This window comes from Medicago truncatula, chromosome 4 (assembly GCF_003473485.1).
Source record: "Medicago truncatula cultivar Jemalong A17 chromosome 4, MtrunA17r5.0-ANR, whole genome shotgun sequence".
Taxonomy (NCBI): Eukaryota; Viridiplantae; Streptophyta; class Magnoliopsida; order Fabales; family Fabaceae; genus Medicago; species Medicago truncatula.
Window position 1 is genome coordinate 34,300,045 of NC_053045.1, and position 66,241 is coordinate 34,366,285.

The 66,241-nt window shown below is 32.8% G+C and overlaps 9 protein-coding genes and 1 long non-coding RNA gene across 12 annotated transcripts; 2 read left to right on the plus strand and 8 right to left on the minus strand.

Annotated features, from left to right (window-relative positions):
• Positions 1-5,226: 5,226 nt before the first annotated feature.
• LOC25492742 (uncharacterized) lies at positions 5,227-6,875 on the minus strand. The gene is made up of 5 exons (XR_003011736.2): positions 6,549-6,875; positions 6,349-6,441; positions 5,970-6,087; positions 5,749-5,811; positions 5,227-5,541 (listed from the first exon to the last, which is right to left on the minus strand). It is a non-coding gene; the product is annotated as an uncharacterized lncRNA (long non-coding RNA).
• A 4,597-nt stretch (positions 6,876-11,472) lies between these two features.
• LOC25492744 (BURP domain-containing protein 9) lies at positions 11,473-15,179 on the minus strand. The gene is made up of 2 exons (XM_013600947.3): positions 15,076-15,179; positions 11,473-13,354 (listed from the first exon to the last, which is right to left on the minus strand). Exons 1-2 carry the CDS (start codon positions 15,130-15,132, stop codon positions 11,657-11,659), a joined length of 1,755 nt encoding a protein of 584 aa, XP_013456401.2. The 5' UTR covers positions 15,133-15,179; the 3' UTR covers positions 11,473-11,656.
• An 8,960-nt stretch (positions 15,180-24,139) lies between these two features.
• LOC112421167 (BURP domain-containing protein 2) lies at positions 24,140-26,275 on the minus strand. The gene is made up of 2 exons (XM_039833008.1): positions 26,206-26,275; positions 24,140-25,545 (listed from the first exon to the last, which is right to left on the minus strand). Exons 1-2 carry the CDS (start codon positions 26,257-26,259, stop codon positions 24,298-24,300), a joined length of 1,302 nt encoding a protein of 433 aa, XP_039688942.1. The 5' UTR covers positions 26,260-26,275; the 3' UTR covers positions 24,140-24,297.
• Positions 26,276-27,219: 944 nt separating this feature from the next.
• On the minus strand, positions 27,220-29,855 carry LOC120580147 (uncharacterized). 2 transcript variants are annotated; one of them, XR_005645822.1, is made up of 2 exons: positions 29,717-29,855; positions 27,220-27,774 (listed from the first exon to the last, which is right to left on the minus strand). XR_005645822.1 is itself a non-coding variant. In XM_039833382.1 (2 exons), exons 1-2 carry the CDS (start codon positions 29,746-29,748, stop codon positions 27,464-27,466), a joined length of 339 nt encoding a protein of 112 aa, XP_039689316.1. In that variant the 5' UTR covers positions 29,749-29,786; the 3' UTR covers positions 27,220-27,463. The 2 variants fall into 2 exon arrangements, 1 of the variants encoding a protein (XP_039689316.1); XM_039833382.1 differs by having other exon boundaries at positions 27,220-27,770; positions 29,717-29,786.
• A 746-nt stretch (positions 29,856-30,601) lies between these two features.
• Positions 30,602-35,317, minus strand: LOC11412973 (ATP-dependent Clp protease proteolytic subunit 6, chloroplastic). Its single transcript, XM_003606832.4, has 9 exons — positions 35,154-35,317; positions 35,022-35,080; positions 34,561-34,630; positions 33,799-34,000; positions 33,639-33,704; positions 33,342-33,482; positions 32,647-32,700; positions 31,902-31,994; positions 30,602-30,858 (listed from the first exon to the last, which is right to left on the minus strand). The coding sequence occupies exons 1-9, from the start codon at positions 35,243-35,245 to the stop codon at positions 30,811-30,813; spliced, it is 825 nt and encodes a 274-aa protein (XP_003606880.1). The 5' UTR covers positions 35,246-35,317; the 3' UTR covers positions 30,602-30,810.
• Positions 35,318-38,849: 3,532 nt separating this feature from the next.
• LOC112421020 (uncharacterized) lies at positions 38,850-39,398 on the plus strand. The gene has a single exon (XM_039832755.1). The coding sequence runs from the start codon at positions 38,850-38,852 to the stop codon at positions 39,396-39,398; it is 549 nt and encodes a 182-aa protein (XP_039688689.1).
• Positions 39,399-44,845: 5,447 nt separating this feature from the next.
• LOC11414461 (organ-specific protein P4) lies at positions 44,846-45,642 on the plus strand. The gene is made up of 2 exons (XM_003606831.3): positions 44,846-45,004; positions 45,130-45,642. Exons 1-2 carry the CDS (start codon positions 44,930-44,932, stop codon positions 45,367-45,369), a joined length of 315 nt encoding a protein of 104 aa, XP_003606879.2. The 5' UTR covers positions 44,846-44,929; the 3' UTR covers positions 45,370-45,642.
• Positions 45,643-49,642: 4,000 nt separating this feature from the next.
• Positions 49,643-50,899, minus strand: LOC11407668 (uncharacterized). The gene is made up of 3 exons (XM_039833014.1): positions 50,530-50,899; positions 50,085-50,435; positions 49,643-49,992 (listed from the first exon to the last, which is right to left on the minus strand). The coding sequence occupies exons 1-3, from the start codon at positions 50,599-50,601 to the stop codon at positions 49,744-49,746; spliced, it is 672 nt and encodes a 223-aa protein (XP_039688948.1). The 5' UTR covers positions 50,602-50,899; the 3' UTR covers positions 49,643-49,743.
• A 67-nt stretch (positions 50,900-50,966) lies between these two features.
• Positions 50,967-52,032, minus strand: LOC120579965 (uncharacterized). Its single transcript, XM_039832756.1, has 3 exons — positions 51,763-52,032; positions 51,331-51,681; positions 50,967-51,233 (listed from the first exon to the last, which is right to left on the minus strand). Exons 1-3 carry the CDS (start codon positions 51,883-51,885, stop codon positions 50,967-50,969), a joined length of 741 nt encoding a protein of 246 aa, XP_039688690.1. The 5' UTR covers positions 51,886-52,032.
• A 134-nt stretch (positions 52,033-52,166) lies between these two features.
• On the minus strand, positions 52,167-57,063 carry LOC112420870 (uncharacterized). Of its 2 annotated transcripts, none has more exons than XM_039833982.1 (7): positions 56,188-57,063; positions 54,880-56,103; positions 54,587-54,805; positions 53,647-54,504; positions 52,973-53,556; positions 52,714-52,794; positions 52,167-52,415 (listed from the first exon to the last, which is right to left on the minus strand). In XM_039833982.1, exons 1-5 carry the CDS (start codon positions 57,053-57,055, stop codon positions 52,973-52,975), a joined length of 3,753 nt encoding a protein of 1,250 aa, XP_039689916.1. In that variant the 5' UTR covers positions 57,056-57,063; the 3' UTR covers positions 52,167-52,415; positions 52,714-52,794. The 2 variants fall into 2 exon arrangements, with proteins under 2 accessions (XP_039689916.1, XP_024636395.2); XM_024780627.2 differs by having other exon boundaries at positions 52,167-52,431.
• Between the last annotated feature and the right edge of the window lie 9,178 nt (positions 57,064-66,241).

The window sequence follows — 66,241 nt, forward strand, 5'->3', positions numbered from 1 at the left end:
TTTTAAGGAGAAAAAAACATCTTAATTGATGTTTATGATTTTGGTGATTTGTCTATTCATTCTTAGATACTATTTTTTTAGTCATTACATTTTGCGCCCTTTTAAAGAATAGTTTCTACATTTATTAAATATTTTTAAAATCCTCACATTTTATCTCCGTTATCAAAATTAGTCTCTGCTGTTAATTCTCTAACGGAATGCTGATGTGACAGTTAGTGGGTCCCAATTATTTTAAGGTTAAATATGTTTTTGATCCCTACATTTTGCGTTACTTTAGAAAATAGTCCTTGCATTTCAATAAATGTTTTTAAAATCCTTAAAAGAATAAGGACTATTCTTCAAAGTCACGCAAAATGTAGGGACCAAAAACATATTTAACCCTAAAATAATTGAGACCCACTACCTGCCACATTAACGGTCTGTTTGAGCATTAATAACATGGACTAATTTTGATAACAAAGATAAAATGTGGAGATTTTAGAAACATTTAATAAAATGTAGGAGGACTATTCTACAAAGGGGCGCAAAATGTAAGGATTAAAAACATATTTAACTTTTTTTTAAAAACATACCCTTATTAATATTGTCTCTATTTTGAAAAATGAAAAGTTAAAGTCATAGACATTAATCTTTAAAGGATATTTTAGAATAATTTATATATAAAGGGGGCATTCTAAACTCACTATCTACTTTTCATAATATATGTGAAAAAAGTAAAAACGACTTATAAAAAGAGACAAAGATAGAGTGAGTATTACTCTGCATTTGACATGTTTAACAACTTATTTTCCACTTTAAAATTGATTGTGTTCCATTTACCCAAAAATTAACCAAGAAAATAATCCATGTATCCAATAGTTAATAGTACTAATAATTGACTGTGTTTCCCAAAACTATTAATGCAAGTGCACATGTATTAGCAGGAAGTCAACTAACTTCCATCAATAACGGATCATGGTCTGTTAAAATCCACATATTTTTACCAACTAACCTAGAGAGACGGAATAATTTAGAAAATGATTTTAGGAAAGGTTAACAAAAAAAAAAAGTGTCGCCTGTGTCATTTGTCAAAAAATTAAAAATAGGAGTATTTACTATCTTTTCTCTTTGTATAAACATATCTTTTTTTAAGAGATTAAAATAAAATATATTACCACGACAAAAGACCCTCCTAGCACAAGTTGTGCGAAGGAGGAAACGCCTGAATCCGAAAACCGAGTGTCAAAAATATGTACAAAATTTTAAAGGCGACAGCCTGTGCCACCCAAGAGAAATCAAGAAAGAAGACAATAATTAGCCTATGCCTACGATAGTAAACGGACTTAGCCAGCAACCATGGTAATTGAGGAGAAGTGAAGGTAACTAAATCGACTTAATCTTGTCCACCACCTACATAATTAAGCTTTCATGAGCGTTAAAAATTTTGTTATTTCTTTCTTTCCATATTTCTCACGCTGTTGCAAACCAAATAACTTGTAAGATCGATTGTCTCAACTTAGCAGCACAATGTAACTAAACTGAATAAAATGATCAACCACAACAGCAGGCATTACCGTAGACACACCTAGCCACTGAAAGATATGATGCCAAACAGAGCCAAATAAATTACAATGTAAAAATAAGTGAGAATATGTTTCCACCAACTCACACCCTCCAACGCAAATTTGAGCTTCAATGTCAAGAACTCGACGACGAAACAAATTGTCCTTTGTAGATAGCCTATTACGAAACAGACGCCAAGCAAACAACAACACCTTTTTAAACATATCCTTAATTAATATTACTATCTTTGGGCTTAACTATAAAATATTTTTGCCAAAATCACAAAAATTAATAAAAGTGTTTGTTATCACAATTATTTTTACAGTTTTATCCTTTAAAAAAAAGAGTTAGTTTATGTTTTCAACATGATATTATTGTTGTTTGAAGAAAATGATATATAATAAATATGGTTATGAAGGTAAATAAATAATTAATTGTGTTGGAAATAGAAAAGAGGTTCTATAAAAAGGATAGAAAAATCTCAAAATAGTTTTATAATTAGGGATAAAGGTAGTACTCCCTCCGTTTCAAAATACATGTCCAATTTTTGCAATGTGCACTATTCACTTGATTTACTTTGACCATACTTTTTAACTAATGTATAAATACAAATATTAGCATGTAAGATGTTGTTTGATTTGTCTCGACAAATATTTTCAAAATATTAAATTTTTATAATTTTTTTACTTTGGATAATTAAAGATATTAACGGTCAAAATTGAGCATTGTCATATGTGAAGTGGTTGACTTGGACATGTATTTTGAAACGGAGGGAGTATTAACTTATCTTGAAATATGAAAAGTCAAATTTAATACATATACAAATAAATGACAATTTAAACACCTTAATTGTACTAACATTTGTTATTAAGAAATGTGAAAAAAGCAAGAGTGACTGAACGAAAGGAGTATATATATTTTGCATCCAAAATAACTCTTTTCCAACTTCTAAATTAAGAATTTCTAAAGTTTTATTTTAGAGGAAACAATTTTCAAAGTTGAAAAAGTGTTATTTGCAATATAAAATTTGTCTTTTTTTTTCTTTCACAAGTGTCATAGCATGATCCAATAATTAAGTATGTATGTGTGTGTATATATATATATTTAAAAAAAAAAATTAAATATATTTTCAATTCATATAAACTTATCAAGAGTCACACAATTTAGAGCAAATAGTTAGTTTAGTCTCTGACTTTGCACCTCGTTGTTACAAAAGTATCTGACTTAAGATTAAATACAAATAAGTTCCTTACTCTGCACTTCCATTATCACTTTAGTCCATGCTGTTAAAAAATTTTGTTAAGTGATGATGTGACACATGTTTTATGCTGACAAGGAGTATGAGGTGCCAGGGGGATTAAAATGACTGTAAAAAATGATCACTACTTTGATCCCTGAACCGAAAATCAATATTCCCAAATTGAATTTGAAATCCCTAAATCTTAAGAAAATTATGATTGGTAGTAATCAACCAAAATTTCTATGCAGTACTTGCTGGACTACTTCAGTAGGTATTTTCTATGTAGTGGTTGGGCAATCAAGGCTTGGAACAACATGTTACTTGGTATGGTTTTGTGCATGCTTTTTATATGGTCATAATACATTGTAATTATTAGTGTGTTTTGATTATATGCAATAGAGAGAGATTTTCATAACGAATTGAGGGAATAACCTTAATGATATAAAGAAAGTCAAAATTGCAGCAATTTGATATAAAGAGATAAAAACACATAATTAGAACCACAAACTCTGCTACTATATTCACTTTAGGCTTAATTGCACTTTTGGACCCTTATCTTTTCAAAAGTTGCAGTTATGGACCCCTAACTAATTTAAATACAAAACAGCCCCTTATGTTTTGATTCTTTGGCAGTTTTGGACCCCCAAGGCAAAAAAAAAAAAAAATTGACACGTGGCACCTCACTTAAGGTGCCACGTCAGCGTTGACCGAGTCAACAATGGACTGGGGGTCCAAAACTGCCAAAGAAACAAAACATAGGGGGCTGTTTTATATTTAAATTAATTAGGGATCCATAACCGTAACTTTTGAAAAGATAGAGGTCCAAAAGTGCAATTAAGTCTTCACTTTATGCAGTAATCTCTTTCAACACCAAGTTATCATGCCATGAACCCAATACATAGAGCAACAATTTGTTCCTGTTTCGAAGTTATGCAGCTTAAGACATTTCTGGAATTCATATTTAGAGTAAATAGTCAATTACCCCCCTGAAATTGTAAGTTTCGTCAATTACCCTCTTGAAATTAATAAAACGTCAATTACCCCCTGAAATTGCACAACGTTAATCAATTTACCCCCTCCGTCAAATTCTTCTGTTAGTGAACATGAAGTTTTGCAAATACCTCCCCTGAAGTTTTGCACTTATGTGCAAAATGCCCCCCAAATTTAAATTTTTTTTTTCTTATCTTGATTCGAAAGATATTAAAGACAAAGAATTAACAGTTAACTTTAATATTTAAGCTTAAAATAAGAATATATCCTCTAAAAATAACGCATAATTAATAACTTCATATTACTTTAGCAAAATGCATGTTTAGTTCAATTTTTAAGATAAAATAATTTTATTCAAACTTATCTTAAGAAACTGTTATAATTAATTATTCATGAGGAATGAGTGTCTCTAGCTTACTTTGTTGTGAATTGGCGTGTCTCTATCTAAATAAGTCATAATTTATGGAGAATTGAAGAACCAAATGGCACAACATAAACAAAATAAAATAACAGACCTCTTTAAGAATGAAAGAGTCATGTAAAGTATTAAAGTTAACTGTTAATTGCTTGTCTTTAATATCTTTGAGTTAAAGATAAGAAAAATATATATAAAAGTTCGGGGGGCATTTTGCACATAAGTGTAAAACTTCAGGGGGTTATTTGCAAAACGTCATGTTTACTAACAGAAAAATTTGACGGAGGGGGTAAATTGATTAACGTTGTGCAATTTCAGGGGGTAATTGACATTTTGTTAATTTTAGGGAGGTAATTGACTTTTTGTTAATTTTAGGGGGGTAATTGACGAAACTTACAATTTCAAGGGGTAATTGACTATTTACTCTCATATTTATTAACATATAGTATATTGGCCTAATGAATAATAAGCATATATTATAGAGTTATAATCATATATCCATTATATAGACTGTTTATTGGCCTATAAATGTTTGAATGCATTTTACTTAAAGCATGATTGATATTTCAAATATCTTGCTGGTTTGATATTTGGTTTATTTTTTCAAACATTGGTTTGATATGGTAGACCAGTTCAATACATAATTTTCTTAACTGCTTTACCAATCATATAATGTAGTGGGGATTTAGGGATTCAATTTTGGAATATTGATTTTTGATTCAGGAACTAAAGTGATTATTTTCTACTGTCACTTTAGTCATTGTGACACCTCATACTCCTTGTTGACATAAAACATGTGCCACATTATCACTTTTAACATAATTTTTTAACGGCATGGACTAAAGTGATAACGGAAGTGCAGAGTCAGAGACTTATTTGTATTTAATCTTGAGTCAAGGACCTTTCTGACAGTAAGGTGCATAGTTGGGGACTAAAGTGACTATTAATTCCACAATGCTAACAAATGTCATTAACCTAAGAAAACATGATTGAAACCAAAGGATTTCAGAACATTTGAAAAGGAATTTTCAATCCAATGTATCAAAAGCCTTCATGATGTCAATTTTAAAAGCCAAGTTTCCTCCAAAATAAGGACCACAATATTTCAATTGTGATTAGTCTATAAAATTCATCCAAATCTAAAAAATTCAGAGATAGAGTCGAAGACATCATTACCAACTATGTACCATTAGTACCAATAACCAATAGCTCTGAAAATAAGTATCATCTACAACCATCAAGGCCTGGAGCTAAGAAAACATCCATATCAAATATAATTTATTTCAATGAAGGAAGTCTCTCTAGTAAAGATATCATTATTTGCTCTCCCTCCAAGTGCCAACAGATCTCCCAGCTAGAAATAACATACCAACAGTACTAAATTACATTGAAGCATATCTTACATTAGAGAACAATCTCTTACTTATAATGTTTGAAACCTCATCATAAATCTCAATACCCAATAACAAAAAACAACAACTGGAACCATCAATACACTATCACAAGCAGTGATTATGAAATAATAAAAAAAAAAAATCATAATTTTTCAAAGGTGGCATACCTTTGTTGTTATAAGATGAAAATTTAGGAGATTGTTAATCGACAGATCCCTTCTACATTAATTCTGAAAAAACAAACATCAATTTCAAATTTTGAGTTGAATTTGTAAGTGAATGCAAAATGAAGAAAGAGGGATTTGAAAGATTTACAATAGAGACATTTTGAAAGGGAGCAAAGTAACTATTGCTTAGTGAAAAACTATAAAATCGGAAAATATAGAACCTGTAGTTATCTGATATAAATGAAGCATCATGGTCATATTTTTCTTGAGTAAAGAGCAGTGCATCAGCAGACTCGAACTGTTCCTTTTGTATGGCAGAAAGGTGCAACATAGACAAACCTAAAGCCATTATGGGGGAAGGAAAAATATAATAGTATTTCTAGCTAACTACTCTGAAAGACATACATTATCATTCCTAAACTGACACAAGACTTTGTGTAACAAGGGAGAGGACATTTTGTCAATTCTTTCTCTCAAAACCATTTGGAATGTGAAGTTATATGATCAAAGTCACTAAAAGATTGTCAATTCTCATCTAGTGTAGTTTCTAAATGCATTAAAAAGTTCAAGCCAATCAGTAATAAGTCCATGAAAACATACCCATTGAAAAGCACCTTCTTGGGTTCCATCTTGCACATCAACCACATTAGGCTCAGATTTTAGAGTACTTCTTTGCTTAAGCAAGTCTCAGACCTTATATGAATTAAAAAATCACAAAAGAACCATTAGAATGCTGAGTATACAGCTGCTATGTGCTAAAACTATTCAACATGAGACAAAATGCATTAAGCAATATTTACCGCTTGCAAGATCCTATCAGAAACATCCCCTTCCAAAGCCTCCCACCTCAATACTCAAATGAACAATTCATTTTAGCACAAAAGGAACGTGTTAAGACAGAATCAACAACAACAAATATATAATCAGATTGCTTGATTGGAGTACAAAATATGTCAAACAATAAAATACAAAGCATAACATGAATAATTACTCTCAGGACCTGAACTATCAGTTTGCAAATGATGCTTAATAGCATGAAGAGAATAGATGTTTGATAACAGTAAAGTGGAAGAAGTAAGGGTTAGTACGAATCAGTCAAAGGAGAGACAAGAACTCACTCATCGAAGAAAAAGAAGAAGTCACGCAAGAAGGTTGGATAATGATTAAATTTTATTTTATTTTTTACAAAAGAAAATGATTAAATTTTTGGGTGAGTAAGTATGTAAGAATAATGAGGGAAATTTGGGTATTTTTGTTGACATGAGTAAAAACGTCATAAAAATAATTTTACAAAATTAAATTTTTATAAGCAAAAAATATAGAGTCGGATAAGTAGAATCTACATTTGTTCAAATAGTCAATTGTAGGTCTTCCAATGTGTAGCCTCAGCTAAGCGGACGCTAATATTTTCAAAAAATAAAGAAAAACTATAAATTAATGTAGAGTACGTTAGGCCGACTCTACCTGGACACTATTAGTGTGGTGGTGGGGGCCGACGCTAAATTTGGAGTCTAAAATCATGTTTTCTTGTAGTGGATGACAAGCTACCCATTAGGGAACATCAATATCATGTGATACTTCTAAAATGGTGTACTTTTGTAGAGGGATAGTTCTGGTTGAGGGGTTGCTGGTGGTCAGAATACTATATTTGACGTTTAAACTAATAATTGTGTCAACAAATTCAAGCATGGGCTCTTAAGAATTGGCACAGATCTTTGTCTCCCCTGTAACGGTTTCCCCTTCGCACTCTTCAAGTGTGTTGTGAATTCGGACTCAAAACTCACACCAATACAAACTATGATGTGTGGAGCAAAGGAAAGTAGTAACCAATTTCAAAGTAAACACAAGCAATAGCAATAATAACAACACCTAGATCTAATCTAGTAATCAAAGTGAAAAGCTCAAAACCACAAGCAAAAGATAAAGGGAGAGAAGAGAGGAACAAACACACCAAAGATTGTTGACCCAGTTCGGTCCAACTTGACCTAATCTGGGGGAGAGATTGATCTCTCCAATCCACTATCAATGAGTTCTTACAAAGAGATACAAATGGGTTACAAGAAATTAGTTTCAACAAGCTCACAAAGAACAACCCTAATTTCTCCCCATTTTCCCAATCTCACCAATGAACAAGACACTCAATGATTTTCACTCACCCAAGGTGTTTACAATGTTTCCCAACCCAACAGAACTTTAATCAAAGACCCTCAACTCTAAAGTTACCTCCTTTGATTTCCCAAGTTTCTCTCTCTTCAAGCTCTCCTTCAAAATCTGCAAAGAACACTTATATAGCAGTCTTCAGCTGTCAAAATCGTGTCACGTTTTGCTAAATCATGACACGTTTGGTGCGTACGACCAACCTTATCCTGAAAACTTGCCCATCAAGCCGAAAATCGTGTCACGTTTTCCCAAAATTGTGTCACGGTTGGGCACCCTGCAAAACAGCTCTCGACATTGCAAAATCGTGACACGCTTCACAAATTGTGTCACGATTCAAAGTTTTCCCAACTTTGCAATTTGAAGACATAAACAACAAAGTGCTCCTCTCATGGATTTGGTTTGAAGAGATTCTTTAGGGATTGAAAAGAGTTGAAGAATACTTGGGAGTTGTGACATCGAGAAAGGAATGGAGTTGGCCTCTTTTTTTGAGAGGTAAGGAGAAACTTCTTGGACCGGAAATTGGAAGGTCATTACATTTCCAACGTGAAGATCATCCAAACTAAAATATCCTGTCTTGAAAGCTTCTGTATGATCCAAGTTAGGAATTGGGAGATCTTCTGCGGAGTTGGTATGATCCAGTAATGTAATTTGGTTGCTTGCCTTCATGTTTATCATATGAAGTTATGTAAGCTCCGTTGGATTTATGGTTATGGGTCCTATACCCGGTAATGTAATTTGGTTGCTTGGTTTCATGTTTACCATATTGAGTTATGTAAGGACCATTGGATTCATGGTTATGGGTCTTATACCCGATAATGTAATTTTGTTGTTTGGCTTCATTTTACCATATCCAGTTATGTAAGGTTCATTTGATTCTGGTTGTTTGGCTTCATGATTATAAGCAGTTATGTAGGCACCATTTGAATCCACTTGATTTTGATCTCGCAGCTCTACTTTCAAGTCTCTCGCATTGATGCTTTTGCCAATCTACAATGATGTTAATGAGAATATAAATTGTTAGACTTTTTCAATAAAAAAAATATAAATTATTAGTGTCCTAATTGATTAGCCAGATTGATATTACAATTACTAATTACATCACGTTTTAATTGCAAGAACTTTTAAGGGAAAAAATTATTTAGAACCTAGAGTTTTATATGGGACATTGGTACCTCAAAGAAAAATTAATTCAAAATTTAAATTCAATACAAAATAACTAAAAAAACTTAAATAAAAATAAATAAGCATATGTCCTTTCTAAATTTAGCCATGTTGGTACGAATATTTCATAATATATGTAGGGATCAAAGTTCGACCACGGACGCCCTACTTATTTACCTTAAAAAAATGAATTTCTAACCGATAAACTACTTAACTAAAAAAATATCATATCCTACAAAACTGTGCCAAGTGTTGATAAAACAATAGTGCAATAAAAATTGTAGTAATATTTTAAGATGATATTAAATAGTTTTCAAAAAAAAATATCAAGTAAAAGAGCATTCAATTCTAAATGTAAAAGCCATATAATCTCCCCTCCAAATATCCATCAATTTGGAGGAGAGTTAGAATTTGTTTTTGAGATATTATGTTTCCCTCCCTTTGTGATATTTTATAGATGACATGGAGGTATTTTTTTTCTTTTTCCTTTTTATTTTGAAAGAAGGTGCTATCGTGGTTTCTTTCATCGTTAACTCAGCTTCCTCTTACTTAGAGATTTGAGAACATATATATTAATATTTATTAGTAATAATATGATAATAACTAGCTTACACAAGGAAAGCCAGAACATATGGAGTACGTAGCAAGCACAGTGGGTGAATAGAATACAAATAATTCAATAACGATCCAATCTGATAATATTACAATTAATGAACCTCGTACTGATTTGGTTTGTAAAGACGAATTTGAAGTTAGTGTAACAATTTCACAGTACACGATCCCCTTTTTTCTCCCTTTTTTTTGTGTAATTATTTGTGTGATAAGCTTCAATGACAATGTGAATGTATTATGAAAGATATGATCAACTAATAAAATGAGAGTTTTATACCTTGTTCCGCAAAAAAGGTATACTTTATAATTTTTTTAATCTGAACAAAAGAAAAATATAACTACAGAAAACAATAAAAGAAATTAAAAGTATGTTTGTCTCTCTACATTTTTGTCTCTTTTAGTTTTAGCCATTTTCAATTATGTGTTCTTGATATTATATGCAATGTTGTTCTGTAATTTTGGGGAGTAAAAGATTCCGGATTATATAAGTTGAAATGTTGTTTGGATTATATTTGCCGAACAAATGGTATTTTGGGAAGAAAAAAATTAAGGCGTGCGAGAAGCTTATAAGGTAGGAAAAAATAATAGCCAAAAAAATAAGAATGATTGAGTTTATTAGAGTAGTTATTTTAGAGCATTAAATTGTGGACTGCATTATGTCATGCAGTCACAATATTACTATTAGAAATTTTGTAGTTTGTTTTGTTGTTAGTCCCTTTATTTTGTGTATTTGCATTGAACAAATTGGGACATTACTCAAAGATCTCAAAGTCAAGAACTACCTCTTCCATTCGATTGAAAGGTCTATCATGGGGATGATTCTTGTGCCTTATATATCAATTAAAGATACATGGGATTCCATCCGTGAGAACTATCAAGTATCAACAAAGATTAAATGTGCTCAATTCCAAGCTAGCTCTAAGCGGGGAATTTACGGTTCTTAGCATTAAATATGGTGAATCGGTGGATGAATACTTCGTAAGGACTCTTGCAAACGCAAATTGAATGACATCTCACGGGGAGAAATTGGAACAACTCTTGATCGTTGAAAATATTTTGAGGTAAATGACTCCAAATTTGATTACGTTGTGTGTTAAATTAAATAATCCAATGACATTGCAAACTTTTCCATTGACTATTTATAAAGTACTTCACTTGTCCATGAGCAACGTATAAGGGCTCACTAAGAAGAAAAAAATGAAGAAAAGGTTCTCAAGATTTCAAACTCTCAAAGGGAATATGGTTATTGTAAGGGTTGTATTGGATAAATATATCATGGAAGAGGTAGATAAAACACAGAGTTTATTTAATGCTTCAAGTTTCATAAACTAGGACTTTACCAAAGTGTGTGTCCAAGTTGGGAGGAGATGCTAATTTGACTAAATAAGAAGATGAGGAAAGGCTTTTCATTGCTCAAGAGGGATTGAGTAGTGGTGCTAGGTAATATGTGTGGTTCCTAGATTTTAAGTGTACCATCACATGGTGGGAACAAATGAGTGACTATTTGAACTTAATGAAAGCACACTAAGACTATTATAAGTGGGAACACGCTATTTAAGGTGAAGGAAATGTATCAAGAATTTTTTAAAACACAGCTGTCAAGTTTCAATTTGATGATTTATTTGTTCACTTCCTATTTTTCAGCCACACCTCCTTGAATTGTGTTAAATAGTGCACTGTGATTGGCTGCTCTTTATTCTTGAAGAATTCTTAATGTTATTTTTCTAGAGATATAACATTGCTCTTGTAAGTGATACCACGGAAAAATAAAAACACTGAAAAACAATGATCTTTCTACATAATTTTTAATTTATTTATGCATAAAAAGTAGCAATAACAATACATACACAAACATGTTTCCTCTAAAAAAACAAGACATACAAACACGCGAAATTGGTCATCACTCATCACTCACAACCATCACTAGTGAGATTGATAAACCTTTATTATACAAGTCTAGATAGACCAACTCACTTCACATGGTGGCTTTTGAAGGTTGCATTGGAACCCACAGAAGATGGTTCACAGGTAAGAAGTGACACACTGGAGAGTTCTTCCCGGCCTTAATGCTAAGCTGCCTAAATATTATATGATCTGGGTTCCAATCAGATGTGTCCAAATGGCAAATTCCAACAGCTTCCATTTTATCTCCATTCTCATCACCGACAAGCGAGACCTTGAACACTCTAGTCCCTGTAGCTATGTAATGACAAAAGTAAATGGCATATGGATATGAGAGGGGATGACAAGCTACCCATTTTGGAGCATCAATATCATGGGATACTTCCAAAATGGTGTACTTCTGTAAAGGGACAGCTGTCGGTGAGGGTTTGTTGGTGGTTAGAATACTAATTTTGGCATCTGAACCAAAGATCGTGTTAACAAATTCGAGCATGGACTCTAGAGAGTTGGCACAAGTCTTTGTCTCCCCTGTAATGGTTTCCGATTCACACTCTCCAAGTGAATTTATCATGGATTTAGCTTGAGGAGAATCTTCAGGGATTGATAAGAGTTGAAGAACACTTGGAAGTTGTGACATTGCAAGAGGAATGGAGTCAGCCTCTTTTTTTGAGAGAAAAGGAGAAACCACTTGGACGGGAAATTGAAGGGTCATTACATTTCCAACATAAAGATCATCCAAATTGAAAAATCCTACCTTGAAAGCTTCTGTACGATCCAAGTTAGGAGATTGGGAGCCTTCTAGATCTTTTGAGGTGGTAGATGGAGGGTCTTTTGGGTCATTTCCAACAGATATGTTCCCGATAAGGTAATTTGGTTGCTTGGCTTCATGGTTACCATATGCAGATACGTACAATTCATTAGATTCATGGGATTCAGGGGTATGGGTCTTGTACCCTGTAATGTAATCCGGGTTCTTGGCTTCATGTTTACCATATGCAAGTCTGTACCCACCATTCATGTAAGGCTCGCTTAGCTTTTCATTAGATTCATGGGTATGGGTCTTGTACCCTGTAGTGTAATCCGCGTTCTTGGCTTCATGTTTACCATATGCAAGTCTGTACCCGCCATTCATATACGGCTCGCTTAGCTTTTCATTAGATTCATGGGTATGGGTCTTGTACCCTGTAGTGTAATCTGGGTTCTTGGCTTCATGTTTACCATATGCAAGTCTGTACCCGCCATTCATATAAGGCTCGCTTAGCTTTTCATTAGATTCATGGGTATGGGTCTTGTACCCTGTAGTGTAATCCGGGTTGTTGGCTTCATGTTTACCATATGCAAGTCTGTACCCGCCATTCATATAAGGCTCGCTTAGCTTTTCATTAGATTCATGGGTATGGGTCTTGTACCCTGTAGTGTAATCCGGGTTGTTGGCTTCATGTTTACCATATGCAAGTCTGTACCCGCCATTCATATAAGGCTCACTTAGCTTATCATTAGATTCATGGGTATGGGTCTTGTACCCTGTAGTGTAATCCGGGTTCTTGGCTTCATGTTTACCATATGCAAGTCTGTACCCGCCATTCATGTAAGGCTCGCTTAGCTTTTCGAGATGTGATATATGCTTGTTGTGTTTGGTGGTGGTATATGAAGCTGGATAATTTGGTCTACTGCCTCCGTATTGTGTAATGTAAGGTTTATCATTCGAGTCCACTTGATCATGATCTTGCAGCTCTACCTTCAAGTCTCTGGCATTGATGTCTTGGCCAATCTACAATGACAACAACGAGAATATAAATTGAAAGACTTCTTCAATAAACAATATAACATATTAATCCCGTCAAAAAAAAAAAATGTCCCTGTTGATATTACGATTATATTGCTTCACGTTTTACTGCAATGACCTTTAAGGTAAATTGATTCTTTGGTCATGCTGTGACAAGAACTGATTTTTAATTGAATTGATTCTTTGTCAAAAAATTGAATTGATTCTTTAAAATTTATTCTAATTAGAAGTGACTTGAAGGTAAATTAAATTGTATTTGAGTATATTCTTGTAAATGTGAGTTAAACTATAAATTTGTATTTTAAAATTAATGATAGAATCATAAGCTATCTTGTCAAAAATAAAATTAAAAAAAAGATAGAATCATAAGCTACAAATCCTAACTCCAAGTAGAACCAATTATTTTATCAAAAATTAAAATCAATTGCGAAGGAAGAGTTATTATGTCTGAAAGAAAATAAAAACTAATTCATATCAAAATCAATTCTATACCTCTACAATTTGTTTTAACCTCTTTGAAAATGGAACCAAACATATATTAAAAATGTTTTTTTTTAACATAACCATTTAAGTTATTTGTAGATAACGCATCGTATATTTTGCTTCTAAATCTTGTGTTGACAATTTTCGTTAACAAAATTTTATGCATATAATTACTATAAAACTGGAAGTGTCCAAACATGACGACTAAATTTATCAATCAAGTTGTACTTTTTTTTACTTTTCTATTTCTACTCATCTTTAACTAATAAGATTTGTTCAAAGTAGCTAAATATACGTGATTACTAGATAATTAAAATAAATATACTAGGTCACTTATAAATAAAACAAAAAATGGGATAGCTAAGGCTACGCAACACACATGTACACTATCCTACGCCCCTATTCAATAAAACCTTAGAAGATCAGATTTTATTTATCTTTTTGGTAGTGGTTGAAGTTTGAATCCCGGACCTTTCATATTTTATGCATTGTCGCAACCAGCTGAGGTAAGCTTGCGAGAACAGATTTTATTCATTAGAAAAAGTGCAAGTGTTTTCAACAAAACACTATTTTTATTTTTCATTAAAAGAAGTCGCTAAATTTACAATATATATATATATATATATATATATATATATATAGCTATTAAAAAATATACTAACTAACTGATAAATAAAATAAAAATATGAGGTGACCAAGGCTACACCATAATCACAATATTCAACAAAACTTTAGTGTTTTCATTGAGTCACACAATTAAATGTGGCTAAAACATTATATTTAAAGAAAAATTATAGGATTGAAAATTATAAAAATGCAATTAAAATTGATGAAAAAACAGCATTTTGTCTAAATCACACAACTAAGTTATAATTATAACTCTTTCAAAAAAAGGTATAATTATAACTTGAAACTATACATATTATAGATGCTAAAAAGTAAATCTTTATCTCCAAGGACGCCTATAGAAATTGCATTATTTGGTTCATTACGGGAAAATGAGGAGAGTGAAGTAAATATTTTCACGATTGAAATATTTATTATGACAATTAGTAAAATGTCATTTATGTTTAAATGTGAAATTATTTTTGAAGAAATTTTGCTTCCCTATTTTTTCCTCCGTATCTAATAACTTAATCAAATAACTAAAATTTAAAATAATATCTCATCTCCCCTCTCCAAGACTCTAACTATCACTATGTAGTACAATTGAATTGAATTACCATAAAGAAGAAAAGGACTACTGTGAGGAACTTAAGTGCTAGTGGTGTAGTAGCCATTTTTTTAAAGTATTGTGGATGAGTGAGTTATTCCACTTGAAGAGAACTAGCCTTTTTATAGGTGAGATTGAGGTCTTTTTTTTTTTCTTTTTTTTTTGGAAGAAGGTGTTGTCGAGGTTTCCTTCTTGCTTTTTCTTGTTGACTCATACATGGATTGGAAATTAATTATCTCAAGTGTAAAATGTGTGAATGGTTTTCTTCAAGTATTATATCTAAATAATTAAATATAAGAGAAAAAAAAATATAAAATCGTAAAGAAAAGAGGATATTGAATATGTGTTAAGATGTAACGAATGAAAAAAAAATAATAATTAAGATAATCCATTCCTTAATATGCTCCCTCGACATGGTTTGTAAAGACAAATTTGAAATGAGTGTGACAATTGATGCTTATCATTTTGGTGATTTGTCTTTTCATTCCTAGATACTATTTCCGTTTTTAATTATACAGATTATTAATTGCATTTATTAATATAGTTTTTTTCCCTCAAAAATTAATATAGTTTTTTTAAAACATACCCCTTATTAATATTGTCCCTATTTTAAAATATGAAAAGTTAAAGCTATACACATTAATCTTTAAAGAATATTTTAGAAAAATTTATATATAAGGGGGCATTCTAAACTCACCATCTACTTTTCGTAAATATACGTGAAAAAGGTAAAAAAATGACTTATAAAAAGGGATAAAGAGAGTAATATTTACATTCTCTCCGTCCATTATTATAAGACCTTCTAGTATAAATCACGAGTAAAAAAACTCGAAATAATAAATTTATCTAAAATGTGTGTTAATTTTATGCTAACGTTAGAACACTTTTTAGAGTCATGTGCATGATAAGGAGACAACATACGATTAAAATAACATATTTAAACTCAATTCCTTGTTTGATGCACCAACAGGAAATGATAAGTTTAACATATTTCTAATCCTATCCTACTCTCCCTTTCTTATTTTAATTAATTCTTAATTTTTGGTGGGTTACAAACCTAATAGCATTATACGCGTATTCTTTCTCCCTTTGCCGTTTCACATTCGAGCTTACTCCCTCCCTATCTCAACCTTCGGGCAGGGCTTGCCCATGAATCGCTTCATTATTCTTCTGTTTGTTTCTATTTTTGTTTGTTCATATTTTATGCTTCACAATTGAATGTTTAATTAAAAAGTTGTAATGATTGATAAAAAAAATTGAATTCGTTAATTGGAATGAAAAATTGAATCTGTTCATTGAATTCGTTAATTGGAATGAAAAATTGAATATGTTCGTAATTTGTTAATCGTTGCTGTTATATGGTGTTGGTTTGTGTTTTTTTTTTACAGCTTTTTAGTTTGCTTTCGGTGGGAGTTCTGCTCTTCCCCCAACTGATTTTGCTCGTTCCCAAGTGAATTTCCCATAATGCCCATGTGTGAGTTAACTCAAGCAGAGGTTAACACTAGCTTGAGTTAATTCACGCAGCTTGAGTTAAGTCACACAGAATTAACACTAACGTGAGTTAACTTTCACATAAACATTTTCAGAAGTTTGGTTCGAAATTAGCAAAATGAGTTGGGAGAAGAGCAAAATTCTTTCAATGGGTTATCAACTTATCACCTATGTTCTAACAGGGCCTGATTGTATCTTTCTACCAATTCTTCTCTTCTTGAGTGAATTGTGTTATTTTAATTATATATATATATATGCTATTAAAAAAATAATGTTAGCATGTTACTATCATGTTTGGCACCAAACGTATGATAGGCTAATGTTTATCATGTTTTTATTATATCATATCCTTATCCAATATATTATTCTATCATGTCTTTATCATATCATGTGCATCAAACGGATCCTTAATGATTCTAAAGAGGAAATTATTTATAAATTTTAAGTATAAAAAGTTTCTTTTTGAAGTTTCAATGATTTGAATACACAATTTTTTTAAAAAAAAAATTCTTATTTTGCCTTTTAAACAAGTGCTCGAAAGACACTTGTTAGTATTTCCTTCATTTTATAAAGTGTTCAGATTTAAAATCCTTAAAAAATAACCTTAAGACACTTGCTAGGAAGACTCATTAACCATTTAACGACTGATTGGATGTAATTTTGTTTGGAACTTGACACTTTTGTGATTGTTTTGGCACACCTTGTGCGGTAACAATTACGGTGTCAGTATTAATATATCTCATTTTCGTTTGTTAAAAAAAAATATTTTCTACTTGAAAATATTGTGTTTCATGTACCCAAAAATTAACCAAACACAATAACTTTAAATAAAGTAGAATTCAATAAATAAGGTTATATTAATGTAAAAAATACGAAATACTCTCTTCGTCCCATAATAACTGAGTCATTTTCAATATAAAAAAAAAAGTGTCCAAAAATAAGTGAGCCATTTCACCTTTCAATACATCATTAATTATTTTTTTTCTCTTTATAACTCTAATTAATACTACTTTCTCAATGCAACATATTCCACGTTGCATTTATGATAGTGGAGAATAGACCAATACTTAACAAGAGTATTTAAAACCATTTTTCTCTCTCCTTCATTTATACATTTGTCTTGATATGTGTGATTTGAGCAAATAGATCAATTAATTCGAGACGGAGGGAGTATTCTATTGATAATCTAGATTAATAATTATTTTAAGACAGAAAAAATTATGAAATGACAGTTAAAAGGAGAGAGGTAGCAATGTATATAGAGTGAGCGTTACTCCACATTTGACATGTTTAAGAACTTATTTTCCACTTTAAAATTGAGTGCATTCCATTTACCCAAAAATTAAACAAAAAAATAATCCATTTACCCAAAATAGTACTAATATAATTGACTGTATTTCCCAAAACTATTAATGCATGTGCACATGCATTAGCAGGAAGTCAACTAGCTTCCATCAATAACGGATCATGGTCTGTCAAAATCCACACATATTTTTACCAACTAACCTAGAGAGACGGAATAATTTAGAAAATGATTTTAGGAAAGGTTAACAAGTGTCTTCTGTTTTTTTTTTTTTATTAGCAAGAAGAGAGGACAGGCATCTCAACTCTCAAGTGTCGTATGTGTTATTTGTGTCATTTGTTTAAAGATTAAAAATAGAAAGTAATTACTTTTTTTTTTGGTAGATACTCACTCCGTTTTTAGGTTCATTCAATTAATGATATACGTGGTACATATTATGAACCACATATATCATTAAATGAATGAACCTAAAAAGTAAAATTTGTTTATAATTAAAAACGGAAGGAGTAGGCGAGATGACAAAACCATCATAAACTTGGGTGACATTGGTCAATCACAATGTCACAATGCTTGTGAAAGAGAGAAACACAAGCATTGTGAAATTGTGATTGGCCAATGTCATCAATGTTACCCAACTCTATGTCACCCAAGTGCTACACCATAAAGTCACACACACAAAGTGGAAGTACCGGGGTTCGACCCCAATCATGACGTCTGGCCTAACAATTTCGACATTTTTACTAGTTGAGCTAGAACTTATGAGACAATAGAAAGTAATTATTGTCCCCTTCTCTTTATATAAGCATTTATTTGATTAAAAATTTGTCCTTAAATACATACTCTTTTTGAATTACTAGATATATTTGTACGGTTCGGGTTCGAACCCCAGACACCACAAATAAAAAAAAGATGTACTTGTTTTTTTCCTAAACATATCTTTAATTAATAATGACATCTCTTTGTCTAAATATAAAACACTTTTGCCAAAATCACGAAAATTAATTAATAAAGTTGTTTGTAATCACAATTATTTTTACAGTTTTATCATTTAAGAAAAAGAGTAAGTTTATGTTTTCAACAAGATATTTATTGTTGATCGAAGAAAATAATATATAATAAATAGGATTGTGAAGGTAAATAGATAATTAATTGTGCTGGAAATAGCAAAGAGGTTCTATAAAATGGACAGAAAAATCTCAAAAGAGTTAGTATATAATTAAGTATGGACGTAGTATTAATTTGTCTTGAAATATAAAAAGTCAAATTTAATACACATACAAACAAATGACAATTTGATAATATTAACACACAAAATAAATATCTTAATTGCACTAACAATTATTATTAAGAAATGTGAAAAAAAAAAAAAAAAAGCAAAGGGTACTTATATATATATGAACAAAAGAGTATATAAAATTTTGCATCCAAATGAACTCTTTTCCAACTTCTAAAAAAAGAATTTCTAAAGGTTTATTTTTGAGGAAACAATTTCCAAAGTTGAAAAAGTGTTATTTGCAATATAAAATTTGTCTTTTATTTTTATTTTTATTTTTAATTCTTTAACAATTGTCATTCCCTCAACAAAACAAAAAAAACTTTTAACAATTGTCATAGCATGATCCAATAATTAAATATATTTTCAATTCATATAAACTTATCAAATTATATTTTTCTTACCCATAAAAAAATCAGACTTTTAGTATCTACGAAATTATCTTGCAAGCAGTTTAGTCTTAAAATGAGTCACACAATTTATCACATCTGAGCTGGAATAGCTCTAGAGATTATATTAGTAGGGGAGCACATGTTTTCATAGGCAAAAAGCTCTTGAAACTAACCCAAAACATGTTGCTCAATCTTCTCTTTTTTTTTCCTAAGAAATTATCCCATCCTTTTGAAACCTAGAAATCGTGTTTCTAGCATTTCTGATTTTGACCAGTCTATGAAAGTAGTTAATGGTTCTGTCCACCTAGAAATCCTTTTTAAAACAGGTTTAAGAATTTTGACTTTCTGCTGAATGATGTACATAGGACAACCAATAACCTCCTAAGTCCAATGATCATGAATCACCCTTTTACAATCTTCATGAGCAGTCCACCTATTTTGAAATTTGATAGATGAGGGGAAAAAAATGACCTCAGTAAATTTGCATGTTCAACATGGTTGGATGATAGTCATGAATGAGATTTAGGAAGAGTGGATGTTGAAACATGTGTGGAAATTGAGTTAAAAGACTTTACACAAATTCTCACGTAGGGAAGAATTAGTGTTGTCAGAATTGAAAAATGTGAAATTCCCACATGAGATGGATCACACACTAGTAGTATTTATATAGTGGGGTTGTACCTCAAATGGGATGCATAATTAAGTGAACGAAGTAAGCACGAAAATGTTAAATTAAGTAATTAATTGAATCATATTATTTGAAAGTGTCATCTTAGTCTCTATATCTTTCGTACTCAATATGATATATCTTGGCACTCGATCGAGATATTTTTATACTAGATCTAATATGTGAATTATTTACTCCAAAAGTAATATGTAATTACTTGTTCCTAAAGTTTCTCACATATTAGTTGTGAATTAACTATATAAATAGAGAACTCACGTAGTGCATTCCAGACACAAGGGTTATATTGAGTTGTCGAGAACTCTTTCTCTCTTCTCCCTCCAGCTTGTGTTAACGTGCTATTTTTCTTCTCATCTCCTCTTTATGTCCCTTTGGATTTGAGAGTGCTCTTAAGATCATTGTCCCTTTAGGTAAAAAGTTCCTTCAGTTCAAGGCAAGAGTCAAGCATCAGAGTTCCAAGGCAGAGGATCTTCATCCTCCTCTTGTTCTCTATAGGGTATGTTTTCTATTGTTTTGTTACGATGTATGTTGTCATGTACAACTAAACCTCTTTGATTAGGGTTCTAAGATGAACTCCTTCTTATTTGTTGGATACCATTAATAAAGTTTTTATTTAGTTATATTTCTTGTGTCCAATTTAATTTTTTTCTTGTTTGTGCTTAATGCTTTTTCAATTGAGAATCCGCATCGATAATCTTAAAAATTTATCTTTATAGATTAGTAGCATTAACGATCCAAAATTCTTCTTCTGTTCATGGCAGTTCTAATTGGTTATTACTTAATTCTAGTTAATGAAATTAAGTAATGAAACCTCATGTTTCCTAATTCTTCATTCCGGGAATGCTGTAACTTTAACCTCATGTTTCTTAAATCATAAGTAGACACCACATAATTGATGTCCTACTAAGGGTGTGTTTGGTAAAAATAAGCTATAAGTTAGCCGATAGCTGAAAAGTTAGCTTATAGCTGATATCTTATAACTGATAGCTTATAGCTGAAAAGCTGATTTATTATAATTGAAGTGTTTGGTAAAATTAGCTGTGTTGAAGTGACTGATAAGTATAAAATGACATAAAAGAACATGTTTTTTTTTTAAGTTATATATATAGTGTATACACACACATTTTTTCTAATGTATTCATTTTTTAATATTTTAATTTATGGTTAAATATATTTTTGGTCCCTATAAATATTTAAACTTTTGGTTTTAGTCTCCATAAAAAAAAAAAAAAAAAAATTCGACTTTTAACCCTCCAAAAAAAAATTCATTGACAATTTAGACCGATGCTTTTATGAATCCCAAAAATAATAAGAAGCTGGAAAAAATGTGAGCAAAAATATATAAAATAAAATTTTACAACATACAGTGGGCTTTTCTTTCAAAAAAAAAAATACAGTAGGCTAATTATAACAAAATATAAAGCATTTCTTTAAAAATAAAATATCTATATTATATATAAAGAAAAAAATCCATCAATTTTAGATGAGTGTGAGAATAGTTTTTTATTTGAGGCAAGCAAAATTATAACATTTTGTTATCAAAATTGTTGGACAGATGTACACTATTAAAAATTATTTTCTGCGGATTTTGCCAAGGATTAGAGTCCCCAAGGTAATACCTTCATGGGTAATTGTTTTCTGAGAATTTTAGAAACCGCAGGAAAATCACCTGGGGAAATTTCCTAAGAAAATTGGACATAAATCCGAAGGAAAGTTTTGGTCAGAAAAGAATGAGTTTTGTTGCCCGTGAAACGTTTTCTGCAAAAACAAAAACGGTAGGTACTTCCGCAGCAAATGCAGCAAGAAAATCAGCAACGTATTTAATTTTCGCAGGAAAATCCGTTGGAAATGAGATATAAATTTAGGCAGAATAAAGGCACAATAAAAATCATTTTCTTTTTATTTTCAAGGGAAAATCACTTTTACTTATTTGTTTGATCAAAAAATTTCATTGAAGAAAATGTTAAATTAGTGAACTCGTTTGATTCTTGTTGGGGTGTGGTGGATGGGAAGAAGATCCAGCAAATTCATTCATACAACATAACACTTGCTCTGGCAGCTCCTCAACTTTGTTCCCCTGAACCAAATATTATATGATAATAATTAGTATGAGCATAAAATAAAATGCATTAGATTTTTTTCATAAGATAAACACTGCCTTGCCTGGATTGTAAGGCCAATATCTAGAGTGCAGATCTTTAATCTGTCCATGAATGCTTCATACCTTTTTCTTGAGATATAACCAAATCTATGCATGATCTATATCAATCTCAAAGTAATTTTCTCCCTGAAATTAAGAATAAATAAACATATTGGTTATATGAAAAGAGTTTGACTTTTTTATTGTTGTTATAAAAATAGCATATACATAAGCACTTAATTAAGCAGCTATTATTCTAGACAGGGCTAGTGATATAAATTTTCTTTTGTCTTTCTCAGTTTGACATCCACTTGAGAATTAAGTCTACATTAACTCTAAACATCAAAGAAATATCATGACAGCATTAAACTAGCCAGATAATTACATGAATATGGCTAGGATCATTAATGTAAAATGCATATGCATGTGTTGAACTTCACATTCATATTTCACTAAGGGAAAAAACAAACTTTCAAAAAGAATCAAGGAAGTAGCAAACATTGACTGCAGTTATTGTCATATTCAGCTCCAAGGTGGTGTCAAAATAGATTATTGAAAGAAAACATTAAAAATTTAAGATTAGTGAATGAGACATACCGAATAAAACTCGTGTCAGGAACGCGAAAGAACAGGTTTCTCATTGTAAACCTGCATAAGCTACCTTTCAGCCGCACTCAAATGAAGGTCTTCTATATTGCCAACGCGGACTAGTATTTTCAACCGTTCTCGTAACGGTGCAATTGTATCGACCAGAAAGCCTTTTACCTTTTCAACTTCATCATCCATCAACTTTTCTGTCAAATGATATGGACAGATTTTATTTCACTAGCAACGCATAGGTCAGTGACATATATCTATTAATTTCACAAATTTTTGTTTTACGACAACATTGTAAGAAATAATCTTAAAGAACTGATCGACTGAAAGAAACAGAACAATAGCATTTTCATTAATGTCTTCACCAAAAATCAATGGTTAATATTTTTAATCTTACAAGTACCTATATAGTTAATTGATATAAGAAACCACTCCGCCGATCTTACAACTCGAGACTGATATAAAGTGCACCCACACTTCACATTTGGAAGATCTAAATCCCTAATGATTGCATTAAAAGCTTTCTAGTTTCTACAACATGTATTCCATTATCCTGGTCAATTCATTTTCACTTGAAAATACACATGAATCCCCCAGTCCCATGAATGCATCCATAATCTGCTACTATTTTTGTGTTTGCAAGTGTACATTTTGTTTCACTTCAATAGAAACAACAACCATAAAGTTGGAAATTGAGAACAAAGCTAACAGTAGTGTCATTCTAAAAACACAACAATCAATCATATAGAAAGAAGAACAACTTATGTGGTTGGTAATCTTCAATTTGATTGTGTTAGATAATATATTATATCGAAGATAGTTAGTCTTTTGTGTGATTTTGATTACTCAGGTATGTTTTCTTTGCTGAGACTATGTTACTAGATTATTGTTTTTCCTTCTCACCTCAAAACATGAGAGGTACTCTTTGATCAGTGAACCAAGTAGCAAAATTTGAACCTGCCGTCGATGTGATGGTTAAACTTCACCATTTTTTGTTACCACTGCCACTGTCGTTTGTGAAATTAGTTTATCAGATTTCATTCAATTAGTTTATTTAAATAAGTTCTAGCCCAGGGAGTACAATATCTTCAGAGTGGTGCGTTACTCAAATAATGACACAAAATAAGTTAAACAGTAAATATTTTTGAGTAATTAATATTACTAATTAAAGGTTGCAACAAGCAGTCCCCGTGAGCTTAATATTTACATAAAACAAGTAACAATAACAAGACATACAAATAGGAAATTGGTCATCACTCAACACTCACCAGCATCATTGGTAAGATTGATAAAACCTTTATTATACAAATCTAGATAGACAAACTCATTTCACATAGTGGCTTTGGGATGGCTAGATTGGAATCCACATAAGATGGTTCACAGGGAAAAAGTGACACACTGGAGAATTCTTCCCAGCCTTAATCCCAAGTTGTTTGAATATAATATGATTAGGGTTCCATTCAGATGTATCAAAATGGCAAACTCCAAGAGCTTCCATTTTATCTCCATTCTCATCACTAACAAGTGAGACCTTGAACACTTTAGTCTTTGTGGCAATGTAATGGCAATAGTAAATGGCATATGGATATGGAAGGGGATGACAAGCTACCCATTTGGGAACATCAATATCATGTGATACTTCTAAAACAGTGTACTTTTGTAGAGGGGTAGTTCTGGGTGAGGGGTTGCTCGTGGTTAGAATACTATATTTGACGTTTGAACCAATAATTGTGTCAACAAATTCGAGCATGGACTCTAGAGAATTGGCACAGATTTTTGTCTCCCCTGTAACGGTTTCCCCTTCGCACTCTTCAAGTGCTCCTCTCATGGATTTGGCTTGAGGAGATTCTTCAGGGATTGAAAAGAGTTGAAGAATACTTGGGAGTTGTGACATCGAGAAAGGAATGGAGTCGGCCTCTTTTTTTGAGAGGTATGGAGAAACTTCTTGGACCGGAAATTGGAGGGTCATTACATTTCCAACGTGAAGATCATCAAAACTGAAATATCCTGTCTTGAAAGCTTCTGTATGATCCAAGTTAGGAATTGGGAGATCTTCTACGGAGTTGGTAGATGGGAGGCCTTTTGGATCAATGACATATTTGTACCCAGAAATGTAATTTGGTTGCTTGGTTTCATGTTTACCATATTGAGTTATGTAAGGACCATTGGATTCATGGTTATGGGTCCTATACCCGGTAATGTAATTTTGTTGCTTGGTTTCATGTTTACCATATTGAGTTATGTAAGGACCATTGGATTCATGGTTATGGGTCCTATACCCGGTAATGTAATTTTGTTGCTTGGTTTCATGTTTACCATATTGAGTTATGTAAGGACCATTGGATTCATGGTTATGGGTCTTATACCCAGTAATGTAATTTGGTTCTTTGGCTTCATGTTTACCATATCCAGTTATGTAAGGTTCATTTGATTCTGGTTGTTTGGCTTCATGTTTACCATATCCAGTTATGTAAGGTTTATTTGATTCTAGTTGTTTGGCTTCATGATTATAAGCAGTTATGTAGGCACCATTTGAATCCACTTGATTTTGATCTCGCAGCTCTACTTTCAAGTCTCTCGCATTGATGCTTTTGCCAATCTACAATGATGTTAATGAGAATATAAATTGGTAGACTTTTTCAATAAAAAAATATAAATTATTACTGTCCCAATTGATTAGCCAAATTGATATTACAATTACTAATTACATCACGTTTTAATTGCAAGAACTTTTAATGGAAAAAATTATTTAGAACCTAGAGTTTTATGGGACATTGGTACCTCAAAGAAAAGTTAATTCAAAATTTAAATTCAATACAAAATAACAAAAAAAAAACTTAAATAAAAATAAATAACGATATGTCCTTGTGAATTTAGTCATGTTGATACGAATATTTCATAATATATGTAGGGATCAAAGTTCGACTACGGACACTCTACTTATTCATCTTAAAAAAGGTGAATTTCTAACCAGTAAACTACTTAATCCTATAAAACTATGACTATGCCAATAGTGCAATAAAAATTATAGTAATATTTAAGATGATATTAAATGGTTGTCAAAAAAAAAATATCAAGTAAAAGAGCATTCAATTCTAAATGTAAAAGCCATATAATCTCCCCTCCAAATATCCATCAATTTGGAGGAGAGTTAGAATTTGTTTTTGAGATATTATGTTTCCCTCCCTTTGTGATATTTTAACCAAAGAACTAAAATTAAAATAATATCTCTCCCTCTCCAACTGTATAAATGAATTACCATAAAGAAGAAAAGGACTAAAGTGAGAAACTGAAGTGTAAGTGTAGTAGCCATCTTTAGTATTTAGGATGAGTTTCCAATTGAAGATAACTAGCTTTTTTATAGGTGTCATGGAGGTATTTTTTTTCTTTTTTTTCTTTTTCCTTTTTATTTTGAAAGAAGGTGCTATCGTGGTTTCTTTCATCGTTAACTCAGCTTCCTCTTACTTAGAGATTTGAGAACATATATATATTAATATTATTATTAATAATATGATAATAACTAGCTTGGTACACAAGGAAAGCCAGAACATATATAGTACGTAGCAAGCACAGTGGGTGAATAGAATACAAATAATTCAATAACGATCCAATCTGATAATATTACAATTAATGAACCTCGTACTGATTTGGTTTGTAAAGACGAATTTGAAGTTAGTGTAACAATTTCACAGTACACGATCCCCTTTTTTCTCCCCGAGAAGAGTTTTTTTAATGTGATGCTAGCGTCAAAATGTCAAAACAGATAATTTCGTGTCTGTTTTTCCGCTTTTTTTTTTAACAAACAATGATAGATTAAATAAAAATGATTCTCTTAATATTAAACAAAAACGCAATATTTTTTATATAAGGTTAAAATAATGTTTTTCATATTGTTGTAGAGTGTTTATTCTATTGTTGTGGATTGTTCGTATTTTAAATGAAGTTTAATTAATACTTTAATTGATAATTAATGGGAAATGTTAAGAAGTGTCTCCGGGGCACTTGTTAAGGAATTATAAAATGAAATATTATCTTGTAAATTGTGTATTCAACTTTTTAAAAATTGAAAAAGTGTTCTTTTTGATGCAAAAGTTGGCATTTATTTCTACTTTTAGTTTGTTTAAATAAAAAGGATAAAATAGTTTAAATAAAGGAGTAAAATTGAAAAAGAAAAATTTAGCACAAAAGGGTGTATCCTTCTTTTTTTACATAAACGATTTCATTTAAAAGCGAACTAAATCGGTTATGACAACATGAGCAATACAAGGTGGAATTTCCTCAATCCAAATAGAATCAATCAGAACTAAAGCAAACTTAGCTAGATCATGAGCAACAACTTACCAACTCTTCGCGCATGAGAAACTAAAAATGAAGAAAATTAACAACTAAGACTCTTACGGTCATTAATCATCAAGTCAAAGTATGAATTATCATCACTATGAGACTTTAAAGCCTTTACCACATTAAGAGAATCACCTTCCACCACAATGTTTCAAAAACCCCATATAATAGACAAATTAAATTGACAACCAAAATTCAAGAGCTTCAGCGATGTTAGCATCAGGAAGCGCAACAAAGTTCCATGCAACAGCTACTAAAACAATATCTTTCGAGTCTCTAACTATAGCTACCACTCCCCATTTATTATGAACAAGTTCCGATGCATCAATGTTCAATCTGAAAGTAGACGTGGGAGGAGGACTCCAACTTGAGGGAGAAGATATAGAGATAGTTGGCTCCACATCAACATGAGTATTCACAAGTCCTTTGTAATCTTCAATGATATTCGATGCTTTTTGGACAATATTCACCGCTTCAAAATTTCTTCCTTCAAAACAATATTTGTTACGAGCATACCAAGATCCATAACAAAGAGATATGACATATATTATAACATTATAGGGAGCTTTAGCGATAATGTTTCCCAACCAATCAACGAAAGACACTAAAATGCCCTCAAACTGAATTCCTAGAGGAGACAACAGCCAAACTGGTTTAGCATACAAGCAATTCATGAAAATGTGATCTAAACTGTCTTCTTCTGGTTTGCGATGGGGGAAAAGAGGATTAGACAAGACACACTTTTAAATACGTTTGGAATGTTAGGCCTACTTAATCTCCCTCTTTTGGGCCGTAAATTTACATGTGTTCAATCGGATGATATATGCTTGAGTCGTTTGGATTGGATCTTACTCTCACCAAATGGTTTGTGTTTTGGGGTGAAGCTAACCTTTGGGCTTTGTCATGGGATGTTTCAGATCATACGTCGTTGATACTCTGATACAGAGCGCTTGATTGGGGTCCAAAGTTGTTCCGTTTTAATAATCATTGGTTGGCCAATAAAGATCTTCATGGTAGAAGGGACTTGGTCTTCAAGCTCCGCTCAAGGTTGGATGGGTCACATTTTGGGACAACAGTTGAGAGACGTAAATAAGGAGCTCAATAAGTGGAATAAAGAGGTGTGCAGGGAGTTGGAAGGGGGAAATTAATTTGCTTGTTGATTTTTTGGCGACTTTGGACGTGGAGAGCGAGAGTATAGAGTTATCGACGGAAGAGTTTGAGGAGCAAAGAACCAAGTCATCCCATGTTTGGACTCTCCCTAAAATCCAAGATAGTGGGATGTTCCAAAATCAAGATCGAAATGGCTCAAAAAAGATGATGCTAACACACAAAAATCCATGCTTGTGTTAATAGTAGAAAGAGAGCAAATGCAACTGTGGGACTTAAAAAAGGGGAGAAGTGGTTGGAGGGTTTGGTAGAGGTGCAGAAGGAGATATTTAGCTATTTTGCAAATCACTTTGAAAATGTTGGTTGGAAGAGGCCTCATCTATACGGGGTGGAGTTTCTGATTCTCTCTTTTGCTTAAATTTCCATTCTTTCTAGGCCTTTCACGGAGGAGGAAATTAAAGATTTGATTTTCTTAGCAGATGGTAACAAAATCGGGGTCTGAATGGGTTTAACTTTGCTTTTCTCAAATCTTTTTGGGGTGTCATAAGAGCAGTGGTCAAAGTTATGTTTGACAAATTTCATGTTAATGAAGAACTCCTTAAATATCTTCTTTCCTATTTTGTTGCTCTAATTTCAAAGGTGTTTAGTCTGCAAGCACTGAATGAATTCCACCCTATTTCTTTGTCGGGAAGCTTGTGCAAACTATTGGCAAAGGTTCTAACCATAGGGTTAGCTGAGGTAATGGACACTATTGTCTCAAAATCAATCGGCTTTTATCACCAAATGAGTAGTGCAAATGGACCTGTCTTTTCATAAGTATTACAAATGGACCTATCAAGTCTTTGAGAAGTGTTGATAGAATTCTGCTCTTCACCTTGCACTTTTCGATCGCGCCCTGCAGTCATGACGAAAATGTCCCTGCGCTAGTTAACTTTGCAAAATCACAACTTTGTAACTAGCGTGAGTTAACTCACACAGGGTGCATGAGTTAACTCATACGGCGTGACTTAAGTCACGCATGTGTAAAATTAAGTCATGTTTGATTTACACATGCGTTAGTTAACTAGCGCAAGAGCATTTTTATCATGGATGCAGGGCGCGAGCGAAAAGTGAAGGGGGAGAGCAGAATTCGTGTTAATATTGCCTTTCTTGCCGTTAGACCAAGTGAACTGACTGGTATCCAAATGGATCAAACTGTTCAAACACTCCACCCTCTAAAAACATTCCAAGAAGTGTTATTATTAGGAAAATGTTTATTTGCCTTTTCATGAGCTCCCAAAATAGCATTCAAGTCACCAATGAAGCAGTAAGGACTAATGTACCTTTGTTGAAGGGAATTTAGCTCCATCCTCATTTTTCTTCTACCAACATGAGATGTGCTGCCATAAACAATTGATAAGTGGTAAATCTTGTGGTCAGTAATCATTGAAAAATAAGCTTGCTAATCAGAGATACTGAAAATTTTAGAGTGTGTTTGGATGGGGGAATGTTTTGAGGGAATTCAACTACTTTGAGGTGAATTCTATTATTTGAATCCACCTCAAAATAATTGAATTTCCTCAAAACATTACATTACCTCAAAATATTCCCTCATCCAAACACACTATTAGGGTCCAATTTCTCATTACAAAATCCCCAAAGATTAGGTATATTGGACATTGAAAAGTAGATTTTTCAATGTAGTCTTTATTGGTGAGGTTGAGAGAGAATTTCTGAAGCGAGACTTTTAAATTTTCAAACTTTTTTTTTGTCTAGTAATCTAGTGCCTAGAGCTCACAATTAAATGTGAAGAAGTAAGTGTCCGGGATTCGAACCCCGGCCCCTGCATAAATTATGCAATGTCCCTACCAACTGAGTTATGCTCACGGGGACACTAAATATCCAACTTTAAGTATTAATTTAACACTTAAATAACTTAATTTGACTTAATGATATTCATAAGGATTATAGATATTATTTCCTAATTTTTAATGACAAGTTTCATTTTAAAATGTCATTGATAACTCTATTTTTAATAGAAGTAGCTGCTCCGAGCAACAAATGTATTATCATCTCCCTAACAAATGCACTAAAATGGCCTCCTTTCTCGTTGTATTATATTATATCTTTATAAATTTCAAAAGAGAACAAATGTATACGTATAATCCATTATCAAATTGACATTAACTGCACCACTTTAGCAGGCTCTTTCTTGTCCTACTTTAAAATTGACAATGTGAAGTAGTTTGTGGTATAACTAGATTCTTAAATCAAAACGGAAACAAGGGTTAACTGCTATGAACTCCATAATAGCAGACAAAAACTAGATTGACCGTTCTATGAAAGTCAACTTACAAATAATTGCATATTCATTCATGACTCATGAGTTACATTATCAACTTCTTAGAAATACAAATATACAGCATGTAATCTAGATTCAATACTCTGTTTCCAGGACACCATCAATAAGACCAAACTCCAAAGCCTGAAATGAGAAGAGGCAGATACAAAAATACCGGGTAAGAATTTTTAGCAGTAAAACAATGCTTAAATGTACTCTTGATCTCCCTATTTTTAACTAGAGCCGTATTTTATTCCCCTCGTTTCTAAATCCAGAACTTTAGTCCTCATGTTTCACAAGTTTCAAGATTTTCCCCCACAATCAAATTTGAGGCTTATTTTTCATGACTAGGTGTATTTATTAATTATGTAGAATTGCATTTGATGATTTGCATTCCTAATTTGCACCAGAAGTGGGTTGTTGGGAAAAATAAGTCCCAAACTTGGTTGAGAGGAAAAATCCTGAAACTAGGGACGAAAATCCTATATTTAGAAATGAGATGATTAAAATCAAGTTTTAGTTAAAAGAGACGGACAAGAAGTGCATTTAAGCCGGAAAACTATTAAGATCATAAACTCAACATAGTAACAGTGTTCACTGAGACTAGTCACCATAATAATACTCAATAGAAAATAGACAAATGGCTAACGGGAATACTCAAAATATACCTATACTGATGTACTAAACTTCTAATCTAAAGTAAATAACAAAACAAATCATGATATGATAGGAACTAACAATGGGTAAAACAACATATAGATATAGATGATAAACTCTCCACTCGCATAATAATTTGTATTTCCCAAACAACATAAGAGCTCTTTACAAAAGGGTTGTAGAAATGGAGAAAACTGACACAGAAAATGATAAACCTGATGCGAAAGAACCTAGAGGGCCTCACCCTGACTTACCCAACCCAATATTCCTCTCAATTCTTGCTTACCCCCATCGACCCCCCACCTCTCCAATATATATAAAAACATTGATACTCTTTAACTCATTTTTGATAGAATAATGATGTGTTGAGATTCTTTTCAGAAGTTATAACAGAAACATTTGCTTCTGTTCTTCAACAGTCATAAAATTCATTTCTTGTTAGAAAGAGAACATTCTGGTTTCTTCAAGAAACCATTCTCAGTCACATTAACTTATTATTTCAGTTGCAGAAGAAAAACAGTTCATATTACCTCAGAAACAGAAAGAAAACTGTCCCTCTCTGTGTACTCTTGCACCTTCTCTAAAGCCTGTCCGGTGAAAGCACTGAACATCTTCTCCATTTTCTGTACTCGAAAAAGAAGGGGGAAGAAGAGGAAAATAGGCTTAGCTTTCCAAGAACTGTCAGATAAACTATAACAAACAAAATAACTAAGTAGCTGCTGCCATGGTAACTTGAGCATGAAGAAATCATGTTGAATGAAGTTTCCAGTTTCACATATATTGAAAATTAAAATTTAATATTCTTCTGCAATGAACCAAATTTCCAATAGTCCATTCTGTTGGATGGCTCATCAATGGTTTAAAACCATGACACCTCCTCACACAAAGTCATTTGGGCTTTTAGCAAGATGGAGTGCACAAAACTATCCTGCCCGCGCTAAAATTCAACTTCTATTAACAAGAATGGGGACCGGTAACTCAAACTATTGAACAATCGATCATAGAGTTTTTGACAATAAGTCATGTATCTATTGTCTCAAAAACCAAAGTCATGTATCTATTGTTCAAGGTAAAGAATTCAAAGAGGCGGTGCATGATAATGCATTGACAAGTCCCAACACTATACATTCAAGGGTTTTCACAATTCACAAATATAAATGTCACAGTCAAGACTGAATGAAAATCCTACTTTCAGCAAAACCAAGTTCACAGGAGCATTTTACAGCTGTCTGTAAATTATAAAAATTATGCAACTTCAGAGAAAGAAAGACTAACATAGCGGGATTGAACAGATTCATTCACGAGACGTCTCACATCCTCGACATGACCCTGCAGTCAGATTAATAACAAACTCAATCATCATGCCTATTGAGTATTGACCGATACACTTCACAGCACATAATGCACAAAATAAAACTGCTGCTGCAACCAAAAATACACCATAGTCCATAGCTCTTTTTTATGTAAAAATGAAAAACAATATACTTTCGTTATTTAGTATATCTATACATCAAATGCCAAACTACATAGTGCATTCTATGATTAACTTTAAAAATTTGACTTTGAATAAAACATTTACATTTGAAGAAATCATGCTTCCAATAAAACTTATAGATATTTCATTGCAACTTGTCCCAAAAATTAAAAGGTTATGTCCAATGCAACTTGGCACATCAGCCTCAATCTCAATGCTCAAAATTCATGTCCTCTAGTTTTATAGAAGTTTGTAAACTGTAGGGAGGAATGAGAACACGGTGTGCATTTGATTATTTTACTCATATGCTAGAGGGCACAGTCCGTATTTAACTACTTATTAAGATAAAAAGTGGGACTGGGACCATATTGTCATCATTATTATCCTCTTCCTACACCAAATCAGTATCGTCTTTTTCTTTATCATAATCTGTCAGCTCCATCATAAAATCTAAAGTGCATTTTCTATAACAAAATTTCAAAAGCTTGATTCTTACCCCAAATCCACATTGTGGTTGATTAATCATAATGCGAGCATTTGGCATTGAATAGCGCATTCCCTTCTCCCCACCGGCAAGGAGAAGTGTTCCTTGGCTTGCAGCTACTCCAAAACATACTGTACCAACCTTTGGCTTTATCTGAAAAAAATTGTGGCCACCAAATGCTTTCAAGTTAAAAACATTGACAACTATTAAGGAATTAAAGTAGCTAACAAAGAAATGAAAACGTAAATTTTTTTTTTTTTTTGTGCGTGTGTGTAAGGTAGGATTGGGATGACAAAACATTTATCTTACCCAAGACATGCAATCATAAATTGCAAGCACTGAATAAGTGCTTCCACCAGGGCAATTTATATACATCTGCAAATAGAAACAGCTCAATATGAATCACATAATCCATTGTTAGATTAGTCAAAAGTCAAATAATAGGGTCAAAAATCAAAACATAACAAACCAGTATATCTGCATCTGGATCAATAGTGGCCAGAGTCACAAGCTGCGATATAACTCTCTGAGCCACTTGTGAGTTAACTGGCTGTCCTATGAATATTATACGATTCCTGAACAAAACAGATGAGAGATCAAGAGCTCCTCCAGGAGTCATGATAGCTGGTGTTATTGGTGGGTTCCCCGTCTTGGCTTCAATTACACCATAACTACAAGTAAACTGAAATATCAATAAGTTGTCCTTCATTCATTAATACTTAAAAAAGTGCAGAGACGGGGGTTTTAACTCATATTTCAGAGGTTCCTTAAAGTATCAAAGTTCAAGAATAAAAAAGCATACAGAAAATTAGCTAAATAGACCTATTTACAAAATAATTCAATTCGTATGTGTGTAAAAAAGTTTTACATATACGCCCTACATATCAAACCGAAAGTGCGTACAAATTAAACTCTTTACAGTATAGCTACAATGATATTTCCATAGACTACATACATAGATAGGTCATGATGCTGATTCTGAACACGCCATGCCACGGTCTATAAGCTGAATGTTTTGGTAGTGTTTCACAACGCACTACTCTACAACCTAATTACTTATATGCCCTTACACTTATTTTTCCAGTATACAATCACAGAAAGTCAGGCTTTGATTGAAGTTGAATCATGAAAAAACAGACAATAATAGGTGTTCAAAAGTCTCCTACTAAACAAACACATTATACTTAAACATGAAGCACTTGAAAGAGTAACAAGGGTAAAAAACGTGTACCTTGTACCAACATCATGTGTACTTTTCTCATCAAGTTTTAAGCGAAAACCATGGGTTTTACTTGATAAGCCTGTGTAAAACAAAAACCTACATATCATAACATGCTTTATTGTTCAAATAAAAGTAGTTCGTAATTCGTATTAAAACTGAATGAACTATCAATTTAGTCCTTAAAATATCACTTTCTTTCCAATTTAATCCCTAAACTGCATAAATATATAATGGGTAGTCCCTAAAGTATATAAGTTTGTCAACTTCTTCATCCATAAAGTATATGAAAATCCATCAATTCAGTCCCTAAATTTGTCAACTTATACTAATAATATAGTTCTTTCAACTCCAATCACTAACAAATACTAAAATTTATCATTTCAAAACAAAAAACTCATTCATTTGGGTCAAAATTAAACTATTAAATTAAAAATAGTAGACAAAGAAAATAGGATTAAATTGGAAATTACCGATTTGAGAAGAACTACCATAGGGGCTATGGAAGGAAGAAGCTATCGTGCAAGGGTTTCTGCAATTCAATTATAAAGATTTTAACAAAAATAAAAGTGAAAGTGAAAGCGAAAGTTGAAATGAAAATGAACCTGTGAGAAAACGCGAGTTGAGAAGGGATTCTTCTGTGAGAAGCGATGGTGAAGGTGGGAGTTGCAGGAACTGATAGCGCTTGAGATACCATTGTTTTGTTTGAAACTCGCGTCAAGCTCCAAAACAAGGCGTTATTACACAAACACTACCTATTATTATTCCATCTATCTAATCTCAAATTCTACTAAACCTCTTGTTAAAAAATTAAAAATATATTTCTTTTCCGATTTTATCTTTTTTCACGTTTTAGAAATTCTAAAAATACTCGTGGTCGAATTATATATTTTAAACGCTTTTTTTAAATATTCTAAAAATACTATTGTATGCTTTTTCTGAATATTTGTAAGCATTTTTATTCACAAAATGAATTTTGCCAGGACTCGAACCCTTGCTCACACGGTAAAATTTTAGTTTCTGTCAATTATATGAAATAGTTTCTATATGTATGTTACAAAAATTTGGCTCCCCCTCCATTGTTAGAGGTGGTCTGTTCACAAATCATTTTTCCTTGTCCATTATGCCAGAAAGTAAATTCTTTGGAGCTCACCCTAAAGCTGATACCAATTGAAATTCTAGCATGCTATTTTCCTGATGTTGTATGTAATGATCCAACACTACGACATCGTTGGAATGTCGATTATAATGTTTCAACGTCAGACTAACGATAAATAAACAGCACAAGGAAAATATAAAAGACAGAAAACGTAAATGGCACAGGTTATTTGTTAACCCAGTTCGGTGAAAAACACACCTACTCTGGAGGCTACCCAAGTTTACAACTTATCACCTAGCTACTATCCGTACTGACTTCAACTTAGGAATCCTAGACTTATACAAAAACAGTCAATATGATGAAGTTCACAATATTACAACTCAAAAAACACAGTCCTAAACTTGTATCAAGGAGACACAAGAAAGGGTCACAATTAACAGAGACTCAAAACCCTAAAACTTTATATCTGATATGACGGCTTCAGTAGTCAATTAAGTGTTGCGTCCTTTCTTATATAATCTGAAGCAGCACAGGCTTGACCTTCTTGTTGGGCTTCAGAAAACAAAGTTGATCCTTCAAAAGATCCGCTCACAAGGATCAGAACCAAATCACAAGTTTCCCAAAATGTAGGAACATCTTTAGGAAATAAACAAAGTCTCCTAAAATGTTGACACATCTTTAGGAGATAAACACAACGTTGATTATGGTCAAACAAAACGTGTCTTGTGTAACACCCCGTTTTCCCAATATAAAAATTTCTTAAACATTTATCAGAGTAAACAACATAAACAAACGGGATATCACATTAAACATAATCCAAATCGGTTAAATAACAATTTAACCAAATAACTCAAACATTGCAGCGGAAATTATCTCATAATCCATAAAACGTTTTGGCACGTAGGCCCCATCAAATATCACAACAGTTAAACAATATCATAACATAACGTAATAGTTCACGTAAAAGAATGAAGCATGCATGACATATAACCCCATCCCGTTACGTATCAGAGCGACCTAGACGACTCAGTGAGGCAAGGCCACTCACAACAGCAACTGCACACTTAAGCACGATCACCTGCAAGTTACTCATACGAAGAGCAACATTTTCAAGCAGAAGGGGTGAGATTTCTTAACACAATAATATTAATCAATATAATACAAATCATAATTAACATCATAATCAGTCTAAATCAACATTGCATCTTTGATAAACATGTATCACATAATCACAACTTCATTCATCGTCAACAACATAAACATCTTTAAACTCGACAAATGCGACAATGCAACTTAGACACTTATATGCATGTGGTACCAATCGTCATCATAAGTATTAATATACTTTCATCGTGCGGAGGACAAAGCTCTTAAACGTGCGGAGGACAAAGCTCCTAACATGGTGAGGACAAAGCTCAATGAATGCTAATGCATGGACTCTAACAACAAAACATCTTAATCAACTTATCACTTATACATCCAATAATTTGGAGTTCATCATCAGCTTATTCATAAACATGCAACTTAGTTAAATAACATTTGCAGCATAATCAAATCACATCAAGCTTAATAACAAATCATTCTCAACAATTTCTTGATCATTCAACAATAATTCAAGTAAAGGCAATCATTCCATATTTCATTTCATAATCTCTTAACAATTCATAAAGGCTTCACAGTTCTCAGTCAATATCTCTAATAGGTCTCACTAGCACCTAAAGTTCCTTTCCTAACCAATCCAAACAGCTCAGGTCTGACAATCCTCAAAAGCACTCAGTTCTGGAAGTGCTTGCGAGGCGAGAGCATCTGCTCGCCATGGCGAGTACAAGCCAGAATCCCAACTAAGGTTGTTCCAGGTTCAATCTCGTTCTAATTCATTCCCTAATCAATAGTAGGCACCTAAAGGTACTCAAAGGCATCTAAGGTTCAACTCAAAAGTCAAAAACTCAGAAAATGACATGCTCTCTGGTCAAGCTCGCTATGGCGAGTAGGGTTGCTCGTTGTGGCGAGCTACGACTTGTAACTCGTGAGGCGAAGGGAATGGCTCGCGTGGCGAGCGATGATCATCATCCCTCGCGAGGCGAGGATCATAGCTCGCTATGGCGAGCGATGAATTTTGGCTCGGACAGAATGCAGTTTCTACACGAATTTCATCATCTAACAAGGTTCTAAGCCTAATTTCACATCCAGAATTCATCCTAAACATATTCTAAGGTTATAGGACGGTTTCTACATCAATCTAACTCAGTTTTACCGTTTGATCATCAGTTTTAGGGATTTGACCTAATTTCAAAACTTCTCTAAATCAATCTTAACTTTGTCAATTATTCATGAGAACTATATCAATTAACAATACTGAATTAATAGTCTCACCCTTACCTTGTATTGAAGAAATCGCAGCCCTCTCTCTAGCTTTCTCTTGGTTTTCCTTCTTTTCCAAAAACAATCGTACGTGCAATGTTTTTTTCTAAAACTAGGTCTATCTCTTTTATACCTCTTTCTAATATCTTATCTTATCTCACTTTCTCCCCCAAAACTCTCTAAAATCTCAAAACAGCCCTCAACTAAATATTTTTTTATATTTTTATTTTCTTATCAAATCTTATTTTATTTAACAATAAAATAAGTCTCATAATCTTAACAAATCATCAAAACACATCCAAAACAACTTAAATCATCTTAAATCAACAAAACTCACACATATATTATAAAAATATAATATAATCGCCTAAACTCGATTAAATAAATAATTAAACGAAAGTGGGCGTTACATCTTGGCCAACAACAGGCGTGGATTCCTCAAATAAATAAAGCGTATTGATTAAAGCGCGAAATCAGAGCGCACTAAAGACGTACCCATATATTGAAACATTGTGTCCAACATCTTGCTTGGATATATATATATATATATATATATATATATATATATATATATATATATATATATATATATATGTGTGTGTGTGTGTGTGTGTATTACATTGAAATAACTATTTATTATGAACAGTAATCATGACTTACTCAATCAGCCGTTTGCACTCTCTGCGACCAGCAGGAGAGACATTCCTTCACTGTATTCCTGCACTTTGATAATTTTTTTGTGAAAATGAACACTTATGTTTGGTTAAAAATTGTCCTTACGGGCTCTCAATCTCTTGCTTTCTCAGCTGTTGTTTGGTGGGTGTGGCTACACCGCAACTTAATGTGTCTCAACAATGAAGTGTGGTCTCTTATTCGCCTCACCTTCAATATTAAGAATTCCATGGTCATCCACCGCACCTCCCTCCACCATATTTCTCTTACTAATTGCGTCGACAAAGTGGTGAAATGGAATTGCCGTAATCATTCCTGCTATATTCTTAACGTCGATGGGAGTTGTCATGGCAATCCTCCGCGAACTGGATTTGGTGGTCTTCTTAGGAACAATGATGGTTTTTTCATCTCTGGTTTCTCCGGATTTGTTGCTAATTCATCTGATATTCTTTTTGTTGAACTCTTTGCCATTTTTAATGGTTTACGTATGGTTAGAACTTTGAGAATCACTGGTTTTGTGTGCTACTCCGACTCCCTCCATTTTGTTAGCCTTATCAACGGACCTCCCATGAAGTGTCATGTCTATGCCACTCTCATTCAAGATATAAAGGATTTGATCATTCACAGCAATACTTCTATCTTGCACACCCTTCGTGAGGGAAATAATTGTGCTGATTTTCTAGCAAAGATGGGAGTTGCTTCAGACTCTGATGATTAATCATGCTTCTCCTCCTGAGGGGTTGTTACTGCTTATTAGGGGTGATGCTTGGGGAACCTACTTCCCTAGAGGCTAGCTAGCTTCGCCCTTTTCGTGTTCTTTCTTTCTTTCTTTCTGTTTTGTTTATGTTTTTTCCCCTTATAACCAAAAAAACAGTAATCATGACTAAAACTTCATTCAACCTTAATTATGAGAAGAAAAATATACATAATTTTTTTTCTTACTTAAATTTTAGACTCGAGAATATTTTTTAAAATCGTCGATCTCCAAGAAATTTAAACTTTGTATCTTGGAAACTCTTACTAATAAGGTAGCGCTTCAAACATACTTTTTACCATCTATTAAAACCGCTCCAATCCTTCTCTTTTTTCTAGAAAACCATAATTAGAGATTTCACGTAGAATCACAAATAGGTTTAACTTATCATAGTGGGTTGATAAGAAAGTGTCATGCATAACAATGTTGTGTTTAAGAGGATTGATTTTTTCATCCAAAAAAGATTAGCGGTGCAGTTTATTGTTTGTTTGTCTCTCATTCGCATGTAATTATCTATATATACCATTTTGACATTAAAGTTTGAATATGACAATCATAAAAGATCTATCGTTTTGAGGTCAAAAAAGGGAAAGGAGAAAACAAAAGAATAAGCTACGGTATTTTGATAGAATTTAGAGGATTGGTATCATCCCACACACATGACATGATCAATTCCTTTGACTCTTTGTGCGTCTCATGTGGTGGCAAACTGAGCGTGTTGGTAAATCGGTTCAATCTACAACAAATGTGTCATAGTGTTGTGGACCAAATATCCACCCAAAAGTTTTCCAAAACAAACCACTAAAACCTTGATTAATGGCTATGCTTGAGTGATGATCCTAAATGGGACTGATAACTGTTAGAAACCAATGAAAGTGAAAACCATGGTTCTCCCACTTGGTGTTTCACACATCATATATATGCTAGTATTTAATTTTAGTCACATCGATCTGTAGATCAAGTCAACTACTGATAAAGAAAAAGGACAATATGCATGATTGCAATTATTTAGGGTGACCAAGTGTTCTATGTAATATAGGATAGGTGGATGTTTGAAAATTGTTCAAAATTTTGACAATGGTAGATGTTGCGACTTTTAAAATAAGTCATTGTCTTCAAGGTTCTTGCGATGTGATAGTACTAATATGAAAAAAGATAATACGTATTTAAGTTGAATGTTGAGAAGAGAACGCAAAGAACTCTCTCGATTGGCCTTAAGGTAGATCACTTAACTATGGTGTCAATTGGGACATTGATCGAAGGAAATCGAGTAGATTTTACAAAAACAAGATAAAGGTTTGATATACAACAATGATATTTAAAAACTTCAAATTTTCCTACATTCATTCAACACTTCATTATCTCTTTATCTTTTTTTTTTTTTTATCACATTATCAACTTATCACATATATCACATCACTCTCTTATCGCTATCTCTTTCAAGAAGTACACACATAATATATTGTCTAAGAAACGTTTTCCTTTTATATAAGAGGTCTTGAGAACAACGTTGTGCTGGAGTATAGTATAAAGTAGTGGACAAATAGAGCAAGAGGGTTGGAGGAGGAGGCGACAACAGAACATCGTTGCGCCATGAAAATCTATTTTTTGTTATAAAAAAAAAAAAAAAAAACTTTTTTTACTACTACTTACATTTTGTTCTAGATTGGGTGAAGACCTGTTACCTTCGCACACAAGGTGACCCTTTCTCACAAACGTATGATGAGTGGACTATGATATAGACATGCCCTAAATTCACTAAATCAGGGTCGAGTAGGCTAATTTGTACAATTCAAACTGAATCCAAAGCTAAATTGTCATCATATGCTCGTAGTTGTCCACCGAGGACAGTTGTCTGAGTAAAAGTTTGAGCGCTAGAAACCCTAGTTATTCACTCACTATAAAGGGTAACTTGTAGCTGCTTCATGATACACACTTTCAACCCTAACACCTCGCGTATTTAACACATTCTTAATCGTTAGAGTGTTTGCATGAATCTCCTAAAAGAAGAAAACTGTTAATCTAGGGTTAGAGGTTCCGCGTCGTCACCACCTCATTTGGATTATGTTTGCTAATGAGGCTCGGGTGCTTATATCTCCGACTATATAAAAGCTGCAATTCTGTTTTCCTATCAGTAAAAGATCAAGGTTTACGATTTATTACTTTTATTTAAAAATATAACAACCCATTTGCCAACGTCAACAATAACACAATATTTAGTCTAGACCGCTAGACCATAATCAAATGTGCTCTAATACCTACCCAAATAAGGCGTGCTTACTCATACACAAGAATAAGAAATGTATAAAACTATAAAGATGAAATAGTTTTAAATTAAAATTGTTTTCTAAGGCCACGATTTATTTCTCCTATAGTTTTTTGTGTAATGTAAACTTCCACTCAACTAACAATACATATATCAAATTTTTGTAAGGAATGCAAATATTATTAAGTTGATCATTTTCATCATAGTTTAAACTCAAAATTTTACAAGTGTATGTGATTTTTAATTGATATTTATCATCTTATCTACGGACAAAAATTAAATAAATAAACACCTATGTTGACACGCACGTGTAAGTGAGAAATTCATTAAAACACAATTTCTTTCATCAATTCAACTACTTGAAATTTGAATGTTGAACATGGGAATGTACTTAGTCAATGGTTTCTCCCCTACCCGCACATAATGTTTTATTGAGTTGGACATTTTTAAATTACTCTTACGCAACTTTTGGTGCCGCTAACTTGGAACGTTTAATCTTTTTTATAAATTGAAATTACGGAAGACACACATCATCATTGTAGTATATGGGGTGAATTTATTCCGTAAATTTAGCTCAGTTGATAAGAATAATGTATAATATATGCAAGGATTTGGTTCGAATCCCGGACACCAAAAAAAAACATGGGATGAGTTATATGATCAAATTTTATCTTTTGGTCAAATCATTGAATTTTGGATGTTTTGTGATAGTTGTCCAATAGAATTTATGTATCATAATCTATCAACGAAAGAATTTAAATATGAATCGAAGTCTTATCTTTATCATCAAAATTTAGAGTGAGGAAATGATGCTCGAATTTAATACTAACAAGACCTTCGATCTTAAAATATGTTTACACATGTATCTATATATCATTTTACTACTAGACCAAACATTTGGTTGTTACTACTTTTATTTTCAAATTTAAATATGGACTGTCAAGTCCCATTTAAGTATAGTGATCAAATAGCATCACGTTGTTATTGACAGCAAAAGTTAAAGAAAGAAATAAAATAAGAAGTGCATTTTGTCTTCTAAAAGATAACACAATCAATAAATAATTTAAGCTGATTGAAACTCCTTATGAAAAATTATAGATTATATAGACAAGACAAGTAGGCACTCTAATGTACTATAGAAGCTAAGTTGACATTGGCATATACAGATAGATCACAACGCATCTCCACCAGTCACAAAAAAACAAGAACACTCTCTTTTACTAAAAATGGGATTACATCCTATGCATGAACCTATAGGAAACAAAATAAAGTGCAACCCAACCAAAAGTCTTATTCCCATTTCTTTATACTCATCATAATCAATTTTTTAGTGATGCACATATAAGTTGACTTTGGGGGAAAAAGCCATAAGAAAATTTTGTTGGCTAATATCCAAACGGGTTTATCTTTTTGTGAACTTTATTCATGGCCACCAAATGTATCAACCCATTACCACATATACTCCCACTGAATTCAACATTTCCTTGGGCTATCTTGATCAACTCTTTGAATTCTAACATCTTGATCTCTTGGATTCTAACATCTTTGAATATGACCTTTTTTATGATTTATGACGTTTATTTACTTGCTTAATGAACATGTAAAACTCCTCAATAACAAATATAAAAAATGAGGCTCAAATGGCAAAGAGCTCCTTTCAAGAACGTACCCGAGGTACTGGGTTCGATTCTCAGGGGAAACAACGTTTGATCAGTGCGTATGTCTTTACGCATGAGTCGGATTAGTAGTCCACCATTGATGGGTCGGAAACTGATGCGAAAACAAACAAAAAAAAATATATATATATATATATATATATATATATAAAATGTGGCAAGATTGATTTCAACTTTTAAACTATAAGTTTCTTTGTTATTTATTTAATTAATTTGTTCTGTTGTAGTCATGATTAGTCGTCTATACATTTTTTGTTGTAGAATATACATGCATAATGCTTGGTGTGACATAGTGTCATTCAATTATTATTCAAAGTAACTGTGCTGATATGTTAGCATGACAAAGAGATATATAAAAAAATGGACAACATGAGACTCCGATACAACTTTCATATTTGCCCTTATGTCTAACATGAATTTTAATTTTATATTGTCATCCTCAACCCAACTCCATATCATATTAAATATATTGATCTGATTCTTAAAAGTTAGCTCATAAGATAAAAGTGCCCTAAAATATTAAAATGTGATGTTGATCCTTGGATCGGATATCGAGTTTAAAAAAAATGTGATAATAATATAACAATAAGACTTGATGTATATAATTTATAATTAGGAAAAGATATTTTTTTAAAAAAAGAAAAACACCTTAGTCTTCAAGAGAAAGATAACTTAATTAAGTTTAAATTTAAATACATTGGGTTTGTACCTAATAATGAACAAAGCATGAGATACCTACAGGCTACACCACTTGTCATGATGAAGCCATTTGAACCTAACATTGCAAAATTTACTATTCATATATCATTCTCACCGTACTGAATTCTATAAAACGTGTTAAATTACAAATCATTCAATTATTTTTTTATTGGTCACAATCAATACTGTTCTGAAGTCAACCCAAATATTTGAAACACAAATTTGGCTTCATTTCTTAGGCTATAATAACATGTACAACAACTCGCATGGCCACTCATAATAGGAGTAATTTTTTTGGTAGTTTATCATGACTGCACATGCCAGAATTTAATGTATAATGGTTGTGAGACTGTTTGTTTTGCATGGCAGAATAGAGTATATACTATATAACCCTTTTTGCGACCAATGGTTAATCGACAACCCTAGATCTCTCATATGTTTAATTGGTATAAATATAATATACTTGACACTTAAAAGGAAAACTCACTAAAAATTATTAGAAATTTATAACTAATGAATAGATATGTTGAGTGTTAACTACTATTTTTATTTGCTCTAACCAATTTTCTTACCATCCGATGAAATATATAAAAAAAACAAAAAAATCTTTGTGAGAGAGAAAAAAAAAATCATTTATAATATTGTGGTTAACCAATATCACATAACATCGGCACCGCACCTTTTTTATATCAATATTTTACAATATATGATATTTTTTAAGAGGTACAACAATGTATGACTTTGTTGGCACCAGTTGAAATTGGTACAACCGTGTATAAAGTGGGCCCCTTGTGGCCTATAAAAAGAAATAGTCAGAGGCTGAAGATCCTAGAGCCATCAAACTAACAAATCTAATGAAAAGTCCACATCTTAGCAAGGAAAAAATGAAGTCCATCTTTGCTTCCTTCATACTCTTTTCTCTTCTTCTGGTAAGCTTTCATGATCCATCTCTATGAAATTTCTTCATATCATTCACATAATTTATTGTCTTTAAACAAAAATCAATTTATATTATATTTTTGCTGACCTTTCAATTTTCTTTGTATTAAAATAGGTTGCTGACCTCTCTTATGCAAGAAAAGACTTGGGAGGTTATTGGAAGAATATGATGAATGACCAACCTATGCCTGAAGCAATCAAAGAACTTGTTCAAAATCAAGAGGTGTCAGATGACTTTATTAGAGACTTTGATGTAAAGCCTAATGTCATATTATATCACACACATGTTGAATCCAAGAAGAAGAAAGAACATGTCTTTGTGAAAAACTCTCAACAAGAGCTTCATGGAACATGAAAACATGGTTGGACATGTGTATTTAATAATATCTTATATGGAAAAAATATTAGTATTTAAGGTTTATTTTGTAGGGAGTTATTGATGTTTCTAAAGTTGTATTTTTGTTGATGGTTTTGACCTTTTTATCTATAGATGTATTTTTATGGTTATGCTGTTTTTTGCTGCATCTATTTTTGGGTCTTGCATAATTTTTAACCAATAGATTTGATTGATGTATCTAGTGTGGATTGATTGCTCTTAATAAATTCTTAGCACAATATTTTCTCTCCAGATTTATATTGTGTTTGGTATTCAATAAAAGTCAGAAGACAATGAAACTTGGATGGTATTTGATCAATTTAATAAAAGATTTTTAGCTTTATTTTATGTATTTAATTTCTTTCCTCGGAGTTTCAAAGGAAAGGATAAATGTTCAGTGTCCATTCAAATCATAACTTTTCCTGCATAAAAAAAATTAAATCATAACTTTAAACAATTTAACATTCCTTGTGGATGAAGGCAGATGATATTTTTACTTACAAAGTGCTAATTTCCCTGTTGAATGAGTCTGTTTTTTCAATGATAGAAGACTAATACTCCAAATCAAAGATTTTTGTACCAATAGTAACTCTTGTTTTTTAAAATTCTATTTTATCTTTTAGGGCCCAACTGAATCGGTACGATTTGTCTCCTTGCTGCATGAAACAAGAAATAATAGTTGTTTAAGCATTAACAATTGCAGCATAGCATAGTTGTTTTTTATTTATCAGTCAAAAAAGAAATTTGCAGCATAGCATAATTATCACTTTTCTTAACAACGAAGAAAAAGACAGTTTGGGCTTCAGTGCATGAACCCAGGCCCGTTACTGAAATTCTTTTGGATGGTATTTAAGCTTAATTTTTAGCTCTTCTAGACGTTAATCTTATGGTTGGAGTTTGGACGTAAACAGAACCCGATAAAACCAAGTTCATAATGTGATTTATAAACATATTTTCATATCATCTCTCGTTCAATGTGAAACTCTTTACACACTCATTCACTTCAAAAACTATTGAGCTTGGGCGTTGATATAAATGATTGGTGGTCCGATGACGCAAACCAGATAACCGGTGGTACAATTAATGAATCTTGCTGGCTTTGATAGCATCTTAAAATTTATGGTTGGGCTAACACAACTTCACAAAACCATCTTGAGGATTGCTTTCAATTACTTACATATTTTCAAGTCATCTCTCATTCAATGTTTGAACTCTTAACCGTTAACCAAAATATTCAAACCAAATATTCAAATTGTTACCAAGGGAACTAAGTGAACGATGCTTGTGTGCTCACAATCACAATCTAGATTATTTAGGCACATAGACAAATAGAAAAAGGTAAAAAAAAAAGGAAAGGATAATTACCATTATTATTAAAATAGTTAAATTATTTAAATTATTTAAATTTATGGTTATTAGCATTACCACATGAGAAATATCCCTCTTAGGAAGAGTTTGCCATCCATTAAGGTTGCACAATATTTGAGGAATTAGACTTCGTATTTGTGTGCGGAAGATCCCCGATTTACACACACAAAAACAGAAATATTTGTTACGAAGGTTTTGACCGTCAAAGAAGTTTTAACTTTTGGTTTTAGTTATTTTGAGTTCTTCTTGAGGTTTTGAATTCTATTTTTATTAAGTCAGGAATCATTTGAAATTTATCGTTATCATGTGTTTGTACTTTATTTAATAGGGTTAGTATTGTTTTTCGCCCCTGTAATATAGGCTATTTCCGGTTTTCACCCCTATAAAATTTTCGGTTTGGATTCCGTCCTCGTAAAATTTTATTTTTTCGAAAAACCCCCCTCCCCCATCCAACGCAGCAGAATCTAATATGTGGCGCTGATATGGCATTTTTTATTTTTTTTTAATTGGCCACATGTAAAAAAGGCCCTCTACATCAGATTATTTTTAAAAATATATAAAAATTCATTTAAAATAAAATTAAAAAATCCAAAAAATCATAAAAATATTTAGATTTTTTTTGAAAAATTTAAAAAATTGAATTTTTAGTATTTAAAAAAATTAGATACACATTAAGATTTTTTTTTAAAATTGGAAAAATATTCAGATTTTTTTTCAAAAAAATTAAGATTATTTTTCTTTCTAAATTTGAAAATATCAGAAGAAACTTTTATATTTTTTTTCGAAATATAAAAAATTAGATAAAATCAGAAATATATTCATTTTTTTTCAAAAATTTATACAATCGAAAAAAATTGTTAATTCAGAAAAACATTCATTTTTTCTTTTAAATTTATAAAAATATTCAGATTTTTTTCTCGAAAATTTAAAACCAAAAAATCAGTGTTTTGATTTAGAATTTTTTTGTTCTAAAATCAGAAAAAACATTCGTTTTTTTTTTAATTAAAACAATTTGGATCATTTTCGAAATTAAGAAGATTATTAAAAATTCTGGAATTTAATTTTCAAAAATAAAAAAAAATCGAAATTTATAAAAATGGTCAGATTTTTTTTAAAAAAAAAACTGTTTTTTTAAACTTTTTCTACCAATAAAGATTTCTAGAAAAAATTCTTTGTAAATTAAAAAAATTAAAATTTATATCATATTTTGTTAGAATTGAAAATTCTGAAAAATAAAAAATATTTTTCCTGAATTTTTTTAAAATAAAAAACGAGTTTTTTTCTTCTAATTTTTACGATATTTTTTATTTTTGAAAATTAATTTTCAGATTTTTTAAATTTTTTATTATTAAATTAATGTAAATGAATATATATTGATTTTTTATTTTTTTAAAAAAATCAATATTTTAAGATTTTAAATTTTCGAAAATTAATATTCAAATTTTTATTCATTTTTAAATTAATATAAATTCATTTTTATTTTTTAAAAAAAATAGGCACAAATGCCACATGTACCCTTAAAAAAATAAAAAATAAAAATAATTATACAGTCAGCGCACCATATAAGCATATATGTACAGTCAACGTGCCACACAATATACCACGTCAGCAAATATGCACAGTCATATGGGGGAGGGGTGTTTTCCGGAAAAAATTAATTTTACGAGGACGGAATCCAAAATGAAAATTTTATAGGGATAAATACTTTTTTTTTTGTGTCAAAAAGGTGTTCTTGATGGAAGGGATCATTCAACTTAGACCTTAAAGTGAAAACCATACCACTCATACACATGCCTCAACACCAGCACTACTACTACCAACAAACTACCCAAAGAAACACCAGCCAAAAACTCATCCAGCAGCTGCCGTGTGCAAAAAGCAGAAACTGAACTGCAGACAACAGCAACATACTAGCCCAAACAGCAAAAACCAGCATCCTGCTGACACAAAAATTGGGCTGACAACCAAACCTGCAAGCCCAGAACAGCAGGATACTAAGAACAGCCCCTGCACTACAACTTGCACCTCCTCTGTCCAAATCCCCTACCTCGTAAGACATTCTTGTGGATTCCAACTCCATTCATAACTAGTCGAGATACCCGTGCTGAGCACGGGTAGCGCGGCTGCGCCGCGCGACAAAAGTTATGTCGTTGTACTATGAGGTGCATGAGCAATGCTAAAAAAAAAAAACAATAGTGTACAATTGTATAAAGTATGTACACTTAGTATTCAGTTAAATTGACGTGGGAAAATATTCAAGTAATAGTATACAATGTAAGGTAGCTAATAACAATACTTGTGCTAACGCACGGGTTGATATATAGAATTTATGTATAATTGCCTTTGATAATGATAATTTGAATATTTATTAATTATTCATTAAATACTTGAATATTATCTATTGGTGAATAAATTTTTTCAAAGCTATCAGGTAACAAAATTAGTAAAAATTTATATATAAGAGAATTTTCGGTTTACAAAAGTTGATATATCTAGTTAAAAATTCAGTCCAAATACATTCGCTTTTGTTGACCTAAATTTCTCTTATAAATAGGACCGGAGGTAGTATATAGTTTAAAGAAAAGAGGAGAATAATAATATTACACATGGTCAAGCAAAATGTTGTCCATCCTCTTGCAATGGTCACAGATGTTGTATTATTTTCGGGATCGATTTTGAATATCAATTTGCAAACAGTGATAGTATTAGAACTGCCACATAACCTCAAGTACTCATGGTTTTTTGATTTGAGAAAATTACCCAGATTAGGTGGTAGGATATGAAATGGAATATAAAGAGAAATATTACGTAAAGGGGAAATTATTATTTATTAGAAGTGGTAATAAAAAATCAATTTGAAAGCGTAGCGAAAGAGACACTGGTATTCATTGGGTAGAGGCTTCGGGTATGAAAACATGGTAATTATAGGATACATAGAATAATTTGAACATAGGAGTCAATTATTTATGTTACATCCTGCTAAAACTAAACATCAATAGGAAATACATGACACATATAGGTAGTAGTAAGATCGAATTTAAATCGAAGTTTCTGTCCTGCAACAATGTAATTGCTAAGTATGAAATCATTCCATTGAATTCCACTATTAGGGTCGTCGACGTAATCACCGTAGTGAATAATGTCTACAAAGTAAAATGTTCCATCATCACAACACAAAGTTAGAAGACTGCGAAAGTCGTTCTGAAGAAAGGTCCCAAAATGATTGGGCAACATCTGAAAAGGCAAACATGCGAAAAAACTTTAAAATAAACTGAACATTAGATATAGAAAAATATGAAAATGAACTATATAAATTGATAACGTACCTTGATTGGAGTGTTTAAATCATTATCAGAAATGTGTATATCAAATATAATGACTTCCTCTGGATACATGCTACGACTATGAAAAGAAGGTATTTTAGTAGCGCAAAATACTTCCCTGAACATTATAACTTTAAAAAGATTATTTCCGTAGTATCCAAAAATAATGTCAACATTGTCTGGAAAATGATGATATTGTTGGAGTGGTTCCCATCCATCCTTCAAAGTAGGGTTATACAAGCCTATTTTGAATTTGATTTGGTGCATTCCACCATCCATATTCATAATATTCCATGGGTCTTGGAGATCATCTTTGTATTTTTCTACAAATTCAGGTTGAACTTCGACACGGTCCTATAGTTATATAGAATATTAAAAGAATGAGTAGAAACATTATATCAAAAAAAAACTTTTAGAATAAACATTTAAGTAATTAAGGTCAAATTACCTGAATTGATAACTTTACGGCACGAAAATGATCAATGGGAGGATTGTGATACATTGTGATGAAGTTTGCCATTATGTTGATGATTTTATGAAAGCTTAAAATTGATGTTGTTATTGGTCACATAGTTGAAGTGTCTATCAATGTGTATTTGTAGCACCAAAATATTAAAAAGTATAAAGAATGAAGAATATAAAATTGGGATAAATGTCCTTCATGCAGTAGGATAGCGTGTATGAATAATGGAATGGTGCATCAATCTAATCTATATCAGGAATCTTGACTATATGCAGCATATAAAGGTGAATTTTTATTGAGATTCTACACCCATTTGTTAGCTAGTGTTTGGATTTGGATTTTCAAACCATTTAATAATAATAGTTAATAATAATAGTTAGGTAAAAACAATACTACAATAATAATCTATGATAGATTATAAATTAATAACGTCTAGATACTTTCATAACGGAAACGATGTTTTTGGCCATGATTGAGTCACATTTAAATTTCAGAAGGCTTTCTGGATAAATTCGATTGGTCAAGCAGAAGGCTTTCCATCCACGTCCAATTATGACAGTTGGTCCTTGATTTATCGTTTCTTTTTTGAATATCAGTTTGCAAACAGTGATAGTGTTAGAGGTGCCACACAGTCTTAAGTACTCATGATTTATAAGTTGAAGGAAATTTCCAAGGTTTGTTGGTAGAATCTGAAATGGAAGAAATAAATAATGTATATTTTTGTTTGAAAAATAGTTAAAAAAAAAAATATTGATTTAGAAACATAATGAAGGATAGAAGAGTTACCAATTTTGAACTAATTGGATCTTTGTCTGGCATGTCTACATCAAATGTGAGATCTTTAAGACAGGAAGTAGTATGTCTATGATATCGTGGATATTCATTTTTTGGTGTAGAACCATTGAAGATTTTGATTTGGAATGTACTATTACCCAAATATGTGAAAGACATAAGTGGATTTGAAGTTATATGATAAAAAAATCTGAATTGGTGCCAACCTTCCGTAAGCATTGGCATAAGCATCAATTTGTTAAATTGAACTTGATGACTATTTCCATAACCATCTTGCAAGCTCCAGATGTCTATTAGTTCGTCGTAGTGTTCAGCAACAAAAAGGGGATCTATTTCGCAAATGATCTGTTATACAAATAAATAAAACAATGTTACTAAAGTGATGATTAAAACTCGGAAAAATGAATTGAGAAAGAGTAGTATTACATCAGTGCAGACAGCTATGAAGAATGGTCTATTAGGCTCGGATGTCATTAAAGGAGCAATGCTACAATTTACAGATCTTTCATTGGCTGGTACTTGACTAATTGATGATGAACTTGATTCCATTGAGTAGTGAAGAGATATATGATTTGGCAGTGAAGATGTATTTATAGTTGAAACCTATTCTTAGATTTGAGTCATACATTAAAAAAAAAATATAATATATTATTTGATGTGTAATTTTGGATGTATCTTGTTTGTCCTTATTGAGTTTAATAAAAAACAATATAATATAATTTGTTTTGTATAAAATTATATGAAGCTAAATGTCAAAAGTCTGCACACAATATTCCAAAGGACTATATAAGCATGCAAGCAAATAGTTATGAGTTTGTCTTATTGTGGCATGCATTTAACTTGATTAGCCATTTCATTGAGTGTAACTTGAAAAGCATTGTTTGTTGAAATGTAAAAGCTACATCTACCAAAGACAATTCCTGAGGAAGCTATAAAATTAACATAACTTGCAGCAATACAAATTCATTGGTAAGTCCAAAAAGCTATATAAAAGCAACAATTTCCAAGTCATGTGCAGATTCACATTTCTGCAGCTGCAGCTGAACTTGGTGTGTGTTCCCATCATTAGGCATTCTTTACTGCAAATAGTGTACCCTATGTAAACAAAAGTATTCAATAAAGTAATAAGTTATAGGCATTCTTTACATATCAATGAAGAGTGGTCTTGTTCAAGTCATTCATCTAGTCTCATTAATGAGTTGATATGATTTGTCAATTCATTCAGTATTTATTCCAATTTTGATTGAGTTATATTTGACCACATGCTATAGGCTTCTTGTATAACATAGATGAGCATATGAATATTATATTTATATTAACAATTCAGAGGCCAAAATATAATTTGAGTATTATATATAAAATGTAGAAAATAATTACCATGAAAATTGAAAATTGCAAGTTATGCTCATGTTCATCAGTAGCCAGAAAGAATTGAAGCATGTACCAGGGTTGATCAATCTGTGTATAAAAAAAAAAAGTTACAATTTGAAAACTTAATGATATTAAAAGAAATTTTTTGTTATGATACAAACAGTCATATATATATATATATATATATATATATATATATATATATATATATATATTGATGTTAATATTGACAATAAAGTTAATGAAAACAGGGAAATAAACTTACTCAGTAAAGGTTATCAAAAACTTCCTTGTAAACCACATTTGTGGTGTTGGAAAGTGGTTTTTTTTCTAGATCATGAATCAAGATTTTTAGACCGGCTTTAGTCCTGACCCTGGAGAATGCAACGTACAATTGACCATGACTGAACACTGATCTTGGCAAATATAGACCAACACTGTCAAGAGTCTGGCCTTGTGACTTATTTATAGTCATTGCATAGGATACAATAATAGGAAACTGTCTTCTGATAAGTTTAAAAGGCCAGGGAGATTGAGAAGGTGACATGGACATTCTTGGTATATATGTTAGGTTGCCAACATTTTTACCTGAAATGATCTTAGCTTCAATCACATGATTAGCCATCCTAGTAACAATTAGTCGAGTACCGTTGCATAATCCCTCTACTTGATCTAAATTTCTCAATAGCATTATAGGAGTTCCAACTTTTAGTTTAATTTTATGGTTTGGAAGTCCTGAAGTTCTTAATGTACTTAAGAATTCTGGAGTGAATAACTGAAAAGACTGGCATTGGTCGTTAACTTCTGACCTGTCTATGGAATCAGAGCTGAAGTATTCTTTCTCCTCTCCTTCATGAATAAAACAGAATCAGTTTAGTGAATATGTAGTAATTTTGAATGTATATCATAGAGTCAATCAATAATGAGGATTGTGCATACCTGGAATAATTGAAAGAACATAGTCATTTATTTTATCAACCACATCTATGGTTGATGCAAGAATAGCTCTTTGCTGTAGATAATCAGGATTGTTGTACATATTCAAAAAGTTTGGATAAGTACTTTTCATAATAGCCTCAATTGGATCATCAAACTCCTTAATTAACAGGTCATCAGGTATTTCAAAATCTACGATGCCATCATTTGGCTCAGATATCTTTCCCTCACCAACCTTCAGTATCCATTCGGAGAAAGTCTTTAACTCATCGGCATCAGATGATCCAACATTAGATCGTAGGCGCATATTTTTAGTTAGTGTTAGAACAATACATTCATCCCAAATGTATGAAGAATTTATTGATGAATTTATAATGTCTGACCTGTCAGCTCTTGGCACAACTGGTAAAATTTGCCTAAAGTCTCCTCCAAACACAATGACCTTGCCACCAAATATTTTGTCACCGTCCGTAGTGTCGGACATAATGTCTTTTAGAGTTCTATCCAAAGCTTCAAAACATAACTTATGAGCCATTGGTGCCTCATCCCATATGATCAAGTTTGTAACTTTTAACAGTTTTGCAAGATCGCTATCACCATCAATGTTACATGTTGAGTTTTCAAATGAAGGCACAGGTATTTTGAATTTTGAGTGAGCAGTTCGCCCTCCAGGTAACAAAAGAGAAGCAATACCACTTGTTGCAACAGTTAGAACAATTTTACCCTGACTCCTCAATGAAGCAGCTAAAGTTGTCCACATAAATGTTTTGCCTGTTCCTCCGTAACCGTGTAAGAAAAACACACCACCATTTTGTCCATTAACAGCAGACATTATTTTATGATAAATGTTTCTTTGTTCATCTGAATTTGTATAAAATATATATTAAATCTATGAATTGATAGTTAGAAATATCGAAATAACACCAATGTATTTGCACTTTACCTGTTACAGTACTGAATAGTCTTTTGAATTCCAACTTCAATGCATCTTCATCATAGTTAAGCTCATCATAAATCAATCTGTTACCAAGCTCTTCCATCACATAATCTGTTGGGTATGGAAATCCTTTAAATTCCTTTAAAGATCTTCTATTCTTCTCCATGTGCTTTTCAATTAATGTCAGAGTTAAGTTCTTAATTTGATCATCGGTGAGCTCCAAATCTGGTAGGATTAGAATATAATAAAATGAGAATAGAATTATTCAATAATAAAAAAAGATATAAGTAGAATTATACCTCTGTTATTAGCCACTCGTCTTTGTTCGTATAGAACACCATCGCTTAACCACTTCCACGTGTTATTCCAAACATGAACCGGCCTGTCCATAGTCGCGGTAAGTAGCAGAGTTACAAATAGTATTCTTATGAAAACACCGGTTGCCCAAACACTCATTTCCTTTATTGCTTCTATATATTCTTTATCATCCCCCAAGAAGCCCATTGCATAACATGCTTCCCTAAAAGTATCGTAGTAAATGTTATTGACAGTTTTAATATCTTCATAGGAAGTTGGTCCCTTGACAACTGCTAACATCATCCTCAAATAGAAGACTTCACCTGTACTCGGCGGCACCCACATTAACCTTCCAATTGTGTATCCTTTTTTCCTTGGTTTCCAGGTTCTTGTAGATTTAACATAAACAAACTTGGACACAAATTTTGAGTAAGTAAGAGATCGTGCTTCAGGATATTTAGCGTTGCATTGAAGCCACGATGTAAACATCGATTCAGTAACAGAAGGCTTTAGTAGGACATCATCCACTTGCTCATAATCATTGAAATAAACTGATTGCTCTCCAGACAAATGATAGAACAATCTTTCAACAGCTGGCTTTCTTCCATGGATTGGAAAGGCAAATATCCTCCAGCAAGCTTCGCTAGGTGAAACATAGCGACAATCAAGATATTGTTTAATCTCATCTGCATTGTCATTTACATTGGATTGACTTGAGTCATCGGAAACGACTGCAGCAGTGATTCTATCATATCCTTTGTTAATATATTTGAATAAGTATTTGATTGAACTTGATTGATTACACCATTCCATATTTATATGAGCTTGATATTTCATCAATAAATATGGATTGTGTGGCACAACATATCTGTTATCCAAGCTGATTCCATTTTTAATAATTTGCCTACCATTATCCCTTCTTCTGTACACAGGATAACCTTCATGATCAACAACTGTGGTTGCCTGAAACTTTTTCGGGAAAAACTTGGAACATTTATCTTTTTTTTTCATGCAAGGGGATGATGGTTTTGCTAAACCACATGGTTCATGCATCATATGAGTGCCAACTAATTTGTACAGTTCTCTATCATTCTCAGGGTGTGGTATCTCAGCAGAAATTATCTGATTAATGTGATCTGGTGTAGGATACTTACTGGAAGGGTGCAAGAATATAAGAATATGAGCATGCGGTAGTCCTCTCTTTTGAAACTCAATTGTGTACATATCTATAGGAAAAAGAATAATCAGCTATGTCAGTGTTTATAGAATAAACTTTGAAAGTTACTGAGATATATAGAAATAAAACTTACATGCAACTACTTTGCCAAGGATATGTTTTTTTGTCAAATCATTGAGAAGTTCATCAAACTTAATTTTGAAAACTCTTGCTATGATGTCTGGTCGGTCGTGTGGTTTCAAACCCTTTGCACCAACAAAGCGTTGTATTTCAGGCCAACTTGGATTGCACGTGAAAGTGATAAATAAATCGGGAAATCCAACATCACTTGAAATGGCCATACCATCAAAATAAAGTTGATCCATATACCTACGACCACCAACATAACTTGACGGCAATACAACTCTCTTACCCTGCTTTTTAGTCTGGCCATCTACATTGCCTTGGTTGTTACTCAAACTTCTGTATTTCCCAACTCTTAACTTGGACTGGTTTTTCCTCAACCATTTCAATCTATCAGCCTCCATCATTGTAAAACAATCTACCAAAAACTGCTGAAATAACCTCCTTGCACACAATATTGTCATAGCTTCTGTTTTCCTTGATTGAAGTCTAAATGTTAACCATTCTCTTATTGTTAGTCGATCCATCTTTGATTGTTTACCTGCAACGATGCCTCGGTGAAGAACATCATCTCTATATCCATCTTCACCATAAGAAAACAACAGCGGATATTGATATGCAAGATATGCTGGATGGAACTCATCAATTCTTTCTAAACGACCACTTTGCCTCTCCATAATTATATCTCTTCTTGCTGCAGAGTCAACATCACCTACTATCAAAGCTGCTACTTCGGAGACAGTAGGTTGATTATAAATCCTTCCATCAGTTGTTCTATCTGATATGAGCTTTAACTTTAAGTTCTCAACATTGCCTTGCCTTAATCTATCACGAGCTTTCCTAAACGATTTAGCATGGCAGTTGGTGTCATCAAGCATCTGTTGCAACTTTGTCACAGTTTGCATATTGAGATTAGGATTCCTGAAACATAAGGGTGGTTTAATTTATACATTGAATTAATAAAATACATTGAAAACTAAAAAGACAGAAAATTTTCTGAAAATTATACCTTATCCCTTGAACTCTATTTTGCAATTCATTATCTGTATCAAATATATACAGCTGTGCAAATTTTGGAGTCTTTCCAGCAGCAGGAATCATACTTCCCATTCGGTGACATGATTGGCCTTGAATTCTGATAGTTGGTGGACCTCTCCCTGGTATAATTCCCTTATCAACCTTAAATCCAGGTGAGCTGAATGCAAATATGCTATTATATAATCTTATGTTCTGATTAAATTGTTTGCTTTCAGTTGAATAATTGTTGAACATAAGATCATTTAATAACGGAGGAGGTGTTGGCAAGAAAGGTATTTGAATTTTTCCATTGCCACAACACATTCCAAACTCGGGATTAGAACTTTCTCTTGACTTCCTCCTACGTTCTTGGTACCACATGCATGCACCACATTTACGACATTCAAAAGAAGGATCACCAATATCAGAATAACCTGAGATAATAATAAATAGTTGTTAAAGTTATATTGCATATAAAAGATAATAATGAGCTTGTTGTAACAACGGATATTGATAACATTACCTGCTTCTAAATTTGGAAGTTGTGTATTGTTATTGATTGACATAACCTCATCTTCATCTTCACTGCTGTTAGATTCAGATTCATGATGTGACATGAAGGCTGCTTGTTCTTCAGTATCAACAGAACTTGTATCATCATCAGAACTTCCAATTGGATTTGGTATTTGATCATTGACTCCTGAAGATGAAGCTTTGTCTGTGTCAACTTCAGAAAACCTGTTCATCAAGTTTACTCCTTGTTGATTCAATAACGTTGGAGTTCTTTTGGGCATTTGAAAATTAGTTGATGACGTTGGCTGTGTGTAATTTGGAAGAGTTTCAGGATAAAAAATGTTTGGTGTTGGCAGCGGTGTTTTTCCGTTGGTATTTATGTCATAAGGTATTTTGTTGAACAATGATATTGGCCTAAGTGGAGGTGTGTTGTCATTAAGTGAAAAAACAGGTTGGTTCCCCATTGGTGTCTGAATGTTACTGTTTATCACAGAACCAATGACACCAAAAGAATCACGATACATGTTTGGAATGTTTATGTTAAATGGATGTTTAGGAGTGTAGTTACTGGTTGAAGGAGTGATTTGAGTAGTCTGATTAGTTTTTTTGCCTTGTTTTGATTGCTGCAAATTTGATTGAAGATTATTGTTAGTGATATTAGCAAAAGGGGTACGTTGGATTGTAACATTGATGTCAAGCTTGGCTCTCTTTTGGATCCTTTGTTTCAGATAATTTGTTCTTCTCAATCTTCTTAAAGATGCTTTATTCTTTCTTGTTGTATCATCTTCATCCTCCATTGAGAAGTATAGTTAATTTCAGAAGTTGAGAAAGATAATGCAATATGATAATGGTATTACTTAAGCTAAAATAAGAAGGTGTTTTATGAAGTTGTGCACTTATCCTGTATTTTGAAATGGAAAAGAAGGTAAAAATTTCAAATGAAATTTGAAACGAAAAGTGGCTTCCCTCCAACTTAAAAATGTAATTTGAATCCAAAATTTGAAAGTGAAAAAGTTAAAAGAAGTCATTAGTAAGTTTTATAATATTATAATACATTGCAAGATAAATGAATTACCTTTTTAGCATGTACTTGAGAAGTCCTAGGAAAAAATAGCTAGTGTGGTTATAGATCCTTTGTTAGTCTGCTACTGTCACATCAGTGCTGTAAAGTAATATTTGGACTCCTAGTTTGAAAATGAGAAAGGAAAAAGTGGTAATTAGTAAATGTGATAATATTATAATAGTTTGGAAGATAAAGTAAGTATGTTACTGTCATACCCCAAATTTGGACCATTTAAAATCTTTTTTGTCCATATTTAAAAATAGTCCACATTCTCTTCTATTTGTTTTTTTTTACCATTTAAAACTCGTGTTTTTCTTCTTTAATCATTTAAAAAAAAAATTATCTACATTTTTATAACTTTTTGAGCGCATTTTATAATCTTGTTAGTCATAATAATCAAGTCATTTTAAAAGGTTTAATCATATTTTAAAAGTCGCGTCTTTTTATCATTTCAAACAAAATTTCGGCAGGGAGGTTACTTTGAAGTACCTCATTTGGTTCCGAAGGGACATTGTTTTTACGTTTATTTAATCTTCATTTTTATTTTATTTTTTATTTTTATTTGTTTTTTATTTTATTTGTTTTTTTATTATTTCTTCTTTTATTGTTATTATTTTTGTTTTTTTGTGTGTTGTTTATTTTTTATTCTTTGTCTTTTTGTCAAGTCTTTTTCTCCAAGTCTTAGCTGCAGGGGTATTTTGGTCTTTGATGTGTACCAGAGCCAACCCTATTTTGTCACTATAAGTACACTGCCAATCATTGGAAAAAGGGGGCGGTACAGAAATTATTACACGGATACATCAATCAACAGCCACAAAAGTTCAAAAACCCAAATCCCTTCTCTCTTTCTACTTTTTCGGATCAAATTATCAAAAATCAATGAAAAATAGATGAACATGTCAAGAGCAACATGAACAATATTCTCCAACAAAATTTCAAGAATCAACCTCGAATCACTCCACACTAACACATAAATCATCATCATCCAAACATCACAAAGCTGCCACGGACCCGTAACAAACAGATCGGTAACAAACAGTAACAAACAGATCCAAATCGTGTATAAACTCAAAAGACTCGAACACAATCACAAAAGCAAGTAAGATCCAAGCCGAACCGGATTCGAGTAAGGAAGCAAGACCGAACCAGACCGGAGCAAGCAGAGAACGAACCGGATTCAAGCAAGGAAGGAGAACTGCAACGGACTCAATTTGAGGTAAAAATCTAAGCTCAGATCTACTCTGTTTGGGACTTGTTTTCAAAAATCTAAGTTCAGATTCACACAAAGCAAGAAAAAGGATCTTTAAAAACGTAAAAAAAATTGCAAACGGAGGAGTTTTGTTCCTCCGGCGCGGCGGCGCCGCCTGTTGGCCGGCGGCCACCACGCCGGAAATCGCATGGCTCACCGGAGAAGAAGGCTGCACTTGCAGACCTTCTCTCACTAGAAGTGTTTTAGAGAGAGGGAGGAAGGAGGAAATAAGAAAAAAACTGGTCCCAGCTCCTTTTATAAGCATGTGTGAACCGGTCTGGTTTATCTGAACCGGACCGGTCCATATGATTCCTCTTTCCCTTCTTTCTAAACCTTTAGATCCTTCCTTTTTTTTAATCTAACGGTCATGCATGTGCAATCTATGGTGGTACTTGGTACATCTTCAGATCTAGACTGTTTGATTTTTAATCTAACGGTCAGGGATGATTCTGTTTAGATCACACGCGTGTTCCTTGCTTGCAGTATTCCATGTTCTGTTTGGTTTAACTGTTGGATCTTAGATCCTAGGGCTGTGATGAGATTTTGGGATTCAGATCTGGACCTCTGGATTCATCCAACGGCCCAGATTTGATCCTGCTGAGCCAATGTTTTATTATTTCTTATTTTTAATTATCTTTGTTTTTTTAAATACTGTTTTTTACACTTTTTGACATTTTTGTGTTTAGAAAAATTCTAAAAAATATTTTTCTCACTATTTTAATTTTCTCTAATTTTAAAAATCCATCCTAATTGTTTCCTTTTAATTTTTTTTTTTTATCTATTTCTTATATGATGATCTTAATTATTATTTGTCTTAATTCTTGCTTATTATTTCGTATGTCTCATTCATCATAATATTTCTTGTGATTACTAACTATTTAATTTTTGTCTTGAATCATAGCATGCACATTTAATTTTCTCATCATTTTACTTTGTCACTGACTTAGTGTGTATAAATAGGGGATTGATGTAATTTTATTTCTTGCATTTTATTTTGGCATAAAGGCCTTAGGGTTGTATTTAGGAATTGATGTAATAACGTAGGTAACACAAGCACCGACACTATCACACATTTATTTCCTTTATCGCTTTCCGCTCATTATTCGTTATGCCGTGCGTTAGTTTAGAAAAATCTTTTTTTTTTAAAAAAAATCAAATATGCAAAACTTCAAAATCATTTTCTTAATAACATTTTTTCCTTTATTTTCTTAATCAAACTCTCAATCAATCTTAATTCAACTTCAATCATTTTCAAAATTTAAAATTAATCAACCTCACTCATTTCTTTTATCTCATGCCTTGAGGCCTCTTTCTATTATTAAAACCATTTTCAAAAAAAATCTTAAAACCAACCTAACCCACCAAAGAAATTTTTTAGTGGAACTACGTCGGTTTTGATCCCTTTCCCAAAAAAGGGTACGTAGGCAGAGGACTTGTCCTTCCAAATCAAATAAAAATAACCAAAAACATACTTCTTCTCCCTCCATTCTTTCACTTAGATTTTTAGGTAATAATTTTCAAATAAACAATGAATTTAGCACAAGATAATCTAGGTAAGAGGTTCCTATGGGATACCATAGACGCTTAGGGTGCTAGCACCTTCCCTTCGCGTAACCAACCCCCGAATCCAAAGTCTCGAAGGGGTTTTTACTCATTTTTTCCCTTCCCAAGAATAAAAATCGAGAGTTCAAAGATTGACGATTCAAATCAATCAATGGTTTGATATCCGAAAATCGGGGAGCACAGAATGGCGACTTCACTGGGGACTTAGGTCCTATGCGGGTTAAACCCACCTTACTTTCTTTATTTTGTGCTTTATTATTTGTTTATATCTTGTAAATATTTGCTTATATGTTTACCTTATTACGTGAGGGGTGAGAAAATAAGCTCTACACCCGAGCTTGAGGGAAATGTAAGATAGGAGTGGTAGACTCATAGTGGCATACCGAGAGTATACTCGTGTCTTGTCACACGTGAGATAACCACACTTAGCAAAGGAGATTGAAGTAATAAATGTCGGCGTGTGTTTTCACGTTTAGACTTTATTACTTTTAATTTTCCAATGAAGCTAAGAACTTTTAGTAACCCTTAACCCATCTTGGCCTTTTAGGACGTAGTGCGGTGGCTAACCGGGTGTTTTCTCGGAATTAGTCGATACGCGATACTACACTCAAATGAGACTTTCCTACGAACGTTGGTGGACCGGGTGTTTTCTCGGTATCCGATAATATTCGGAAGTGGTCAATGACTTTGGGAACCTCGGTAGAACCCTTGTTACAAGTGCAATTTAAACCATAGTCCTTACCAAATGACGTTGTTACCTTCGACTCCAACATGTGGACTTAACATCACCATGTATTCTATGTACTTTAGCATAACCATGCATACATGCATTCATCCATAAACTACTTTTTCCATCAAAAATTGAAGGACTTACACAAGTTTTTTTTTGCAAACATCATGGGTATGGACCTTGTAAGAATGAACACCAAGAGATACAACTTCAAAAAATCTTAACTAAGTTTTAACTTTTGTTAAGAACTTTTTCCTTGGTTTTGATCTTACCTTTTGCAATATCTTCACAATTTTCAAATGAAAACATGTTTACAAAGTAACTTTGATTAGTCCTTCAAAAAAAAAACATACATTTTTGCATACATATATCATGCATCATTTTGCATTCATAGTTTCTAGTCTGTATCTCACACTGTGTCTTCTCCATAAAGAGGGTTAATCCGTCAGTAAAGTGGTCAGATGTCTTCATCCAAGTTCGGCTCGCATATGCAGACACTCGTGCAAACAGGAAAAATGGATCGGCTTGAGCAAGAAGTCCAGGAACTTCGGGGAGAGGTAACAACACTTCGGGCTGAGGTAGAGAAGTTAACTAGCCTTGTATCTTCATTGATGGCTACAAACGATCCACCGCTTGTCCAACAAAGGCCTCAATCACCATATCAGCCAATGTGCCCTCAAAAGCCTCGACAACAGGGTTCTCAGCGGTTTATTCCTCAAAATCAGTCTCCTCAACCGCTTATACCTCAAAATCAGGCCCAAAAAGCGTCTCAGTGTGACCCGTTTCCTGTGAAATATGCGGATTTGCTTCCCATTTTGCTGAAGACGAACCTTGTTCAAACCTTGTCACCTCCTCATGTGCCAAATACGCTGTTTCGTCCTGACCGCAATTGTGCCTTCCATCAAGGGGCACCAGATCATGACACTAAGCAGTACTATCCTTTGAAGGAAAAAGTTCAGAAGTTGATTGAAAATAACGCCTGGTCCTTCGAAGACCCAGATATAAAAGTGCTACTTCAACAACAACATCTGGCTTCTCACTCTGTTGCTGCTGTTACACCCATCACCAATGTTCAAGATCCGGGTTATCAACCCCAGTTTCAACCAAGCCAACAACAATATCTGGCTCCTCTCTCTGTTTCCGCTGTTATGCCCATCATGAACGCGGTCCAAGATTTGGGTTATCAGTCCCAATTTCAACAATATCAACAACAACTTCGACTACAAGCTCCAAGAATAAAATTTGATCCAATTCCAATTAAATATGCAAAGTTGCTTCCCTATTTGCTTGAGAGGAACCTTGTCCAAATCAGGCCACCTCCTCCGATACCGAAGATATTGCCGGCTCGATGGAGACCTGATCTCTTTTGTGTTTTCCATCAAGGGGCACAATGTCATGATGTTGAGCGCTGTTTTTCTTTGAAGATTGCGGTCCAGAAACTGATTGAAGACGATCTCATACCTTTCGAAGAGTTTGGATCTGAATGTGCAAGTTAATCCTTTATCGGATCTTTGGACCTTGTGGTGGCATGTGGAGTGTTTAGTTGCAATTTGGTATTTGTTGATGTTTATTTCTACTACTCTTTTGTTCAATTAATATGTTTGTTTATTGCTTTATGTTTTTTTTTTTATCCTTTCGTCCCACCCGAGACGGAAGTGAACTTGTTTAGGGCTCTTTGCTTTTCGTATTTTCATCATTAAGGAAAGGTCGCTTGATCCCGACTTTGTTTTATTTTGTGCTTTTTCTGGAAAAATGGTAATACAAAAAACAAAAACAAAAACAAAAAAGAATTTTTTTCTTTAAATCATTGCCACATATCTGCATAATCATAATGTTTATATAATCAAATCATGCATTAATAAACCCGTTGAACACTTTAATCATATACTCCCTCTCGACCTTGAGTTTCTTGTATCCGAGGCTGAATAAGAGGATGATGAAGAAGCTTCCACTGAGATTTCTCGCCTACTGGGGCATCTTGGCCGTCGAAGCTGCAAATATCAAAAGAGATTGTCTAGAAGAGGACTTTCATGTACAAAGACTGGCACGAGATGCCACCATTTTCCTTGCAAGGATATTGTACTTCAAGTGAACACTTCAGCAGGGGCAACCCCCCCTCCATCCCTCAGTATACAACATAAAGGCAGTGCCTCACATGAAGGTCAAAGTCCCGTCAATGGGAGTTCCAATGAAAGCTAAGCTTGATTGAAGTTAAAAGTGTTATTGCCGTGGGGCGTGAACAATCGTATCAAAAGCATGTTTTCAACAAGAGAAGGCTCGTCCCCATGAATGTCAAGAGAGTGGCCTTGTGCTCAAAAGTTATGCTATCTGATTTAAACAAGCTCCAGGAGCAATGAATGCCTAATACAAAGCATGAGGTTAAACTTGTATGTCCTGTGAATACCGATGCAGTCAAGAAATACTTTGTTAAAATGAAAAAGCTCGATAAGTCGCAAACCGGAAAAGGCGGCTTAGGCAAAAAAAAGAGCGTCTCGATGGACTGAAAACCCAAAAGGGCGGCCCATACAAAAGTTAGAGACATATAAAAAAAATAAATGATTATCCTGATAGGTTGAAACCCGCAAAGGCGATCTATGCAAAAGTTAAGGATCATGACAAAGTAACTGCATCTGGTCGGACATGACTCATATGGGGCATTTCAGCCGTCAAAAGACCTCCGACTCATGGCAAGGTAATTGCATCAAATCAGATATGATTCATCTGGGGCATCTTAGCTGTTAAAGGGCTTCCGATCTGAAGCGTCTGCAAATCAAAGACTCAAAACAGTGGAATTCAAAGTTGGTAGAAGAAACAGTGGTTATTGTGTTCAACGTACCTTTTCCATATAATTACCATTTTTCCAAACTTTTAAAATCTGTGGAACCACGCCTTTGGCAGGCCACCATTCCATTTACATTAACTTGAGCTTGTGCCCATTTATTTAAAATTCTCATTTATTCTGTTTGCAAATTTTTCTTCTATTTTTGATGTTAATACCTAAAGCAAAAAAAAAAAATTCAAAAAAATCTTTTAAAAAAAAAAAAAAAAAAACTTTTATCATGTCTTCTGAAAAGCATAAACAACAGATACATCTTCTTTGAACTTATGAGCAGGTGAAACATACATCAACATCCGTCTCAAGGACAGTTAAACTCTGCAAGGTTGGCATGACCAAAAGCTGAGAGATGACCTCTGTCAAAAAAAAAAAAAAAAAAAAAAAAAAAAACTCATTAAGTCGAAAACCCGAAAGGGCGGCTTAAGCCAAAAATGAGCGTCCTGGTGGATCGAAAACCCGAAAGGGCGGTCCAGGCAAAAGTTAGGGATTCAAAAAAATATAAAAAAAAAATGAAATGAAAAAAAAACAAAGACAGAGACATCACAGTGCAAGAGGGTCAAATGGAAGAATGCACTCGGTATTGGTTTACAAATGGTAACTTCTGCCTATGGTTTGATGTATGGCGACTTCTGCCAAAACATGGGTTGGTACCTCTCTTGTGGGTTGATTAATGGCAACCTCTGCTTGTGGTTTGATTATGGGGCATTCTCCCTTCAAGTGGTTTGATTATGGGGCATTCTCCTTTCAGTGGCCTGATTAATGGTTTGTTTCCCCTACTCGTGGTTTGATATCGTGCTTTACCCCAACATTAAGTTGATTCATCTCCAGTGATATTATTTCCAATGAAGATTGCTGAGTGTTTGTACTGCGATGTCGTTCAACCTCCTATCTTACCTATCCAGTCTTGTTTGTCAGTTTCACCTGTTATATACAGTCATACGGTCCTACAAGTTTCATGCGTATATTCATACATTCATTCATATACATATACATGCATATAACATTCATGCACATCTAACATGCATACAAATATCATTTATAAATAAATTGCATTACCATCCAGTGTCTTATTTCAATGGTATCTCATTAAAAG

Bases quoted from the DNA above. Each gene is read 5' to 3' on its own strand.
- LOC25492744 (XM_013600947.3), bottom strand. From the start codon at position 15,132: ATGGCTACTACACCACTAGCACTTAAGTTCCTCACAGTAGTCCTTTTC. The intron at 13,355-15,075 runs GTAATTCAATTC...TTGTCATTGTAG, and splicing joins TAGTCCTTTTCTTCTTTATG to ATTGGCCAAGACATCAATGC.
- LOC112421167 (XM_039833008.1), bottom strand. From the start codon at position 26,259: ATGGCTACTACACTTACACTTCAGTTTCTCACTTTAGTCCTTTTCTTC. The intron at 25,546-26,205 runs GTAATTCATTTA...ACATCATTGTAG, and splicing joins TAGTCCTTTTCTTCTTTATG to ATTGGCAAAAGCATCAATGC.
- LOC120580147 (XM_039833382.1), bottom strand. From the start codon at position 29,748: ATGAGGATGGAGCTAAATTCCCTTCAACAAAG. The intron at 27,771-29,716 runs GTACATTAGTCC...TTTTGAAGGAAG, and splicing joins CTAAATTCCCTTCAACAAAG to AAATTTTGAAGCGGTGAATA.
- LOC11412973 (XM_003606832.4), bottom strand. From the start codon at position 35,245: ATGGTATCTCAAGCGCTATCAGTTCCTGCAACTCCCACCTTCACCATC. The intron at 33,483-33,638 runs GTAAGATAAATG...AATTTTTTTCAG, and splicing joins TTTATGATTGCATGTCTTGG to ATAAAGCCAAAGGTTGGTAC. The intron at 30,859-31,901 runs GTAATATGAACT...TTCTCATTTCAG, and splicing joins GTTTTCTTTCTGTTTCTGAG to GCTTTGGAGTTTGGTCTTAT.
- LOC112421020 (XM_039832755.1), top strand. From the start codon at position 38,850: ATGTGTCTCAACAATGAAGTGTGGTCTCTTATTCGCCTCACCTTCAAT.
- LOC11414461 (XM_003606831.3), top strand. From the start codon at position 44,930: ATGAAAAGTCCACATCTTAGCAAGGAAAAAATGAAGTCCATCTTTGCT. The intron at 45,005-45,129 runs GTAAGCTTTCAT...GTATTAAAATAG, and splicing joins TACTCTTTTCTCTTCTTCTG to GTTGCTGACCTCTCTTATGC.
- LOC11407668 (XM_039833014.1), bottom strand. From the start codon at position 50,601: ATGGCAAACTTCATCACAATGTATCACAATCCTCCCATTGATCATTTT. The intron at 50,436-50,529 runs GTAATTTGACCT...ATATAACTATAG, and splicing joins CCGTAAAGTTATCAATTCAG to GACCGTGTCGAAGTTCAACC. The intron at 49,993-50,084 runs GTACGTTATCAA...TTGCCTTTTCAG, and splicing joins ATTTAAACACTCCAATCAAG to ATGTTGCCCAATCATTTTGG.
- LOC120579965 (XM_039832756.1), bottom strand. From the start codon at position 51,885: ATGGAATCAAGTTCATCATCAATTAGTCAAGTACCAGCCAATGAAAGA. The intron at 51,682-51,762 runs GTAATACTACTC...TTTGTATAACAG, and splicing joins TCATAGCTGTCTGCACTGAT to ATCATTTGCGAAATAGATCC. The intron at 51,234-51,330 runs GTAACTCTTCTA...CTTCCATTTCAG, and splicing joins ATCCAATTAGTTCAAAATTG to ATTCTACCAACAAACCTTGG.
- LOC112420870 (XM_039833982.1), bottom strand. From the start codon at position 57,055: ATGCTTGATGACACCAACTGCCATGCTAAATCGTTTAGGAAAGCTCGT. The intron at 54,806-54,879 runs GTATAATTCTAC...TAATCCTACCAG, and splicing joins ACGAGTGGCTAATAACAGAG to ATTTGGAGCTCACCGATGAT. The intron at 53,557-53,646 runs GTATGCACAATC...TTATTCATGAAG, and splicing joins TGTTCTTTCAATTATTCCAG to GAGAGGAGAAAGAATACTTC.